We start from the raw sequence: 62,931 nt of genomic DNA on the forward strand, positions 1-62,931 counted from the left end.
ACACTAGTACATTCTGATCTAGCAGTTCATAATTTACTTTTTAAGAAATGAGATTAATAACTGGAGAATAAATTAAATTGAAAGCATTTCCACAGGGAAATAAAGGCAACATTCAGAGTAAAAATATATAAAATCTCTGCATATATATATATATAAAAATTATATATAGATTAAAAATTGCATATACATGCTTGTAGTTTAAATTATTTGCACACTAAATGATAAAAAAAGTAAACTTTCCCCCCCTCAAAGTGTTTTCTTTAAGCTATAGCAATTAGTTACAGTAATACACATTATGACCAGATATCAACACATTTTAAAGACAGCATTCTTAAGAGTGCCAAATAATTGGTCATCATTTTTTTAAAAGGGGTTGGTTGTAGATCTTTTAGAATCATACAATTATAGGCAGAATTACAATTCCACACAGTATTTCCAATTACTCTATTAAAAGGCTTATAAACATCCATTGTGGGCTACACATAGAAAATCCTGACTGTCAAATCTAAAAGGGACAATATTCATCCAAAATCTATGTGTGTGGGGCAGGCAAAGATGAGTTCTACTTACTTTGAACTGTCCCTCGCAGGCGCCACCATTCTTTTCAGTCAGGACCTCTTCTGCAACTGGCACATCAGATACCAAGAGTTGACGTCACTTTTGAGCATGCCGTGAGTACAGCACAGAGTTCTATGGAGCATGTCCTAACACCCTCCATAGTAGAGCCAATTTAACCCTGGAATGTAAAACACTGCCATTTTTAAGAAACATTACAGGGTTAAATCTATCTATTGTGCCTGTCTTCCTAATCGCCACTTGAGGCGCATCCACTGCACTGAGCTAGTAAAACTGCAAGAAGTTCCAATTGGGAAGTGTGGGTGTGTACACTGCACTCGCTGCATATGCCTACAAGGAGCACTGGGATAGAACCATCGCAGAGGACGCCATCTTTTCGTAGATGTTACTGGAGAGCTAGGCAGCACAGAGGGAGCATCTGAGTTGGAAAATTATTATTGCTCACGGGGAATAGACAGTCTTTTGGAAGAACTACTTTCAGATCTCCTAAACCCAAATAAAAAATTATGACGAAATGCTATTTTGGTCATAGCAGCTGGATACTACATACACTACACAAGGTGCAAAATTAGAAATGCAATAATCCCACTAAACCCAAAAGTCGAAAATAGCAATAGATTAGCCAACAGTACATGTGTGAGTCTGTTTTAAAATCTGTATCAAAGTTTGCACCAATGTTGCATACAGGAATAGGAAAAATTATAACCATTTAAAACTGCAGCTACACTTGTGATATATGGCTTGTATTGGAAGAAATTAATAAATGTTGGATCACAATGTGTGTGTGAAACACTGCTTAATTAAACTAAGTTTGTACTGTGAAGTTTCCAGTCCAGTGAGTAAACTTTGTGACAGATGAAAATACAAAACTGGTATTTAGAATGAATTTGTGTGGGCAGCTTTGTGTGTCAACAACACCAAAAGATTAAATGTTAAAATGTCTAATGTATAAAAAGGGTCAGAACTAAGAACGTTTCCCTCAGAACATATTCGATTAACACTGAAAACCATGGACAAGGACCAAAATTGCATTTTAAACCATGTATCCAAAATGAACAACAAACCTGCTTTTTGAGGGAAATTTACTAAATCCAATGCGGTTAGAAACCATCAAACATGAGACATTTGTCAGACAAGCAACTACATAGTAGCAGCCATCATTAATTCTACATGTATACTGTTGCCACTCAAACATCATACTGTCCACAAAGGATGGGGAAGAAGTTAACTTCAGGTTTCGAGCCACAATTTAGGACTCTACACCTTGGAATCAATAATAGGAATAGTATAAGAAACCCCAAAACACATTAAATGACATTCAAAACTGATAATTGCACTTCCAACACAGAGTTAGGTTTTATTACCCTATTGAAATAGTATGTTATACCTTCCTACCATGCTCTTCACGAGCATGTCCTTTTTTCTGACATTAGGAAAATGCCTAACTAGAGAACTCAGTTTTCAATAAATCTCTGAGGTAGTTGTATCACAAATGGTCTAATCACAAACAAAATTTGTTTGTGAGAACACTGTTTACACCAAGGGATCTACATTGTATTTACCATTTTCCCACCTAAATACAGACCTGAAAATTGCGTTTGCTGGGCACTCAAAGTAGTAAAGATGGTGAAATGACAGTCAAAATTGGCATTTATGAACCAAATAATCACATGAAAAATCCCCAAACAAAACAAGTGTTAGCTGTGTATATGATTATTATAGCGTAACAAAGCCAAATTATTTTGACTATTTTGCTATTCACTTGATTTAGCAATTAAAATATATATTATGTAAAGTACTGGATTAGCTATTACAAGGCACATATTTTTAAACCTATTACAGCCAGTATATGTGTTCAGTAGAAATAAAAAAGTCGAGAGAATTAACAAAATGAATTATTTGTAACCAGTTATATTACCCAGCAGCACTCATAAGAGTGCAATGGAATAGGTGGTGACATTTAGTGTGCAACCTAATCAAAAACAGAATAAATGGTATAACAAGCTGTAAATATAAGTTACATATTGTGTGACATTCCACACAAAACCAGCTTGCATAATGTTGCTATAGATAAAAGTTTACTTAAAAGATGCCCATTTCATCAGCAAGCAATGCTTTCAACAAAATTATATAAAGTACAACATAGGAACTGGAAAGCACAACCAAAAGGTGCTTTAACAGCCTGGAACAAAGTTGTTTTCGTCTGGATTTATATGATATGAAATACCTAAAACAAATGCCACTACTTTATTTAATGGCCCTTCTAAGCTTTCATTTCATTGCCTAATCACTACAGTGTTTTTTTTATTTTTTATTTCTGTGAAATCAAGAATGTTTGATCAAACTCTACTATATGAAAACTGTATCCATTCAACCTGTGGCCAATAATCACCTCATTCTCTAAGCAGATAAACAATTTTCCCCACATATTTTCTTTATACATATACCAAGTCCCGATTTGGGGGTTTCTTCCCAGCTTGTGCACTTTCCTCTACATCAGACTGCTGCTGTCCAACATCCAGGGTATCATCATAGTCATATTCAATTGGCTTAGGATAATTGTATGGATGCCCATTGTCATCAAAGAATCTCCTGAAAGTAAATTCATAGAAGGCATGGTCGGGGTGCTTGCCATTTTTGTACCACCCATTCAAGGTGTCATTCTTATTACCATCCTTATCCTCGTCATTCCACAGTTTATCTGGATCCACAGGATCAAAGTTAGAAGTGTCTGTAGGGTGAGTGATTTTGGGTATGTACAAGGCTGTCTGTTGACGTAAGTCACTAGAAAAATCAATGTTTTTAAAGAAAGGGTGGGCTTTTATGTCATCAACTCCATTTTTGCCTAAGCGATCTTCAGGACCACGGCACAGCTTGACAATTAAATCAGAAGCTTCTGGTGAAAGCTTAGCCTGAGGAGGAATGTGAAGTGTTGTTTGCCACTTGATCACCTGTAGAAACAAATATAAATGAAAAGAAAATAACTCCCTTATAAATGGATACCCCTTAAATAGTAGCATTGATTATGTCCCCCACCCCCCTTCCCATTTTCACTATTATTGAAAATGGAAAAATACTGCACAATAGATAGTGGAAGAGTAACATATTCAGTTTATCTAAAGCAGTGTTTTACAGGCAGGGATTACTTGTAATGTTGAGCCCAGGACACAGCTTAGGAGAGGAATAAGATGCACTGTAAAAAGTAGTGTGAATGTCAGTGGCTTCACAGTTAGAAAAACTTAAAGGACCACTATAGTGCCAGGAAGACAAATTTGTTTTCCTGGCACTATAGGGTCTTACAGTGCTATGTTTACAGCTGCAGGGTTAACCCTAGATGGACCTGGCACCCAGACCACTTCATTGAGTTGAAGTGGTCTGGGTGCCTATAGTGGTACTTTAAAGTGAACCTGTCATGACAGATATAGGTTTGCAGTTTTCTAGCTATTTGGCTTATAGTTATTAAAAGCTCACATTTTAATTTATTTCCATTACCCATGTCAACTGTTGAGAGCATTAATTAGGTTTTCAGTGAGTGTTACACTTGCTGTAGGGCACGTCTCTTCTGCATACCCCTGTTGCAAAGACTAGTTTCAAAAAGCAGATTAAAAGATTCGCAGCCTGCCTGTCCAATACTTCTGCAAAAATATAATTCTGGTCATTTCTCTAGTCTCTCCATGTTGCTCTCACACGGAACCTGCCCGTCCTTCCTACTTCACTTGTATGGTTTTCCTTTAAGATGAACTCAGGCAGGTGAGATGCTAGGAGAACTCAAAGAACTCCAAACCAATAAAATCGACACTACTGTGCAGCACATCAATATCTCACAAAGCCTCAAAATTATATGGAGAGCGTATCTCTACAAAATCAGGCAGTGTCCCTTCTGAGTTTGGCCTCCACATCCATGAGGGGAAGGAGCAGAGGAAAGGGGATGATAAGGGACTTTAAAAAAAATACATACAATAGTGGAGCGGACGGTAACTGTGAGGGATAAAGAAAAAAAGAGAAGGGGGAAATAAGACAATGCAAATGCATTAAGAGGTAAAGCAAAAAGCTCTGAGTGGAGGGGGCTAAAAGATACATATATGCAGTGACAAAAAGCAACAGGAGAGGGAAATAATGTGATGGGGTGACAAAAACAAAAGAGCATTATAAAATAGAAGGAGAATGCAGGGATGCAATGCGTAAAGAACAAAGAAAATAGGGTGAAATCAGTGTCATGAAGCAGAAGGTAGGGGACTGGGTAGAAAAGGTAATTAAGATAAAAGTATTTGGATGTCTTCCAAATTTTTCTGAGGTTCACGAGGATGACTTCTCTTAAAAAAGGTTGAGAACCAGCGATAGAACATATTTAAATTATTGTTTTTAAGTAACATTTTGGATTGAGTAAAGATAGATACATTGGTATTGAGGTACACAGGATGAAATGGTTTTCCAGCCTTACTTTCATTTGGGTTTCCAAAGGAGACTGTGCCAAAAAAGGAGGCTGACCAACAAGCATTTCATAGAGGATAACTCCCACACTCCACCAATCACAGAGCTGTGTATAACCTAAGATACAAATTGAACATGGTTAGGCTGATAAAAATAAATAAATAAATAAAAAAAAACAATACTATGAGGAGGTATAACCACAATGCTTAATTAAATCAGTTACTGAAGTATTTTAGTTTTACTTTTTAGATTTTGTTTTGCTCCACGAGCTCATCAATTCTGTTATTCTGTCCCTCTCTTACAATAAGCTTGATTGATACAAATCTATGTGATGCACTAGCATAGTGTTGTATTAAGAGGAGCTATTCAGCAGAGGCATACATACACAAACAAAAAACAAACAAAATTATAAACGCAACACTTTTGGTTTTGCCCCCATTTTTCATGAGCTGAACTGAAAGATTTAAGACTTTTTGTATGTTCACAAAAGGCCTATTTTTCTCTCAAATATTGTTCACTCTAAATCTGTGTTAGTGAGCACTTCTCCTTTGCCGAGATAATCCATCCACCTCACAGGTGTGGCATATCAAGATGCTGATTAGACAGCATGATTACTGCAAAGGTGTGCCTTAGGCTAGCCACAATAAAAGGCAACTCTAAAATGTGCAGTTTTACTGTACTGGTGTCCACGGGTGGAGTCGGAAAACCAGTGAGTATCTGGTGTGACCACCGTTCGCCTCAAGCAGTGCAACACATCTCCTTTGCATAGAGTTGATCAGGTTGTTGATTGTGGCCTGTGGAATGTTGGTACACTCCTCTTTAACGGCTGTGCGAAGTTGCTGGATATTGGCAGGACCTGGAACACGCTGTTGTATACGTCGATCCAGAGCATCCCAAACATGCCCAATGGGTGACATGTCCGGTGAGTATGCTGGCCATGCAAGAACTGGGATGTTTTCAGCTTCCAGATATTGTGTACAGATCCTTGCAACATGGGGCCGTGCATTATAATGCTGCAACATGAGGTGATGGTCGTGGATGAATGGCACAACAATGGGCTTCAGCATCTCGTCACGGTATCCCTGTGCATTCAAAATGCCATCAATAAAATACACCTGTGTTCGTTGTCCATAACAAACGCCTGCCCATACCATAACCCTAGGGCCACCATGGTGACCCCGATGAGCATGAGGATGAGCTTCCCTGAGACAGTTTCTGACAGTTTGTGCAGAAATTATTTGGTTATGCAAACAGATTGTTGCAGCAGCTGTCTGGGTGCCTGGTCTCAAACGATCTTGGAGGTGAAGTTGCTGGATGTGGAGGTCCTGGGCTGGAGTTGTTACACGTGGTCTGCGGTTGGGAGGCCGGTTGGATGTACTGCCAAATTCTCTGAAACGCCTTTGGAGACGGCTTATGGTAGAGAAATGAACATTCAATTCATGGACAACAGCTCTGGTGGACATTCCTGCAGTCAGAATTCCAATTGCACGCTCGCTCAAAACTTGCGACATGCGTGGCATTGTGCTGTGTGATAAAACTGCACATTTTAGAGTGGCCTTTTATTGTGGCCAGCCTAAGGCACACCTGTGCAATAATCATGCTGTCTAATCAGTATTTTAATATGCCACACCTGTGAGGTTGAGGGATTATCTCGGGAAAGAAGAAGTGCTCACTAACACAGATTTAGACAGATTTGTGAACAATATTTGAGAGAAATAGGCCATTTGTGTACATAGAAAAAGTCTTAGATCTTTGAGTTCAGCTCATGAAAAATGGGGGCAAAAACAAAAGTGTTGCGTTTATAATTTTGTTCAGTGTATAAGGGAGCATCAAGATTCAATCACCTCATTGCTTGGTTGGGTAAGAGCTCACTGGATAAGTTGTGAGCGGAAGGAACCTGAAGCAAATGTAGGACTTCAAAAATATTTTTAATGGATTATTTGGACACTCTCCAAAGTTTGAGGATGCTTATCTGAACAGCAGGCAAGAGGCAAGACTTTGGGTGCGGAGAGTAATGTTTTCAGTCACACTAAATGTTTTTTGTCACTCTGTCATACTTAATTTCACAATAAAAACAAGGATATAGACTTTAACCCCTTCAGGACGAGTCAATAGTACACGTTCTGATCAAAACAAAATGTAAACAAAAACTGGAATTTGCGCTATATGTCTGTTCACCCGTAGTTCACCTTTTTAATATTATATGCACCCACACTTATTATATATAATTTTGTTCAGGAGAAACAGGGCTTTCATTTCATATCAAATATTTATATATGAAACATAATTTATTATGAATAAAATAAAAAATAAAAAAAACTGAGATAGTTTACATTTTTTACAAAATTTGTAGTTCCGCCTCACATTTTAGCTGTAAATGTCATAATACTGTTAGCTTTTACTGCAAAAAAAAAGGACATATTTCGATTCAGCAAAGTTTCACGAGTACAACAGTACCCCCCATTAACGGTTTGTACAGTGTTTTGGACAGTTAAAGGGTCAAATATAGCACATTCCATTTTTCAGTTTTTTCACATTGAAATTTGCCAGATTTGTAATGTAACCTTTGAGACCGTGTGGTAGCCCAGGAATGAGATTTACCCTTATGATGACATACCATTTGCAAAAGTAGTCAACCCAAGGTATTGCAAGTGGGGTATTGCCAGTCTTTTGTAGTAGCCACTTAGTCACAAACACTGGCCAAAGTTAGCGTTCATATTTGTTTTTGTGTGAAAAAAGCAAAAAAACAGATATTTGGCCAGTGTTTATAACTAAGTGGCTACTAAAAATGACTGGACATACCCCGTTTGCAATACCTTGGGTTGTTTACTTTTGCAAATGGTATGCCATCATGGGAGTAATTCTTATTCCTGGGCTACCATACGGTCTCAAAAGGCAAAATAACCAATCCGGCAAATTTTAATGTGAAAAAAATGAAATGCAAGCCTTATATTTGACTCTCTAACTTTCCAAAACACCATAAAACCTGTACATGGGGGGTACTGTTTTACTCAGGAGACTTTGCTGAACACAAATATTAGTGTTTCAAAATGGTAATTTGTATTACAACAATATCGTCAGTAAAAGTGTCGTTTATGTGTGAAAAATGCAAAAAACTTCACTTTTACTAAAAATATCATTGTTGTAATACAAGTTACCATTTTGAAACACTAATATTTGTGTTCAGCTAAGTCTCCCGAGTAAAACAGTAACCCCCATGTGCAGGTTTTATGTGGTCTTGGAAAGGGTTAAATATAGTGCTTGCAATTCAAATTCTCTGCACTTTTTGCCTGGGTTGTCAGGCATGTCAATCAAATTTTAACTAATTAAAATCACATACCGTATTTTTCGCTCCATAAGACGCACCTCACCATAAGACGCACCTAGTTTTTAGAGGAAGAAACCCAGAAAAAAAATATTCTGAACAAACTGTGCCATAGTGTTTCTTACTATGGGACAGTTTGTACAGAATATTTTTTTTTCTCCCCTGTCCCATAGTGTCTCCCCCTCCCATAGTCTTCATCCCCCCCCCCTCCCCATAGACTTCATCCCCCCCCTCCCCATAGACTTCATCCCCCCCCTCCCCATAGACTTCATCCCCCCCCTCCCCATAGACTTCATCCCCCCCCTCCCCATAGACTTCATCCCCCCCCCCTCCCCATAGACTTCATCCCCCCCCCCTCCCCATAGACTTCATCCCCCCCCCCTCCCCATAGACTTCATCCCCCCCCTCCCCATAGACTTCATCCCCCCCCTCCCCATAGACTTCATCCCCCTCCCCATATTCTTCTCTCCCATACTGTCCCCCTCCCCTTGTCCCATAATTACTTACCTGTCTTGTAGCGTTGGCCGGCAGCACAGGGCGCACCGCGGTAGTGGAACTTGAATTTCATGTTCCGGTTTCCGGCGGGACTGAAAGGAAGTGCGCACTCAGCTTGTGCACACTTCCTTTCAGTCCCGCCGGAAACCGGAACATGAAATTCAAGTTCCACTACCGCGGTGCGCCCTGTGCTGCCGGCCAACGCTGCAAGACAGGTAAGTAAAACTTCATATTCGCTCCATAAGACGCACAGACATTTCCCCTCACTTTTGAGGGGAAAAAAAGTGCGTCTTATGGAGCGAAAAATACGGTAATTATGTTAAAATATTACTTAAATATACACATAGAATTTTAATGTATATATACATATATAAATATTTAAAGACTACGCGTACACTTATGTAGTTATTTATGTAATTATATATATATTTATTTATATTTTGTATATTTGTATATTTGTATTTTTTATATATTATTTGTATTTTATATATTTCGTTAGCAATATATAATAACAAAATACAGTTAGAATGAAATTACATATGTATATAGAATTTATTTAACGGTTTGTAAAAATATTTTATTTAATTATTTTATTTATTATTGTAATTATACGTGTATAAATATAAAATATATATATATATCATATATATATGTAACGTCATTCTGAGTGTATTTTAATACTAATATATGTACTTATATTAATATTAAAATACATTACGTATGACGTTACATATATAAGATGTATATATATTATACATATAATATATATATATATATATATTTTATATTTATATAAATATGCATTTATTTTATTTTAACAGGTTTATTTTTTTATTTTTAATACTGCCCACCAGCAGGGGGACTGTCTGACATTTCAGACAGTCCCCCTGCTGGCAGATCCACAGCCAGCCATAGGGGGCCATGTGATCGCTCTTTGAGAGCGATCACATGGCCCCCGGGGGCCTCATTTGCTGGTGGAGGGCTGCAGCCCTCCAGAAGAGGATTGCGGTGGAGGTAAGTAGATGGTGGCTCCTGGGGCTGCAAGCCGTTACGGCGTTCTATGCCGCCGCAACGGCTTTAAAGCCCATTTAATGCGGGATGGCATAGAACGCCGTAACGGCGTTAAGGGGTTAAATATATATTAAAAAAGAAAAAGGGAAATAAAATAAATAAAAGAGCATGATTTTTTACAGCAGTAGTGCTGCAGTAAAGGCCAAATTCCATACAAAATACAGATTAAAGAACAATAACTTTTTTTAAAAGTTTTAAATTTTACAAAGCTACTTAAAATCTATCTTAGAAAAAAAAAAAAAAATCTTCAAAAACCAACAAGACAGCACCCAAAGACTCTGTGTAGATGTGCTTAGAGTGCCCTTTATTTTTATTTTATTTTTAAAGTAAATGTAGGAGAATCATGAAAAACTGCAGACGGATGAAAGGTGAACACTAAGCAGGCTAGCCCAGGGCTTGACAAATTTGCTGGGCATCTAGGAGCCAGTTAGAAAATTTAGGAACCAGAGAAATCAACACCAAAATTACTATTCTTAAAGGGACACTATAGTCACCAGAACCACTACAGCTTAATGTATTTGTTCTGAAGTCAATATCCTGTCACTGAACGCCTTTAAATGTAAACACTGACTTTTCATACAAAAAGCGGAGTTTACATTGCTGCCTGGTTACACCTCTAGCGACAATCAAACAGACTTCCTCTAGAGGTGCTTCCTGGGTCAGTGCTTCACACTGTGCAGTATGTATGCTTATGCTCCCTATACGGATACAGTGGCATTTTGCCAGGCATGCGTAATAGTCTACCAATGCTTTCCTATGGGGAAGCATTGGATTAGCTGATATTGTCAAGATTGATGACCTCTACCATGGAGGCGGGGCTATCGCGTGCTTGCCTTTCTCCCTTTTCAATGAGCTGTTCTCCAATGCTTGAGAAGTATTTAAAAGCCGCTATTGTGTGCACACATTTGCAGCTCTAGCACATAGAATTCTCAACAGGAAGTCTCTGATTTCAGTACTCTTCAGCACAAACTGAAAGTCTGTATCAGTGGAAGTTAGGACAGCTCACAAGTAATTATTTTCATAAACCCCAAAGAAAACATATAGAACAAAAAAAAAATTACACACTCGCTTTCTTTGAGAGTATGTTAAGGTACTCGCTAAATAAACAAGGAAACACATTTCAGTATAAAAAGAACTCTACCTGTACGTAAGAGCACCTCTGGTGCTATGTAGTTAGGAGTTCCAACCAAAGAATGAGCCAGGCAACGCTGGTGCTGTCGGGCTGCTCGCCACTCAAGAGGCTTAAGTCTATCCCCACATCTGCAGTTTTCCGGATCTCCCCATTCATTGCTAAAATCCATGCTATCCTGTCTTAAATGGTCACCTAAGAGAAAAATAAGATAAAATGTATAATGAATCATAATTCAGTACAATGTATATACCTTTTTTTTCTTTTACCATATAGTACAGCTACTATTCTAGCTAAAGATAAACAAAAAAAATTGGAAGACCACTTTATAATCCAAAAGCACTAAAATAAAATCAAATTAACAATCTTGCGTGCTGATTGGATTGATAATTGATAAGCATTATCTAAACAGAATTAAGCTCAATGTGCTTAGTAAATTAAAGGATAGATTTAAACAATCTCACAAGTCCTACATCCACTTTACATTTTCTGGCTTGCATATATTTGAAAAGTAAACCTTAATATAATGCTTAGTAAAAACAAAATTTCACTCCTGAACATTTGTTAAAGAGTTTTCAGTGATTTTTTTGTGGGGCCCTTTAATCAGCATAATCACTACTTTTCAGTGTAGTGTATTAAAATTCAAAGATCCAATGGGTCCTTTAACATTGATTTGAGAGGAAAAAAAAAAAAAAGATGGAAGGTTTCCTCTGCACCCATAGGCATTTCCTTTTCTAGTCGTACTGATAACACAGACATGATAGTGATAATTATTTAAAAGTGCAGCAGATGTGTTAGCCATTACAAAACACACTGTTTTTGCCATACAAAGTAATGGAGCCAGGACACAGGCACTATGGCAAGTTCAGAGCCTGATCTTCATCCTGCTATAATGCAGACAATTTCAATCTACAAATGCAATGTGGCATGGAATAGGAGTCTGTTTCTCTATAAAGAAAGTCAGTGCTGGAGGAAGGTTTGACAAATCTCAGGTGCCATGTTGCCATGGCACCTAAGAATTTTGTCCTGGCGCTGGGGTATTTATCAGCCTGTTCGGCAGACGCAGCCCAGCAAGGATGAATTTAGGCGGCGAGGGAGCAGTTATCTTCTTCATTCTATGCTTCCTCATGTGCCCTGCAGTGATGCCGGGATAGGGAGCAGAGCAAGGAGAGCTTGAAGATGATAGCAGCCCCACTGAACCCCCCAGGAAAGGATCCACTACAGCTTACCCAAAGGTAGAAAGGTTGTTTGGACATAAATTGGAAAATAAAAGTGTGTGTGTATGTATCTCTCTCAGCAAGTGTGTATCAGGCTCCCTGCAGAGCCGTCGGGGCTCCACCATCCACCCATTGCATGTCTGCAGATTTTTCCCTGACAGCTTGATGTGACAGGCGTGCAAGCAGCACATGTATCTCAGTAGACTTCCTTTAACTACATTCTTCAGCTGTGGTCTGACTCGGGTGATTTGATCTTGCTAAGCGCTCTGCTTTACATAGATAGCTAGACTTACCTTTTTACCTACACAGGTGCCCTTGAAGGCACAGATTAGGAAATCATTCTAGCAGAATTACCTTCCCGCCTTTTTTTACTTTAGTATGGTGATTTTGATTGGCATTGCGCACAAGTGACAGACTTGCATAGGTGCCCTTGAAGGCACAGATTAGTATTGTGACAAGCAGCACACCGATATTATCACCAATACCATAACTACTATTTGCTTACTCTTTACCAACAGTCCTCTTTAGGACTTCACTCCTCACAACCTTTAGTAGCTGCTGTTCTGTTACTGTATCTCTACTTGCCGAGGTTTCCCCCGGCATAGTATAGCTACCATTACGTTATAATACTATTTTGCATTCTGGTGATGTTTGCTATATATTGTTGTGATTCTCCACCAGATTACTATCTTCTATTATTGGTGTCACACAGTTCAGCTTTCTATTATTCCCCTCAACAAATCCCAGAGAATATATATATATATATATTCATATTCTCTTTATTATTCACTACATTAAAAGTTACGGTTTAAATATCTTACCATGCATACCCTAGGGTTAAGAGCTTGTCATCTTCTTCTCAATAATTTTAAGTACTATTTGTGACAGATGGGGTCATATCTAATAAACCTTTTAGTGACTGGGCAGCCATTGTCGTATAAAGTCCCTGTAGCGGAACGGATGCTGTAGCTACACATTTATTCCCTTTTTGTTCAGCTGTCCGTACACCCACACGTTCATTTAACAAACCAACTATGTGTGGGTCCTGAGATTCCTTTTGTATATTGGTCACCCTGTGCCCATTATCACTGCAGGGTATGTTGCATGTATTGCTTGTCTGGGCCTCTCCCCCTTTTTCCTGTCCTATTGTTTCCCTAGCAGGGCGGTGTCCCAGAGACAGTTTAAACTAGCTGCTTTGTCCCTCATCAATCTCCCATCAGCCCATGCTATTGTCTAACCCCACCCTTCCTTTTACTATAGTGCTCTATGCACCATTGTATGTAAATGAGGCTGTTGGGGGCTTAAAATATGTGTGCCAAGTTTAGTAAAGTCAGTTGCTGTTTTAACTTCCACTATGTGTCATCTGGTGTTTGAGGAAAGGGCTATAATCTGCTGATTAAAACGGGTGTCCAGGGCTGTAAGCACACTAGCCTCGTCCAGGGTGGAAAAGGCACTCAGTGATCCCAGACAAGCCTCGGTGACTGGATATGGAGTGCTCCAGGGTCCCGGATAACCAAAAGGTAGCAGATTTGGCTGAGCTCTTACACAGTTCCCAACCCGTGTAACTCCGCAAAACTTTATAATTTTACCTATATAATGGGTTAGCCATATTGCTTGCATATATAGAGCTAAAAAGTTATTTCCTAGTTCCCACATTTTAGGAATGGTTAGTAACTACAGAAGTCTCATGAAGACAGCCCAGCATATTGCAAGATGTCTCAGAGATAGAGTTAGGGGTTTAAAGAGAAACATAAAGGGACATTTTAAACATCTAGAGCAGTGGTTCACAACCTTTTATCACGTGTGTACCCCTTTACAGCCCATTTTCATAGATTGCACCCCTCATATTAGCGAAATGTTTAAATTAATATAGTTGCTGTTATTTCAATTTTATATGCTTTTCTCTGCCCCAGGCGCGCGTGCTCACTGGTGTGTGTGTGTATATATATATAGATATAGATGTTTGATTTGTGATTTATCTATTAATACACATTTGCTAAATCCAAGCGAGTGCTCCTGTTTCTTACCTTTATATTTACTGGCCTGGAGGCACCCTGGTAATATATATTTTTTATCATGTACTTTTTTTGGGTTGAGTGCCAGAGTCTGATCTGTTATATACACATACATACATACATACATACATTCACAAACCACAAACCCAGCACTCAAGTCCCTGTTCTTTAAAATTTTCCCAGTTGCTAACTCCAGCCATAATACAGGAATGATATTGTTGATATATATGAATTATACATCGATGTTTCAGTCCAACCGGACTTTTCTCAAGACCAAGGTCTTGAGAAAAATCCGGTTAGACTGGAACATCGATGTGTGATTTGTGCTGATAAAAGCATCTACACTTTATACAGACCCCAGAGTGCACTCGTATATATATATATATATATATATATATATATATATATACACACACACACACATATACATACATACATACATACAACACATACACCCCAAAACATTTACAGATGCACAGACACATTGATCCACATGCAGATACACACACTGACACATATGCAGATGAACAGACACAAACGCTGACACACAGTTGCACACACTGACATGTAGAAACAGATACAGACACACAAAAACACACATACAGGTCACAATATTTTAGCCACCATCCAGTTTCCTACCTTCTGGGTGCAGGACGGTGGATTACTTTGGCTGTGGATGTTTGGTGTTAAGAGCTTGCTCCCCACCCCTGTGACTGGGTCTGTGTCAACAAGGAGGAAGTGACCGGCTCTCACTTCCTTCATGCAGATAAGGAGGCCTGCTCGCGCAGTTGTAGCGCCACAATGCACGACCTGGCCCCTGATGGGACATGTCCACTGAGTGGCCCTAAGTGCACGGGCCACCCTGTAGCAGCACACTACTTCAGCAGTAGAACCACCATTACCAAAAAATGTTCCCGCATACCCATGGAGGTATATGTGCCACAGGTTGGGAACTGCTGATCTAGGGCATTTTAGTTTGATGAAGTGCTTTATATTTGAAGAGTGGTTCCTCTAAAACACTGGTCACTTGCAATGTAAACAACATGAGCAAAGCAACACAAAAGAACGATTGGTATCTGTCTATTGCTTAGTTATCCTTACCACTTTGGTAATACTTTGAATCATGTGTCCATCGAAAACCAGTACAGAGTCCAAAATCGGTCAGCTTGATGTGGCCATCACGGTCAATAAGGATGTTGTCTGGTTTAATGTCACGATGGATAAAGTCCATCTTGTGGACACTTTCAACAGCACATGTCAGTTCAGCAATGTAAAACCGGGCCAGATCCTCTGGAAACACTCCCATGCGAATAAGTAGACTCATCATGTCTCCACCAGGAATATAATCCATAACAAAATAAAGATTGTCCTTGTCTTGGAAAGAATAGTAGAGTCTTACAACCCATTCATTGTCTGCCTCTGCCAAGATATCACGCTCAGCTTTGACATGTGCCACTTGGTTGCGCAATAGAACATCTTTCTTCCTCAACGTTTTCATGGCATAAAGAGCATTGGTGTCTGTCTTCCTTGCCAGACATACCTCCCCAAATGCTCCAATGCCAAGTGTCTTGATCTTAACAAACATTGATTTGTCCATCTTAGCTCTTTTAAGACGTATGTAATTTGACTCCTTCTGACTCAGCATTTTTCTCATTTGGTCCTGGGCATCAGGTGATAAGCCCACCTAACGAAAACAAGTATTAAATTAGACTGCAAATACTTCAAAAGAACTTCAAACAGGTAAAATAAGTATTTTTCTTCATCTTAATGGGATGAAAAATCAAGCAAAGATCAGTATTATTTATTTAGTATATCAACAACAGCCGCCTACAGAGTGCAGATCATTTCCTTTCCAATTAACATATGAATGGTAGAAGTTTACAAAAAACACTTTATTCAGAAACTATTTAGATTTCTATAGGATACATTATTGTGCAACAGAGCTGCACTGTATTTATATAAAAAATACAACTATCAATGAACTTTTAATTAACTTCTTGTATAGTAAAAAAAAATATTATATAGTTTTAAGAAATGTCTGGCTGCAGCAGCGGTACCTTGGCCCTCCAACATATAAGCAGAATTAATAGACAACTCAAATGTGAAGTATAAAAATGAATGATGTACTTGTAAAACGTGTAAATTAAAAAAAAAAAAAAAATGCTCCACAACCATTTCAGAGGGACATATTGATTTTGGCACTTACAGTACCCCTTACGTTGCTATCAAGTAAGTGTTCTCCCTATCACATAAGCATTGCCTGCTGATTACACCACTGAAACAGCTACCCCTTAAGGTTGATAGTGCTGTAGACTATGTTATAAGAAATTAATATCTGCATTTCAAATCTAGTCGTTAAGTTAGTTGGGAGTGGAAATGATCGTTAAATATAAAAGGAGGCCATGTTAAATCAAAACATACAGAGTTTTTGGTTTGTTGGCAAAATGCATTAAACGTAAAAAAATAAAATAAAAAGTATTGTAAAATTGGTCAGTAAACAAATTTATAATACAGGGAGGTAAATAGCAAGCAACATTATAAGTTGGTTAAATGAATGTGAAAAACAAATGTGAACTTTGCAAGCTCAAATAGCAGAGTATTAGGTATCAGAAGTAAATGTACATGAATGTGTTGACTGTTAAAGTGGCTCTGTCACCCCAAACTTACCTTGCTCCAATTGTTTCCTCTTCTTGTCCTCTTTCAGAATATGTTCTTTTTCCCCCCTTTCTGATCTATTCCTCCTTAAAAACATAAGACAAAATAGGGACTGCTTTGTCTTATTTTTCCTATGCTTGACAATCTTTAGAAAGGCTGGAACCTGAGGAAGCTCCAGTTAATTTGTCAAGTCCTTCCTCCACAACCTTGTGAGATCATTTTGGATTGTTTTCAAGGGTAACCCTTGCCCGGTACCATTTTCATTACCCATGGCTTACTGGGTATGCGTGTCTGCACTTCTTTATATAGAAACCAAAAACTAGCTAAAATAAAATAATTGCGTCCATAAAACATGCTCAAGACTTAAGACTCGTACTCAGTGCAGAAGAAGCCAGTAACGTTATATAACTGCCAGTAATTAGAAGATGGCGTGTATTCATTTAGAATATACAGGGTTTCGGAGATGGGGGGGAATTTAGGTAAACGATTGAGGGGACCAAAACAAAAACAAAAAACCTATATGGCTGTTACAGAGCCACTTTAACTCCATGCTTACATTATCACAGTAAAGACATGCAGAGGCTTAAGAATGTCATGCTATTCTTATTTCACCAGAATGCCAATAATTATTTGCCTACCCAGTAATGGAGGCTTGAACAGGTCAGCCAAGCTCCAATCTTAACACTTTTAAACCATCTGTTAGTGAGTGGGAAGGGGGGAAAGGAAGAAAGGAAAAGAGGCTAAGAGACACGTATCTGACAGATTGAGAAAAAGCCTCAATAAGCAAACATAAAAACGAACGCATCATGTATTAAAGGAGAACATGTTTTTGTGTAAACAGTTATTCATATAAAAAGAAAAAAAATCTTTACAATATAGGTGCAATAATAATGATTGATTAGTGGTGCCAGTGTAAACACATGAGTTATCATTTATACTTATAATTATATAACCAACAAACATTGCAGAAAATAGAATTTCTTAAAGTGCACAATTGGAGGTGTTGAGCTTTTTGCAAAGAACATTCTGCATAAGACACCTACAGATAGTAACTACCGTATATACTCGAGTATAAGCCGACCCGAATATAAGCCGAGGCCCCTAATTTTACCCCAAAAAACTGGGAAAACTTACTGACTCGAGTATAAGACTAGGGTGGGAAATGCAGCAGCTACTGGTAAATTTCTAAATACAATTAGATCCTAAAAAAAATATATCAATTGAATATTTATTTGCAGCGTGTGTGTATGAGTGCAGCGTGTGTGTATGAGTGCAGCGTGTGTGTATGAGTGCAGCGTGTGTGTATGAGTGCAGCGTGTGTGTATGAGTGCAGCGTGTGTGTATGAGTGCAGCGTGTGTGTGTGTGTGTGTGTGTGTGTTGCAGAGCCTTGGTGGGGGGCGGGCAATTTTATTTATTTTTGTAATTATTTACATTTTTTTTATATTATTATTTCTAATTTTTTTTTTTTATTTAACTTAATTATTTTTGATGTTGTTGTTATTATTATTATAGGTTTTTTTTCGTCCCCCCTCCCTGCTTGATATATAAGGGAGGGGGGCTCTCCTTCCCTGGTGGTCCAGCATTGGCAGTTCAGTGGGGGCTGTGGGGGCTGGCAGAGAGCTGTAACTTACCTCTCCTGCAGGTCCTGTCAGCTCCCTCCTCCTCCGCGCCGTCCGGTCAGCTCTTCTGTCAGCTCCCACTGTAAGTCTCGCGAGAGACTTACAGTGGGAGCTGACAGAAGAGCTGACCGGCTCTCGCGAGATTTACAGTGGGAGCTGACCGAGGTGCTGAACGGACGGCGCGGAGGAAGAGGGAGCTGACAGGAGAGGTAAGTTACAGCTCTCTGCAGCCCCCACAGCCCCTGTCTGTATTATGGCAATGTAAATTGCCATAATACAGACTATTGACTCGAGTATAAGCCGAGTTGGGGTTTTTCAGCACAAAAAATGTGCTGAAAAACTCGGCTTATACTAGAGTATATACGGTACTTTAATTTTGAATCCCAAACAGAAACATATAGTGGAAGGCCTTTTTAAATGAGTTCTTCAAAATATTAAAATATCAGAATATACATCATTAAAAAAATTAATTTAAATTTCAAGAAAGGTTATTCAAAAACATAACATTGTGGCCTATACTGGTTAAGAGGAAAAGAGTCTTTCAGTGCCAGTAGACTCAAGAGGTGAGCAACATCAGGAAAATAAATTCTACAAACAAGGATTAAATTGTTCTGTTTTTTGACCCTCTGCATATTTCTATTCATAGTGCATTCAAAATGTAGGGGTGGGTCCAGACCCTAATCTCGGGAGAGGCACTGGTGGAGGCACTGGAGAGGCAAGGACCTCGCGATCACATAGCCCAGGACGGCCGGATCGGCATCAGGGGGACTCCCAGGGATGCCAGGTGTGTCCCCCCACCCCTAATCGCCGGCGACCGGGTAAGTAAATGGGACGGCAGGGGCGTGCAAAGTCTAGGTTCCGTTTCAGTTGCCAATTAAATTGATCCATAGTACATTAGTCAAATCAATCGCACAGAAGGGAAACTGCAGACTTTATGGAAAGAGGTGAACAGAATGGCTGTTCCTAGATATTGAGATCCAACACAAGGAAGAAAAGATAAATAGAAACAAAGAGAAGTGGCAAGGAAGTGTAATCAATAACATACAGGGGGCATAAGGAAGGGATAACCAAACGTAATAAAACAAACATCTTGACATGTCCACTATAAGTAGGAGCTTAATTTAGCAATGTAATTAATAGTGAATGCACTTGGAGACAAATCTATCAACTCCACTGATATGAGTGACTGTTACACACTGTTCAAACCCCACACCCAAACACATAAATGCCCCAAAACACCACTGGCTAATTAACCTGCATCTATTCACATGCCATCTCTTATTTGCTCATATTTACTTTTATAACTTACTTTATATTGTAATTATAGCACATAAAGATTATAAACTTGTTTGAGCAGGATCCTCATCAACCTATTGTCCCTGTAACATTTTTTAATTGTCTCATTTACTGTTAAATATCATTCTTTACAGTTTTGTGAATCGTTGTGGAATAAGTTGGTGCTATATAATTTCCAATAACAACAACAATGATAAAGGAAAGATGTGGAACAGGAGATAAGAAAATACAGTAAACACAACTGGGGAATAATGCAAAATATAGAAACACACGCTACAAATTGTAATTAACTAGCCAGGTCTGAATAACTTGCCCCCATGTGTCAATCATTTTGATGCAGATTAATCCCCAAGAATGTAGTGTCGATGTGGGTATAATGCAGGAGTGTAAAGTGTGGTATAACATTTGGATGAAGTGTCATTTACAATTCACTGCCCTTCTTATCAAAATGACATTCCTCATGGTCACGTTTCCCTTTATTTTAACACTCTCCCACGGTCTTATTTTTTAGGCCCCATCCCATATCGCGTGCGTGTGCGCAAGGTTGTATTCAGGTGGCATGTCAATATGTTGATGTGGAGAATTGCAAGAATACTTGGGTGTGTATGTGAAGAGTAACTGTGTGGTATATTTTCCCTGCTCCTTCCCATCTCACATCTGGGGAAACTGAATTGGTGTCAATCACTGCATATTTAGTCTAGCAGAGTTACTCACTAAAGTAAGAAATTCAATTCTAAGGTCAAAATACCCAAACTGGAAAAACATCTCTAAGCCAGTTATGCATTCAGTTTGGCTACTCTAGCCTAAAATTTGAATACACATTTAATTTTCACTGTACTGAATAACCCTGCAAGTGTCATTCCACTAAATTAATTTAAATGTTTCTCTTACTTTCAGTCACTACCCCCATTGCAACAGGGAAAGAGGCACAGTGTGGTAGGTGGATGCTTGATGGCAGCTTAAGCCCTGGCTTTCTTGCCAGGCCACTTCCTCCTCAAGGCTATGGTCTTGTGTCTCATCTGTTATTTATTAAGCTGCAGGTAAACCTTGTTATAATTTGCTCACAGCAGATAGTTCAGTACAATTGTATTAGATGTTTGCAATCCTGGTGTTAATATTCAGTGCATCTCACCAAGCCATCCAATGAGGTGTAACAACAAATTGAGTAAACAAAGGACAGGGATTTAAAGGGACATGTGTATGAAGGGAAATGTATGTGAAAGTGTGAATGACACGTGGAAATAAGTTCTCTTGCCAAGAGCCCCTGTTTGTTTTGGGAACAAAATTGTATTTTTCACAGTGTTACTAACTGCATGTGCATCACTGCTTTTTTGCCTTAAAATGTAAGCTTTTTTTTTTTAAATCTAAATTAATTCTACAAACTTTAACTTTTCTATTTGGAACACAAATTGCAAATGTAGTACTTATACCCGCATCATCTCGTTCTCCAGCTGTTTCTTTCTGTGCAGCCGCTGATGGTGGGATTTTAAGATATTTTCTACATGTTGCTCCATGAAGAATTTAAATGCCTGGGGTGAGTAACTCTGAATTTGAGATTCCCTTCTCTCTTCATCACGTTTGCTCCTTCTGACTGGTACAGGTGAAGTGGTTATCTGCTTCTTTTCCTTCTCTACCGTATCCACAGCAGCTTCTGCACCCCTCTCCACTTCTTCTTGTATATTTGGGGATGCAGTCTGTGGTTCTTCTTTATTTGGTTTAAGTCCTGTATCATAAAAAGTAGTGTTTGGCTGTATTAAGTGCTTTGGATATGGAGGTGGTGGCCCCTGATAATTTGGTACCTCAGCCTGTGGTGACTGGAATGCGTTGCCATGTGATACTACTTCTGGAATATGTCCTGGTTGTACATTTTGTGCCATCCAAGATGGATGGGCTGGTGCCAATGCTGTCTGAAGTTCTGGTTTCAACACCCTAATGCTTTTTACGGGTTGCTGAATAGGGGCTGGAGTGATTGCAGTCACAGTAGTGGCAGATGACTGACTATTAGCAGGATGTACCTGTCGACTTGCTAAAGGATTATTGAAAGAATTGGATCGAACAGGGATATTTGGTTGCCAAGATGCAATTTCATGCCCACTTCCAGGTGGTGAATGGGTAGAGGAGGACTGGGGCCAAGAAGTGGGATGACTTGGAATGCCTAAGTTATATAGTTCCATGTTGTGGCTATTTCGATTTGGAACCAACATGGATGGGGGCAGGTTACCATTGTTATAAACAGAAGGTGAGGGAGCAGTGCTTGGACCATTTGACATAGGATAAGGTGGTGGTTGACGGCCTCCTACATTGCCACCTCCTTGTTGACTTATAAACTCAGCCTGTCCGTTGCCATTGTGCATTCCAGACCTTACAGAGTAGCCAAATTTACTGTTACTGGATGACTGCATAATTATGGGCTGCCTTCCAACAGGCACAGGGTTCATAGCCCTCTGACCTGGAGACGGTGTGTGCATCATTTGTGTGGAGTTCATGGAAGCAGACTGATATGTTTCCTGCCAACCTGCTGGTGGAACAGGGGAAATGCGAGAAATTATAAAATCCATGTTACCAGAAAATCGTTTATTTTGAGAATTGGGATCCCATGAAGGAGGCGGTGGAGTTGTGCCCCTTGGGGGCGGTGTCTGTCCCCTGGGTGGAGGGGGTGGTGGTGGAGTAACACTTCTCACTTGTGGTGGTGGTGGTGGATTCACCCTCTGGCCATTTACAGAAAGTGATTGAGTAAAACCAGATCCTGACAAGGGTCTACCCATCTCAGCTTGTGTGGGTGGATTTTCAGATCCATAAACAACACTGTCAGATAAGGGAGAGATGTGCCTCTGTGGGACTAGCGACTCTTTTGAACCCTTCCAACTTTGCCTACGATTCACTGAATGTTGAACACCACCTGTGTAAATGAAATTTAAAGAGAAATATATATATCAATGAGTAATTTCTCCCAGAAAATATAAATACACAAATTTAGAAGACTCTCTCAAAAGGGAAAAGAATCCTTGAGTAAATAGAACAAAAAAAATGGCAATTAAATTTGTCCTTGTATTAAAGGACCACTCTAGGCACCCAGACCACTTCAGCTTAATGAAGTGGTCTGGGTGCCAGGTCCAGCTAGGGTTAACTAATTTTTTTATAAACATAGCAGTTTCAGAGAAACTGCTATGTTTATCAATTAGTTAAGCCTTCCCCTATTTCCTCTAGTGGCTGTCTCATTGACAGCCGCTAGAGGCGCTTGCGTGATTCTCACTGTGAAAATCACAGTGAGAGCACGCAAGCGTCCATAGGAAAGCATTATGAATGCTTTCCTATGTGACCGGCTGAATGCGCGCGCAGCTCTTGCCGCGCGTGCGCATTCAGCCGTCGGGGAGGAACGGAGGCGGAGAGGAGGAGGAGAGCTCCCCGCCCAGCGCTGGAAAAAGGTAAGTTTTAACCCTTTTCCCCTTTCCAGAGCCGGGCGGGAGGGGGTCCCTGAGGGTGGGGGCACCCTCAGGGCACTCTAGTGCCAGGAAAACGAGAATGCTTTCCTGGCACTAGAGTGGTCCTTTAATACATTTAAGAATATCTTTGTTAACTATAACCTTTTTTTCTGATACTAAAAACAAATAAATAAAACATCAACTTAGGCCTTCTTTAACCCCTTAAGGACGCATGACATGTGTGACATGTCATGATTCCCTTTTATTCCAGAAGTTTGGTCCTTAAGGGGTTAAAGCAGATCTGTCCTTTTCAGGGGACTATGCACATTTTGCACAGAACCCAGAGACTAACAGATTCAAAGTAAATCCAGTAGCAATGGGGTGCTGGTAAGGTAAGTTTTACATACTTCGGGCTGAGGTATGTCATCTTTGTCCTGCTCTCCGTACTTTACCATGTAGCTAACAGAAAGCTTTTGTATAGTAATTACACAGCATACATTTCCCACTGAATTTACAGGGTTAAGAAGACTTCACATACACCATTATACAGTGTTTATACAATATGAACTTTAATCGCACAGTACACTCACAATTTACTTTCTTTACAATTAATTTCAATGGAAGCCAACTACTGCTGTAGTTGGGCATGTAAACAGATTGAAAGCATTTTTGAGTATTGATTAGACAAAGTTCAGATAAAAATGATAGATGTTAAAAAAAAATTCATTTGCTAATGGCTGCTATAAAATAGAAGTCAGTCCTGGTGACATGAACTGAAAACTGAATTGGATTAAAAAAAAAAAAGGGGGGGGCTAGGAGAAGGTTTGGACACCATGCAGAGTGGAAGCAACATCAGAATACTCACAATTTTCTGAGCCCATTAACCCCTTAAGGACACATGACATGTGTGACATGTCATGATTCCCCTTTATTCCAGAAGTTTGGTCCTTAAGGGGTTAAAGTTTGCTCTGGACTTATAGAGCATGTATGTCTCCTTATGGACACAAGGTAGTTTCCTCCAATGGTTAGGTCCCACAAAGTGTAAGATTGATTAAATCAGGAACTCCAAGAAGAGGTGAGTAGATGCACTCTCTTCTGAATACACCAGTTCAGTGCCGCGGGTCAATCAACCATGCATGTTCCACGTGCCGTGCGACGTCATAACGCGCCTGTTCGTCAGACGTCATGACGTGTTTCTGAGTTCCTGATTTCAACAATTTTACACTTTGTGGGACCCAACCATTGGAGGAAACTACCTTGTGTCCATAAGGAGTCACACATGGCTCTATAATTCCAGAGCCAACTTTAATGGGCTCAGAAAATTGTGAGTGTTCTGAATTCTGACACCTACTCACAGAATATATATATATACAGATTACACTATGTTGTGCTTTATTTTTATCTCTGTATAGGAAATATTTACGTTATTCAAAAGCAAGAGGAATGTATATATTATGTATGTATGTATGTATGAAGTTACACAATATTATTCTGTTGCTCTTTCCTCCTACTCGAGTGATTTTAGTGTTTATTTATTCCGATGCATTCTATAAGTATAAAACAGTGCAAAAAATATGCAACACAAAAAACAAACAAACCAAAAAAAACACACCAAATTTTTGAATTTGCAGCTGCCTCCAGGGGGACTGCCCTAGGCTGTCAGGCAGTTCCCCTACTGTGGTAAAAATGTTTAGTAATGGCACAAATAAAGAAATTCTATATACATGGTTTGCCGTGATGGGGGTAATTTTCATTCCTGGGCTGCTATTTGGTCTCAAAGGAAACATAACCAATCTGGCAAATTTCAAAGTGCAAAAACAGAAATGGGCAAGTCTTATAAAGGACCCTGTAACGTTCCAAAACCTCCTAAAACCTGCACATGGTGAGTACTGATGCACTCGTGAGACATCGCTGAACAGAAATGTGCAGTAAAGCCTAACAGTATTATGACATTCACAGTTAAACTTTAAAAATAAAAATCTTAATTTTTCTAAAATTGTATTCACATTAAATTATGTTTCATGTATAAATATTTGAAATGAAATTGAAAGCCGTTTCTCCCGAATAAAATAATATATAAGAAGTGTGGGTGGGGGGCGGGGCCTGACCGTGGAGCCGAGAGGACGTTAGCCTCAACAGCTCCGGCCAGGAACAACAGAAAAACCGACAATACGCGACAGAAACGGCAACAAAGTGGCGGATAAGGGCTACCAGGCGAAGGAGGACACCGGGACTATTTCAACGATACCCTCCAAGCAACTATCGCTCCGGTGTACGTCCGACACCCTGGCGAGGCCTCACAGCATTGCGGGCGCGGGAGACAGACGCTCTCCTGCCGCCGGAAACGGCTGGAAATCTGCCACGGAACCCGGTTATCCCGGTCCCCTCCTGCTCTCGGCCCCCAGTCGGCCTGGGGCGAGGAGATAAGAGGCACCGAGCGCCTAACACTTCACACGGCAAAGATGGCGGCCCTGAGGACACACGGGGTTGTGGTCCCCCACGAGGATCCAATCGCACGAGCCTTTGAGCGCTTCTGGGCACGGTTCTGGGCCAAGCTGGCAGCACGGACGCAGAAACATATGGGGATAGAAGCCTCCCGACAGTCCACCGCAACACCTGCACAGAGTCACAGGCCTGCTCTAAAACGCACACAGAGGTCTGCACCAAAGCCTGCACAATTCTCCACACAGCGGCCTGCACCCACGCCCGCACAGCGGCCTGCACCCACGCCCGCACAGCGGCCTGCACCCACGCCCGCACAGCGGCCTGCACCCACGCCCGCACAGCGGCCTGCACCCACGCCCGCACAGCGGCCTGCACCCACGCCCGCACAGCGGCCTGCACCCACGCCCGCACAGCGGCCTGCACCCACGCCCGCACAGCGGCCTGCACCCACGCCCGCACAGCGGCCTGCACCCACGCCCGCACAGCGGCCTGCACCCAAGCCCGCACAGCGGCCTGCACCCAAGCCCGCACAGCGGCCTGCACCCAAGCCCGCACAGCGGCCTGCACATAAACCCGCACAGCGGCCTGCACCCAAGCCCGCACAGGGGCCTGCACCCAAGCCCGCACAGCGGCCTGCACCCAAGCCCGCACAGCGGCCTGCACCCAAGCCTGCACAGCAGCCTACACAGCGGCCTGCACTCAAGCCAGCACAGCGACCTGCACTCAAGCCGGCACCTGAGACTGCACAGAGGACTGTACTCAAGTCTGCTCATTTTACTCACCCTAGTCCACACGAATTGAAGGACGCCCTAATTCACCCTGGAGCGGCGGCTGCTCCCCACGACCAGCCAGAGGGACACAGCCACTTTCCAACAGCGGGAATAGGCTGAAGAGGTGACTCAACATGATCTCTCCTATGGGTCCTTACACAAAGGTCGCAGCAGTGAGACCTCACATGTACTATGGTTTGCCTTGTGTATGCCATTTGATCACTTTCATCTGCCTTGTGCCTAATATAATATATTATGATATGTTTAGTCAGTCAACTGTTATGACTCTCAATTGACTAATGAGTCACATGTGTAAAGCACTAGTTTATTCTTATACTTCTCACTCACATAGTCAGTCAGTACCACCTATATTTTACTAACTGCAGTGCTACCGTTATCACTGACTATTACCTTGTTCGAGCCTGAGGTCTCTACTACAAACAAGGTGCTTGTCGTTTATTTTTATTTTTTTTCCTTGTTTTACATGCGCATACATTTACACAAATAGCCTGCTCTACACCCTAGGCGCAATTTGCAATTCTCTATGTATGTCTAGCTTAATATAAACGCTGTTTAGTAGCCTAAGAGTTTCATATAATATACAGCGATGACACTCACTATAATCACTAATCCTAAGTTACCATTACCAAACAATCAATCAAGTAACCCACTACGTCTAACCAGCATGTGCCTAGCCTGTCTTGTTAGCCAAAAGTTGTGTGCTTTAGGACAAGACAAGCGAATTGTACATTACTGTTTTCTCATAAACATACAAGCCTGTTGATCTCACCACGAGGCCTCAAGCTAGTCGCACTAAGTTTACGCCATATTGTTAATAGCTTATTTGCTGTATTGTTACCTTTTTCACTTAAAAAAAAAAATGTTATGCATTTCCAACTTGCCACAATACTGCTATCATATGTCTATGAAAATTGAGCCTGTCAATGCTGTTGTGGTGACACAGGCACTGTTGTAACTACCTGCATACCAAAAATAAAGAATTAAAAAAAAAAAAAAAAAAAAAAAAAAGAAGTGTGGGTGCACTTAATATGAAAGACATAAATTATGGTTAAACAGACATATAGTGCAAATTCCACGTTTTGTTTAAGGTTTTTGATCAGAATGTGTACAATTTCCTCCGTCCTTAAGGGGTTAAAAGTACATTCACGAGCGCCTTCCATTTCGGCCAGAAATACTACTTAATTTTCAAGCGGATCAAAAAAAAAAAAGCTAACTTATTTTACAAAATCTCCACTTACATGTAAAATATCCCGAGGCAAATGCACAAAAAAAATGTAAATTAATAAATCACAAAATTATCATTATGAAATTGTAACAAAACTCCAGCAGCTTACCTGTGGGCTTCATTACAAGATTGTGTGTTCTAGCAGCTGCAGCAATGAGTGGCTCTCGGTATGGCTCCTGATAGTTCATCCTGCTGATGTACTCAATTGCAGCTTCTATGCTGCGGCTATTTGTTTGTTGAAGGGCTTTAACAACCATGTCCTATTTTAGGAAAATGTAATTTGTTAACACTATCCATAATAGATTATGAAGAAATGTGTGCGCTTACAAATCTTATATATTCCAAAATGTTTTCTGCTACTAGGCAACTGAATATTCTCCCTTTGCTGTCTTTAAGAATGGCACAGAAACTCCAGATTAATGTAAATACAACTTGATATCCATTAAATAAGAAGATAATACAGTGGTGCTAAATATACTTAACACAATTTTTCTAAAAAGTTTAAAGGGACACTGTAGGCACCCAGACCACTTCAGCTAATTGAAGTAGTCTGGGTGCTTTGACCCTTTTGCACTTAGTGCTGCAATGTAAAACATTGCAGTTCCAGAGAACTGCAATGTTTACATTGCAGCTCTAAGTTTGCCCCAGTGGCTGTCTACCAGACAGCCACTGGGGGCGCTTCCGGAATCGTAATTGACTTTTTGTCCATTATCTGACGCTGGAGGTCCTCATGTACCTCCAGCGTCAGATTTTCCCCATAGAAAAGCATTGAATAATGCTTTAATATAGGGAGGTCTAATGCGTCTGACGTCGGCAGGGGAGGAGCGTAGGCGAAACCTGACCCAGCGCAGAGGGACATCGGCGCTGGATTCAGGTAAGTGGCTGAAGGGGTTTTAGCAATTCAGCAACTCGGGAGGGGTGGCGTGAGAGAGGGGGGAACCTATTAACCCTATAGTGCCAGGAAATGGGCTTTCCTTTTAAATCTGCAAATAATCATACTAATAGCATAATACTGCAGATGATCTGATGAGAAAAAAAAAAACACTTTTGTGTATACACAAGTGTATGCCTGGGTGTCAATGGCTCTACTTATCAGTCAGACGAAGCCCATAAGGCTAGCAAACCGCATCACTACACATCAGTGGGAAGCGGAGCTGATCAGAACGCGAAAGCGTTGAGTAAGCTGCTTTTATTTTGTGTATCAGAAATAAATATATTTAATACTGCACCATGTTAAAGATTAAAACTAAAGAGAGTGTAGGGCAGTTAATCCTTGATAATGTGGGACATATCCCTCTCAAATGGAGCCATGGTTGACAGGGCTCTGGTAAATGTGAGTTGGACCCCGAGATACACATTTTAATTTTTTTTAGATAAGATGGTCAGCACATGTTGTTTGTATGACTTTTTGCAGATTTAAACTTTGGAGAAAAATTGTGTTAAGCACTTTTTACTTTTGTTATTTATTGGATTGTGTGTGTCACTTTTGTCTGAGGGCTGCTGGAACAGTACACATTTATTAGGTTCGGAGTTTATATTGTTTTGGGCATATGTAAATATTACAAGTTTTTAGAATGGAAAGTTGTATTTCTCTTTAAGAGATTTTGAAAACTGACAATTTGCTAGAAATGGAACATATTGATTCTCATACAATGTTTCTTTGATAAACCTTTTACCCATGGTCAGTGAATATGGGGTTTAGACTTTAAGATGCCATCTTGTCCTAGGTTAGTGTGACACCAAGTCAGGGAATTTTCCATGTCACGCCCAACCTTAAGTTTTAGTCTAAGCATAGATAAGATGTCTAGGTCATGACACTAGACTGATAAAAGTCGTGGCCTCATATCTTAGTTAAGGAAGGTCCTAACATGACCTAATTAAAAATCTAATGCATACATGTGTCTACTTATCAATATAAGAAAGACAGAGGAGAGAATTTTGGATGCTAAAAGCTGCTCCATTTTATCATGACTGAGAGGTTGACTTGATGAAGAGGATATGTAATTCTATTTTATGGATATTGCAAACACATACTTTAATTTTATAAACTCTGCTATAAATTATTCTAATGGATTATTAAGTTTTTATATGTCTGTTTAATAAAATATTTTAAAAGACAAAACGTTATTGCTTCAAAGACAATCCCTATGTTAATTGTATTCTCAATTATTTATATATTTTAAAAATCGACAAACTCTTATTACCTATATAATTTTATAGCTATGATATCTGTACGGTTAGCCCTGCTAAATTCTATGCTTTAAGATGTTATAGTGGTAAAGAGGGGAACCAGATGCGGTTACAATATCAACATTTGCACATATAAATGTCTTAGGTTTTTGTCTTAAGTGGCACAGGGCAAATTTATTTATATTTTGAGAGCTTATGAACACATGCACATTTTTTGGCGTTGATCTAAGCACTTGTTCCACTTTTTGATTTATATTTCACATAACATAATAAACATAGTTTGTGTGGTTGTGAGCAAATCTTTAAAGAGACATTATAGTTGCCAAAACAACTAGCAGTTTGGATGTAGAGACCATGTACCTGAAGTCTTTCTGTTGAATTCTCTGCCATTTAAGAGTTACATAACTTTTGTTTCTGTAGCCCTAACTTAACCTACCCAGGCTGTGACTGACAACATGCATGAAGAAACAAAAAAAAATGTTTTCATTTTCAATCAGACACTAACTTTCTTCAGTAGTTTTTACCTCCTGCTCTGTAAATTGAACTTTAAGTCACACACGGGGGGCTCCTGCAGGGTTTACAAAACTATTAACAGAGGAGGAAATAAATTCTAGATTAAACAGACTGTGCAATAAAGGACGTTTAAACATATGATGTCTCTTTACAGGAAATGTTCCAAAAGGCTGTTCAAGCCACATGCAGGGAGGTATGACTAAGGCTGTATAAACAAAGTGATTTAACTGCTAAATGGCAGAAAATTGAGCAGTGAGACACCAAAACTGCTTCATAAAGTTAAAGTTGTTGTGGTGCCTATAGTGTCCCTTTAACTTGCTATGCAGAGCGTTTAGGCACCTCTCTAGTGATCTTCTGAGTGATCAGACACTAGAGGTGTTCTTAGGCAGCAATGCAAACACTGCTGTTTACATTAAAAAGCCTGGAGGGACCATAGTAGAGACACTAGAACCACCACATTAAGCTGTAGTGGTTCAGGTTACTAGTGTCCCTTTAACCCCTTAAGGACACATGACATGTGTGACATGTCATGATTCCATTTTATTCCAGAAGTTTGGTCCTTAAGGGGTTAAAGGAACACTCCAGGTACCAAAAGCAACTTCATCTAAACAAAGTTGTTATGATGCCAGGAGGCCCCTGGAGGAACTCTTACGTCAAGGGGTTAAATTATTCTCAAACAGTTTAACCCCAAAGTTGCCTCCAGCGGCGATGTCCACTCTCCTAAGGTGGCATGCAACTTCTGAACTTTCAGATTCAGGAAGCGCAGGGTGAAGCTGGGCAAGGGCACGACTGATTAGCTGTGAGCGGTCAGCTGACGCTTTCAGCCAATCAGTGACTCCCCATGCACAAAACTGGCTTAGAAAAAGGTACATTTCTTTCCAAGCCAGTTTAGTGAACGACAACAGTTTAACCCCATGAGGCAAGTGTGCCTCCAGGCACCATAACAACTTAATTTAGATTAAGTTGTTTTGGTGTCTGGAGTATTCCATTAATTAAAAAGTTTTAGTGAACTAGTGGAAATATGGTAAATTCAAAAAGCTTTTGGCATAGGACTAGCTTTCATATGCATGTATATTACCTCATTAAATCCAGCAGCTTGCAAGTCATAAAGCATTTGTCTGTTGACTTCTGTACCACTTCTGGTAGAAGACCCAGTTGCATTTGCAAATGGTTGCAGTGAGTTGCGGATCTCAGCCAGAGCTTTATGGTAGGTGCCAAACTTGGGAGGATTGCGACCCTGCCTGGGATCCTCCATTTTGGAAACATCAGATGGTTTTGGCAAGTGACGGAGGCTTTCCCGTATTTCTAGCAACATTTGCCTGCTGTTGCCTGGGTAGTTGCTGGCCGGGAAGGTTTTGGGCCTCATTTGCCTGTGTCCTTCTGGCTTGTCCCCTCTCTTCATGAAAACACATGTATCTGTATTACCTCTCCCAGAAATTGTGTCAAAATGGCAATAGGACTTTGTAGTGTAGCTTTAAGGTGCTTGAAAGAAGATTAGTATTGCTCCCAGATTTGTGGTGGCTTTCAAAAAACTTAGGGATAAAGTAATCTGCAAATTGGGAAAAATAAATCAATCAATATTCATATGCAGTATGTTATCAGCAGTAGATAAATGGAGACTACAAGCAGAAGGAAACATGCTAAGTTTTAAACTGTTCATGATATTTGAAAGGGGTTGAAATGAAGCAAGGATAAGGATCTTTTGAGAATAAGGGATGAATTATTGCTATAATAGCAAGGTTAACAAGACTGGAAATCCTGTATATCAGTTAGCACAAAACTGTGAATTCATAACATAGCAAGGTGTCAAATACTTACCTTGGTCGTGGCAAACCGCTGCCCGACTCCTTCTATCCTGGTCCCCAGCGAGTACGGCGTTCCTAGAGACGCCGGCCGCTGTGGTTCCGGTTTTAATAGGAGACTTACACCCGCCCACCAAGACGACACATGTTTTGGGGTCAGAGGTCAGAAACAGCCAATTACAGCCTAAGGAGGGTAATTTAAACACAAATTACCTTTTAGTCAGTGCCCTGTCGTGGTTTCCACTAGCTGGTTATCTGAGAGTATGTTCCTGATTGCGTTTTTCTGGTATTTGACTTTGGCTTAGTTTTGACTTCCCTGATTTCTGGTATCCTTGACTTCTGGCTTTCCTCATCGTTGTGTCTCTTTCTGTTTCCCTGACCTCGGCAAGTATTTTGACTATTCTCAGGTACGTTAAATCTGGCCATTCTAAGTTCCAGTTAGACGTCATGCTTAGATACTATTCTGTGTTCTGGATCAACTATAATCCTGACACAAGGACCCTAAAGAAGCTACACTCTGCCTGTCTTATGACAAGAAAAATGCAATAAGGACGTTTTGATTTTGTAAATTAGGCATGAGCGGACACACAGATATATATACTCCTCACACTCACTGCATGAGTCACAGTGTAACTGCTGGTATTCTTGGTCTGCACTCAATAAGAATTCTGACAGCGAGGAAGTGGTGACTTAGGTCTGCACCCTCTGCCACTGAATCACCAGGGATCCAAAATACACATACAGAAAAATGTCCCTTAACCCCTTATGGTTAAAGGCTATATTGAGATGCGACGAAGAACTTTTGGAACGTTTGCTAGATTAATTCTAGATTTTCCTAACACCCAGGTGTCCCTTAGGCCCCTCCCCTCCTATCCCCTAAAAAAAACAATATTAAAAAATTAGAAGGCTTGGAAGTACAGTTTCAAGACACACCTCCATGTCCTCTGTGTATGAGTCGGCAGGCTCCATCCGATTCCCCTCACTGGAAGTGACGAGGGTAAGGGATTTTCACGGGTAGGGAAATTTGATAGAACACCGGGAATCTTACTTCTCAGTTCTCATATCGTAACATACCATGACGTTGCATGCCCAGGCGCAGTGCTGTCACGGTCAGTGAGTGGGAAGATGAAGTGCTAAACACCTAAATCTGCAATATACATATAGACCTAATTAGTGCTGACCTTTTAATGCATAGGCTGTTAGTAGATCTCCCCTTAATTCCTGAGCAGCGGTAAACATGCTAAAGGGAGAAAGGTTACTGTCTAGATGATCAGCAGCGCTAATAATCACAGGTAGGACAGATAAAGTACGCTCTATGGAGGAGTGCAGGGAGATGACGGAAGCCCCGCTAGACCACAGGGAAAGCTGAACCAAGGTAGGGAGGCTGGGTGGTCACATAAATGTGTGATTATTGCAGTGACAGTGAATGTGTGTATGTCAGTGAGTGAGTGTGTGTGTCAGGAAGTGTGTGCGTGTGTGCAGGTCAGTGAATGTGCGTGTCTGAGTGAGTGTGTGCGTCAGTGAGTCTGTGTGTTTAAATGACTGGTCCCCCTCCAATCACACGGGAAAGGGGTTTTTACTTACCTTTTTCTCCCACGCTGTACTGATCTCGCCGCAGCTGGCCCTGCCTCCATGACTGCTATCATCAATCTTGATGTTCTCAGCCAATCCAATGCTTTCCCATAGGAAATCATTGGTAGGCTATTGCGCATGTGTAGCAAAGCACCATGCTGCGTGAATAAGCATCTCCTCATAGAGATGCATTTATGCAGGGCGTGGAGACGCTATACGCAAGTACTGTGCAGCACTGACCCAGGATGCACTCTAGAGGCCGTCTGTGTGACTGTCACTAGAAGTGTTGCAAGGCAGCAATGTAAATACTGCCTTTTCTCTGAAAAGGCAGGGTTTTCATTGAAAAGTGTGCAGGGACAGATTATAGACACGAGAACAACTACATTAACCCCTTAAGGACATATGACATGTCTGACACGTCATGATTCCCTTTTATTCCAGAAGTTTGGTCCTTAAGGGGTTAAGCTGTAGTGGTTATGGTGACTATAGTGTCCCTTTAAGAATTGTATTTTTGACATTGAAAAACCTGGCTCCTAACCTTTTTTTGCTGGCTCCTAGATTCCAAGCAAATTTGTCAAACATACTCTAAGATATTTGGTACACTTGTTTCAGCTAAAACACCAGTGAGACCTGTAAATGTATACACATTCTGGGTGTATGTGAAATTTTCAATCAGGGATAAATCTCTCAAAGATGCAATTACAATTATTTATATAGGGCCAACATATTCTACGACGCTGTACAATAAATATCAACACAAACAATCCTAACAAAACATGTTTTGACATACAGGAACGATAGGTGCAAAAAGACCTACCCAAATACAATTATCTAAAAGCTTGGGTTTTTCCTTGGACAAAGTGAATTCCTTGACAGTTTAGGTGGCTTGCCCCCCCTTAAGAATGGGTTAAAACTCTGCACAGGTCTGCCCGTGCGGCCCAGCCGCAGTAATTCACCTCTTTCATATTAAATGCACCCACCCTTATTATATATCATTTTATTCAGGGGAAACAGGGCTTTCATGTAATACCAAATATTTAGCTATGAAACATAATTTAATATGAACAAAAATTGGAGAAAATAAGAAATGTTATTTTTTTTAGTTCTACATGACATTTTAACTGTCAATGTCATAATACTGTTTCCTTTTACTGCAATAAAATACACATTTGTATTCAGCAAAGTCTCACGTGTAAAACAGTACCCCCTATGTACAGGTTTTATGGTGTTTTCGGAAGTTACAGGGTCAAATATAGCACGTTACATTTGAAATTGAAACTCGCCAGATTGGTTGCGTTGCCTTTGGGACTGTATAGTAGCCCAGGAATTAAATTTACACCCATAATGGCATACCATTTGCAATAGTAGACAACCCAAGGTATTGCAAATGGGGTATGTCCAGTCTTTTTTAGTAGCCATTTGGTCACAAACACTGGCCAAAGTTAGCGTTAGTATTTGTTTGTGTGTGAAAAATGCAAAAAAACGCCAATTTTGGACAGTGTTTGTGAGCCACTTAGAATAGGGCGTAATAGTATGCCCTCCGGTTTTAAGGGGTTAAATGGCCACCATATATGTGGACAGTTCTTTTTATGATTTCTTTGTTTCCATTCTGAAATGAGCTGCATCCACTAGTGTGCTAATTCAGCTTTTCTTAATAGGCTCTTGGCTTACGCAGCCCAAAATACCACACCATAGTCCAACATATTTCATGTCCAGAGGCAGAGGCGGCTCTCTAATTAGGCGGCCGCCTAAGGACTCGCACTCGCCTAAACCGCCTGAGGGCACACTGACCGAGGACCTGACACCAGGAGGGGGCCCGGCGGCTTGCCCGGTATGCCGCCGGGTGCGAGGCCCCTCCTGGCTGCCCGGCCAGCCACCGCAGACACAGGTCTGCAGCTCCGCAGTGAGCAGAACTGCAGACCATGTGTCTCACGAAAACAGGCCAATCAGAGCATTGCCGCGGGTTACCACGGCAACGCTCTGATGGTCTCGCAAGATTACATGGTCTGCGGAGCTGCAGACCAGAAGCAATGGCCGCCGGACCACCAGGGAGCCCACAGGACCACCAGGGAGTAAAGGTAGGCTTTCTCTCACCCCCTCAGCCTCACTACCCCCCACACCACCCGCAATCAGCCTCAGCTTAACCCCCCCACCACCCTCAGCCTCACTACCCCCCAACCACCCTCAGCCTCACTACCCCCCAACCACCCTCAGCCTCACTACCCCCCAACCACCCTCAGCTTCACCACCCCACCACCCTAAGGCCCTACTACCCCCCACACTACAATCAGCATCACCACCCCCACTACCATCACACCACCCTCAGCCTCACCACCCCCCCACCACCCTCAGCCTCACCACCCCCACCACCCCCCACACCACCCTCAGCCTCACCACCCCCCACACCACCCTCAGCCTCACCACCCCCCACAGCCTCACCACCACCCACACCACCCTCAGCCTCACCACCCCCCACCACCCTCAGCCTCACCACCCCCCACACCACCCTCAGCCTCACCACCCCCCTCAGTCTCACCACCCCCACACAACCCTCAGCCTCACCACCCTCAGCCTCACTACCCCACCACCACCCTCACTACCCCCCACCACACCACCCTCAGCCTCACTACCCCCACCACACCACCCTCACGCCCCACCACACCACCCTCAGCCTCACGCCCCACCACACCACCCTCAGCCACACCACACCCCACCACCCTCAGCCTCACCCCCCCCACACCACCCTCAGCCTCACCCCCCCACACCACCCTCAGCCTCACCCCCCCCCCACACCACCCTCAGCCTCACCCCCCCACACCACCCTCAGCCTCACCCCCCCCCCACACCACCCTCAGCCTCACCCCCCCCACACCACCCTCAGCCTCACCCCCCCCCACACCACCCTCAGCCTCACCCCCCCCACACCACCCTCAGCCTCACCCCCCCCCACACCACCCTCAGCCTCACCCCCCACACACCACCCTCAGCCTCACCCCCCCCACACCACCCTCAGCCTCACCCCCCCCCACACCACCCTCAGCCTCACCCCCCCCACACCACCCTCAGCCTCACCCCCCCCCACACCACCCTCAGCCTCACCCCCCCACACCACCCTCAGCCTCACCCCCCCACACCACCCTCAGCCTCACCACCCCCCTCAGTCTCACCACCCCCACACAACCCTCAGCCTCACCACCCTCAGCCTCACTACCCCACCACCACCCTCACTACCCCCCACCACACCACCCTCAGCCTCACTACCCCCACCACACCACCCTCACGCCCCACCACACCACCCTCAGCCTCACGCCCCACCACACCACCCTCAGCCTCACCACCCCCCACACCACACCCCACCAGCCTCAGCCACACCACACCCCACCACCCTCAGCCTCACCCCCCCCACACCACCCTCAGCCTCACCCCCCCACACCACCCTCAGCCTCACCCCCCCCACACCACCCTCAGCCTCACCCCCCCCACACCACCCTCAGCCTCACCCCCCCCACACCACCCTCAGCCTCACCCCCCCCCCACACCACCCTCAGCCTCACCCCCCCACACACCACCCTCAGCCTCACCCCCCCCACACCACCCTCAGCCTCACCCCCCCCCACACCACCCTCAGCCTCACCCCCCCACACCACCCTCAGCCTCACCCCCCCCCACACCACCCTCAGCCTCACCCCCCCCCACACCACCCTCAGCCTCACCCCCCCCCCCACACCACCCTCAGCCTCACCCCCCCACACCACCCTCAGCCTCACCCCCCCACACCACCCTCAGCCTCACCACCCCCACTACCCTCAGCCTCACTACCCCCACACCACCCTCAGCCTCACCACCCCCACACCACCCTCAGCCTCACCACCCCGCACCACCCTCAGCCTCACCACCCCCAGCCTCACCCCCCCCACCCCCAGCCTCACCACCCCCCTACCACCCTCAGCCTCACTACCCCCACACCACCCTCAGCCTCACTACCCCCACACCACCCTCAGCCTCACCACCCCCCACGCCACCCTCAGCCTCACCACCCCCCACGCCACCCTCAGCCTCACCACCCCCACACCACCCTCAGCCTCACCACCCCCCACCACCCTCAGCCTCACCACCCCCCAGCCACCCCCGCACCACCCTCAGCCTCACCACCCCCGCACCACCCTCAGCCTCACCACCCCCTACCACCCTCAGCCTCACCACCCCCCTACCACCCTCATCTTCACCACCCACCTACCACCCTCAGCCTCACCACCCCCCTACCACCCTCAGCCTCACCACCCCCCTACCACCCTCAGCCTCACCCCCCTCAGCCTCACCATACCCCCACCATCCCCCCCACCACCCTCAGCCTCACCATCCCCCCCACCACCCTCAGCCTCACCATCCCCCCCACCACCCTCAGCCTCACCATCCCCCCCACCATCCCCCCCACCACCCTCAGCCTCACCATCCCCCCACCACCCTCAGCCTCACCATCCCCCCCACCACCCTCAGCCTCACCATCCCCCCCACCACCCTCAGCCTCACCATCCCCCCCACCACCCTCAGCCTCACCATCCCCCCCACCACCCTCAGCCTCACCATCCCCCCCACCACCCTCAGCCTCACCATCCCCCCCACCACCCTCAGCCTCACCATCCCCCCCACCACCCTCAGCCTCACCATCCCCCCCACCACCCTCAGCCTCACCATCCCCCCCACCACCCTCAGCCTCACCATCCCCCCCACCACCCTCAGCCTCACCATCCCCCCCACCACCCTCAGCCTCACCATCCCCCCCACCACCCTCAGCCTCACCATCAACCCCCCCTCACCATCACCCGCCTCTCCTTCTCACCATATCACACCCCCCCCCCCCACCCCCTACACACAACACACTTCAAGCAGCTATGGCATACACATAGGGTCTCATACAAAAACGCAAACATGCTCACAGAGACATACATTCACACACAAGGATACTCTGTCAGACACACTCTCAGGCACATACACAGGTAAACTATGCATCAATGTGTATATGTGACACTTTTTTGTTAGTGGGGCCTCATGTTTGAGTTTCGCCTAAGGCCTCAAAGTCTAGAGCCGCCTCTGTCCAGAGGTGTAGAATTTGGGATATATGCATGTTTTCTTAACTTCTGAAATGTATGTGCGTATCAATAAAACTGTTAATAGCTCCCAACTGATTCCTCTTCTGCAACTGTCACTAGTCTAATACTATCCTTACCTTTTTGTGTCATTTTACCCCACTCCCTCTAGCATGTAAGCTCATTGAGCAGGGTCCTCAACCCCTCTGTTCCTGTGTGTCCGACTTGTCTGGTTACAACTACATGTCTGTTCGTCCACCCACTCTAAAGCGCTGCAGAATTTGACGGCGCTCTATAAATATAATAATAATAATAATGTGCCATCTATGCATGTGTATGTATAATTTTGTTTTTGGTGAATCCTCTATTTTGTTTAAGTTATATCACATTACTATGTGCAGATAGATCTTGTAACTTTCCTTCCATCTCTTTTACAAGCAATATTCAGAGAGCAAGCCATGGTGCACTGGTGTATGGTATTCAGTGTACTGCAAACACTCTGAGATCAGGACTGTAATAAGCTTGCTACAGCAATTAAGTTATAACACTTAACTCTAAAATTGGGATTCGCACAATTCTACCAGACTTTAACACCTGTAAATGTGTTTATTCTCCCTCAACGTATTTTTTTAATCACAAATTTACAATCCATTTCTGGGTGTATTCTACTTTCCCTATATTGGTCTTCTTACCTTTGACATTAGGGGCCTCTTTGTGGGTTTAAATTTTATTTGCCTACATTTATTAACGGGGTTTTCAACATATGTTGAAAGTATTTCTACAATGGCTAGTTGTGAGGCTGTTTAATTAGTGGTTAATTATTCTTATCAGCCTGCATGTTACTCATGGATAGGGATTTATATCTGTTTTTTTCCTCCTATTTTCTGTTTGGTTTTGGTATGTATTGGGCTATATTAATCACTATAATGATGGCAAATATATATTTTATATATAAAAAGATATATATATATATATATATATATATATATATATATATTATATATATATATATATAAAAAAGTTCAGACTCTGGCACTCAACCCCCAAAAATATAAATTAAACAATATTACCCGGGTGCTTTCAAGCAGATCATACAAACAAAGTCAAACAGGAGCACTATTTTGGTTTTTCCAAAGTGTATTTCAAAAAGTGTTCACCACCTTTACATCAACGTTTCAACCCTTCAGGGTCTTTATCACTTGAAATGAATTGCAAAACTCAGGCTAAAATAATTCAGCTATAATTCTCTAATGTTGCCACCTTATTACCTTTTACTACATGGTTGGGTTTATGAAAATAAAAACCTCGGGGCTGTTTAAAGGACCACTATAGTGTCAGGAAAACAAACTCGTTTTCCTAATACTTTATAATCCTTAGGGCCCCCCCACGGCCGCCCTCCCTTGGGGCTGAAGGGATTAAAACCCCATCAGCCACTTACCTTCATCTAGCGCCATGCTCCCTCGGCGCTGGTGACCTCTCCTCCCCATCCGACGTCAGCTCCCGAGTGGAGCCGAATGCACATGCGCGGCCAGAGCTGCGCGCGCAACAAAAACGCCCATAGGAAAGAATTTCTCAATGCGATTTTCGCATTGAGCGTCACAGAAGCGCCTCGAGTGGCTATCAGGAAGACAACCACTAGAGTCTGGATTAACCCTGCAATGTAAACATAGCAGTTTCTCTATGTTTACAGCTGCAGGGTTAAAACCTGGAGGATCTGGCACCCAAACCACTTCATTGAGCTGAAGTGGTCTGTCTCACCATAGTGTCAAAGGTAGTGAATTCAAATGTTTGCACAAAAACATCCAGACTAAAAACTGAAATTTTCAAAATTCAGTTACTTTGGCCTATAACCCACCAGATTACTACACACCGCAGGACTCATCATAATAGGGTGACCAAAACGAATCCAAATGAAAATCTCTCAGTTTAACAACGTTAACCTCCCAACTCAAGCTCCACCTATATTTGAACAACTCGTTTATTAAAATACCGCCGGGAGCAGCAATAACTGGGTAGCAGCTTTATGTCTCTCTTGATTAGAGCTCTGTGCCTTAGCAAGTAACCACTAGCACAGCGGCTCCGTTAAGTTTTTTTTATATATATATATATTTGTCCTTTCTGGTGATTTGTTTTACAAAACTTTACACGTTCAGAAATATTTAATAGCAAAAATAATAACGATTCAAAAATGTCCGTCTCAATTCCGGCCGATAAAAATGGGGGTGTCATGAAAGGGTCAGGTACATGAGCTTATATAACCGCCCGCCTATTCCAAATGACCAGAACCCGGGGGAAGAATACTAAGAAGAGGCTTACTAAACCATTTTTCTACGTGGCGATCCAGCTCCTTGCTAACTCTAACAGTACAGGCAGGAGTCCCATAAACGATAAGAACAACCCCCTCAGCACAGCTCTCCAATAAGAGCTCCTGGTCTAGTCACACCACCCTTTATTTCCTTCAGTGGACTAGGCCAACCGCCGTTTTCGGGGACGGTCTCACGCGCCACGCAAGCGCTGACAATCGGCACGCGCCTGCCTCACGTTAACCGTTAAATTCCTCTACTACTAACGGTCACTCACCACCAGGATCAGCAGATTCGGCTCAGTTCCGGGCAGCCATTTTGCGCCTCGATTCTGTGTCTGCTAGATCCCCGGATGTTGATTTTTTTTTTTTTTTTTTTTTTTCTTCGCGCAAGTTCCTCCCACTGTCATTTGCCGGTGTCTCAGAGCCCTGTCTGTGCGTTGGCAGCGACGTCATGACGTAGACTTTTTTTTTCTTTATTGCTTGTGGGTACTATGGTAGTGCAGAAAGATTAGCGGCAGCTAAATCTAATGTTGAATATTAAAACCATGATAAGTGTGAACACTAACAAGTTATGAATGGTGATTTCTCGGGCCATGTAGGAATGTTTCTTTTATGAGCCCAGTTTTGGGTATTTACAGTCCAAATTTTTATTGAAGTGATGGTATAGGACGATTCCAGGGACACCAAGCATCAGAAGCACTGACACACACTTTAGCTTACAAACTCGTTTGGGCAGGGCTATCTTTACCTACTGTTTCCGTGTGCCATACATGGTTGGTTAGGACTGAATGTTTGTATTGTTTACTATTGTATGTTGCTGCAGAATATAGCAATATATAAAAAAAATTCCAATTATTTGGGCTTTTTTTTTTTTTTCTTTTTTTTTTTTAAATTCTTTATTTTTGTTGTGCACGGAATAACAAAAAATGCTTGCAATGCCACGATAGCAGTTACAGGCGATTTTAAAAACAGGTATATGTTAACCGTTGCATGGCATTTGGAAAAAGGCACAATTTTTATGATGTGAAAACAAGCTTAATACACGCTAACTTTGTATGTCTGTTGTAGCGGTTCACGTTATGATCATCAGGCTTAAGACTTCAAACATACAGAGAGTATATACTAAGAATTAATAAATTGTTAAACATTGCTCAGCTAGCTAGAATGCCCTGTTTTAATGGCTTAACCTAAGTTTAATCAAGAGTGTCATACAGGGTTACAGGGGGATAGTTAAAGGCTCATCAAGCTTAAATAACTTTTGCTGCCTTAGGTCAGGGAGGTCTGCAGTGCTAAAAATCAAAAGTTTTAAAACACTTATATGTAAATCATTGCTAAGAAAATCATGTCGCTCAATGCTGGAGTGCTTAACATCTAAAAGGTGGGCCTGCACAGTACGTAAGCAAAAAGCAAGAGGTACGTAACCAAAAGGCATTGTGTAGGTAAAACACTAACGGCAGGCTATGTACTATGCATGTACGTGCGCTGTGTACTACCACTACATCGCGCTTAATAAAGTGATTAGTCTCAGGATTAGCAAAGGGCATTGCATTAGTTATAGTGCCACATCAACAGCTACCAGTTATAGGAGCTACATCTACAGAAAACAATATCTCAATTTTGGCATTATTATGCACGGTTGATCTAATATCTTCAAGGCTGGTTGCAAACATGACTTAGATATTTCTATTTAGGCTCAGACCATTTAGTAGTTTAGGCACTGTATCTGATAGCCATTCCATGAGGGAGGCTCCCAGCTGGCAGTTAAACATTAAAAGGATGCATACAGGATACACATAAACATTAAAGAAATATAAACGAAATAGAATGCATGCATACATTAATAAGGCCTGTGGTAGGTGAGTTGCTTAGCCTTGTGGAGGTGGTAACTGAGTCCCGTGTTGGGTGCGATTCACAGTTCGTGGGTCATCCTACAGGTTACTGAGCCGCAGCACTTCCCTGCCAGTCTATGGGACAGTTTGTTCAGCCTATGCCCACGGCTGGGAGGCCTGCCGCTTCCGGGTGCCGGAGGTGCCATGTTTTGGCAGGTGGGTCCGAGGCGTTGGTAGAGTGGGTGGCCATCTCCTGGGGTGGCTCTCTGTCCATGTCGGTCCCTTGTAGAGGACTTGGTAGGTCGCTTTTGTGTTCCCCACACCCTTCTGCATACCGGGTCTGAGTGGGTCTTGTGCTGTCTCCTGTCGACTGGCTATCGGTGCGTGGGGTCTCCACCTCCCATGTCCTCGGCCCAAGACCTTTTTGGGGGCCCGTGCCTGGTGTCCATTGATCCTTTCCACGGGATCGTGGGCCCATGGGTTCTCCCTGGGTGTCGGATGGCCCTCTGGGTATATGGACGGCAGTGAGGGGTTACCTCCGTTTGAGCCCTCGGCTCGGAAGAAGAGCAGGTGTGGTAGGCCCCGGCATCCTCCATCCGCACCGCAGGAGGTGTATGTACATGTGTGCCGTTTCTCTCTACAGTCTCCTGCCTGGGTGAGGGGTATGTTTCAAGGATTTTGTTGTGGGGCCGTTGTTTTGAGCGGGAGGGTTGTCTCTGAGCTCTGTCTTGGATCCGACACCAGAATTTGTGACAGATGTCGTCAAATCTCCGATTGAATGCGGTGAGCCAGTCTTGTGTTGTCAGGCCTGACAATGATTGCTGAGTCGCTGAGGCGGCGGCCATGTTGCGTGCGCCGTGTGGGTCTCTAATGGGCCCCTTGCTTGTTGCTGGAGAGCGAGAGTTCTTCAACAGGGACCGGGATATCCCCCCCGGTCCAGAGGGGGGGGTAACGGGGTGAGCGACAGAGTGGTAGATGTGTTGCAGCTGCTTGTGGGTCGGGTGATCGGCCGTTTCACTCGCCCGGCAGCTGTGGTAGGCCTCAGTGTGGTCTCTGTAGGAGAGTCGAGTAGGTAAGTCCACCAGGTTGCAGGAACTTCTCCCGGGATCGTACTTAGATGTGTGCAGCTTTGTAGGGTGTCGGCGGCTGGCTGGGTGCCCGATATCAGGCAGATTGTGAGATCTAAGTATGGAGCTCCAATTATTTGGGCTTTTAAGGACACATGACATGTGTGACATGTCATGATTCCCTTTTATCCCAGAAGTTTGGTCCTTAAGGGGTTAAAAAAAGGTATACTGTAGTCACTATAACTAGTTTATCTCATTGAATTTGTTATGGGCCTTGAGTCCACTGGCTTAACCCCTTAAGGACCGGACTGTTTTTGCGATGTTGTACATTTGCGACCAGGCATCTTTTTACACTTTTGTGGTGTTTGTGTTTAGCTGTAATTTTCCACTCTCTCATTTACTGTTCCCATACAAATTATATATTGTTTTTTTCAGGACAAAAGGGGCTTTCTTTACATACCATTATTTATATAATATCATGTAATTTAATTTTTAAAAAATATGATGAAAAATTGAAAAAAAATACATGTTTTTGAAAAAAACTGCTAAATAGATTCAAAATTTTGTCCTGAGTTTAAAAATACCCAGTGTTTACATGCTTTTTTTTGCATGTAATAGGGCTATAAGTACAAGTAGGATATTGCGGTTTCAAAACATACATTTTTAAAATGTATCAATAGTGACATTGTAACACTATTATCTGTCATAAATCGCTGAATAACACCCCACATGTACATATTTTTTTTAAAGTAGACAACCCAGGGTATTCAATATGGGGTATGTCCAGACTTTTTTAGTAGCCACTTAGTCGCAAACACTGGCCAAAGTTAGCGTTCATATTTGTTTGTGTGTGAAAAAAGTAAAAAAACAAAATTGAACGCTAATTTTGGCCAGTGTCTGTGACTAAGTGGTTACTAAAAAAAGACTGGACATACCCCATTTGCAATACATTGGGTTGTCTTCTTTTGCAAATGGTATGCCATCATGGGGGTAATTCTCATTCCTGGGCTACCATACGCTCTCAAAGGCAACGTAACCAACCTGGCCATTTTCAATGTAAAAATATTTGACCCATATATTTGACCCTGTAACTTTCAAAAACGCTATAAAACCTGTACATGGGGGGTACTGTTATACTCAGGAGACTTTGCTGAACACAAATATTAGTGTTTCAAAACTGGAAAACTGGAAAATGTATCACAACAATTATATCATCAGTAAAAGTGCTGTTTGTGTGTGAAAAATGCAAAAAAAGTCACTTTCACTGACAATATCATCGCTGTGATATGTTTTACTGTTTTGAATCACTAACAGTACCCCCCATGTACAGGTTTTAGGTTGTCGTAGAACGTTACAGGGTAAAATACAGTGATAGCAAATTCAATTCTCTGGACTTTCGGCCTGGGTTGGCAGGCAGGTCCCTTAAATTGCAATCAATAAAATAACTTAATTATGTAAAAAATATTACATAAATATGCACGTAGAATTTAAATATATATGCATATTTATATATTTGAAGTCTACGTGTATATTTATATAATTATTCATGTAATTTTGTATATGGACATATGAATAGTTCGTATTCTTTTTACTTATTTATATATACATAGATATATATACAATTTCATTCTAAGTGTATTTTGATATAAATATGTATATATTAATATCAAAATACAGTTAGAATAAAATTTCGTATAGATATATAATTTTTTTTTACATTTTTATTATTATTTTTACATGTTTAATTTAATTTAAATTACTTATTATTTGTATTTTATAATAATATATATATACAATATATATAGTTATTATATATATTATATATATACGTGTGTAATGTACATATTAATATAAAAATACACTTAGCATGACATTATATATATATGATATATAGACATATATTATATAGGTATAATATATGTCTATATATCATATATATATATACACATATATAATCATAAGTTTTTTTAATTCACTTTAACTTAATTTTTTTAATGATTTTACAGCAGCAGGGAGACTGCCTGTCAGCACAGACAGTCCCCCTGCAGGCAGACACATGGACACCTATTGTGACCATGTGGTCGCCCTGTTGGGCGATCACATGGCCACAGGGGTCCTAATCCGCCATGGGGAGACTGTCTGGGCTGCAGGCAGTCTCCCCACAACGGGAGCACCGCCGATCGCCGCCGGGGGAACGACGGCGATCGGGTAAGTACATCTTAAATTTAGGACGGTTCAGGACCGTCGTCGGTCGGCAATGGAAAAATGCAGATGACGGTCCTGAACCGTCCTGCGTCCTTAAGGGGTTAAGGACTGAGCAAAATGCATACGTTGTGAACAAAACAAAACGTAAACAAAACCTGGCATTTGCGCTATATGTCTGTCCAACCGTAATTCACCTCTTTCATATTAAATGCACATATCATTTTATTCAGGGGAAACAAGGCTTTCATTTAATATCAAATATTTAGCCATGAAACATAATTTAATATGAAAAAAATGTGAGAAAATAAGAATTTTTAATATTTTTAGTTCTACGTGACATTTTAACTGTCAATGTCATAATACTGTTTGCTTTTACTGCAATTAAATACACATATTTGTATTCAGCAAAGTCTCACGTGTAAAACAGTACCCCCTATGTACACGTTTTATGGTGTTTTCGGAAGTTACAGGGTCAAATATAGCACGTTACATTTGAAATTGAAACTCGCCAGATTGGTTACGTTGCCTTTGAGACTGTATAGTAGCCCAGGAATTAAATTTACACCCATAATGGCATACCATTTGCAATAGTAGACAAACCAAGGTATTGCAAATGGGGTATGTCCAGTCTTTTTTAGTAGCCATTTGGTCACAAACACTGGCCAAAGTTAGGGTTAGTATTTGTTTGTGTGTGAAAAATGCAAAAAACGCTAATTTTGGCCAGTGTTTGTGAATAAGTGACTACTAAAAAAGACTGGACATACCCTGTTTGCAATACCTTGGGTTGTCTACTATTGCAAATGGTATGCCATCATATGGGTAATTTTCATTCTTGGGCTACCATAGGGTCTCACGGCAACGTAACCAATCTGGCGAATTTTAATGTGAAAAAAATGAAACACAAGCCTTATATTTGAAGCTGTAACTTTTGAAAACACCATAAAACCTGTACATGAAGGGTACTGTTGTACTCGGGAGACTTCGCTCAACACAAATATTTGTATTTCAAAACAGTAAAAAGTATCGCAGCAATAATATCGTCCGTGTAAGTGCTGTTTGTGCGTGAAAAATATTATATTCATATGCGTGAAAGATATTATCGTTGTAATACATTTTACTGTTTTGAAACACTAATATTTGTGCTTAGCGAAGTCTCCTGAGTAGAACAGTAGGTTTTATGGTGTCTTGGAAAGTTATAGGGTTAAATATAGTGCTAGCAAATTAAATTCCCTTTACTTTCGGCATGGGTTGTCAGGCAGGTCCCGCTAATTGTAATTAATTAAGATACCTAATTATGTAAAAATATTACATAAATATATGTGTAGAATTAATATATGTGTGTATATATATATATATATATATATATACACGTATGTGTATGTATATATATATAGAATTTTTTAAAAATATTTTTATTTATATATAGGTATATATATAGTGATATATACGTATATATTTATGTATATAGATATATATATTATTTCGTTCTACGTGTATTTTTTTTTTTTTTTTTAATTCTTTATTTATTATAAGGTTACAATATCACATGTGTCAGCAACATTTTCCGACATAAACCCATAGGAGCACATCCAGGCAGGCATAAGAACATATAGGTTGCATATAAGTACAATAGCAATAAAACACAACCTGTTACGCTAGATATGATAAATTACACTACCGCCCTGACGTACCACACAGGTTCAGGGTGCTCCACCTTAAATTTTTAATAAATGTAAAATAAGAGAAAAGAGAAAGAAAGAGACATGAATGGTCCCATCGCATGATTCATGCTGGCCAGGATAACATGGTGACGGCATCTGTTGGGCCTTGTTGTACTCAAGTATACTTCCCCGCTCCGACCTTAAGTAGAAGGCAGCCTCAATGGGAGTGTGGTCTAACCATATTAATCCCCGGCAGTAGTAGCTCTCTGGAGGCAGGGTGAAGAATGTGCCGTCAGATAGTAGGGGGTAGAGGAACCATGCAGAGTCAATAGAGGAAAAATAGTGATAGAAAGTAGAAAAGAGAGAGATTGAGATGGGGAGAGGGATTGAGAATGGGTCTAAGGGAGGGGGGGGGAGGGGGGAGGGGACGCCGGGACCCGTTCGCTCATTTAAACATCAATACACGTGGTCAGTGGGTGTACCATATTTTGACGATAATAAGGTGTGTGACATCGATGGGGTCTCGTGTAGCTTGCTGATCTCCCGGCGGGAACCTGAAAGTCCCGTTACAGGAGAAAAACACGGAGTGTATTAACAGGTGCAGACATGCTGAGAAAGGTGGGGGAATGAGCCCTCCCCCCTCCTCCCTTAATCGCCCACTCCGCTATCTATCCATGGAGCCCAAACTTTTTCAAACTTCGTAAGCGTGCCTCTGACCTTAGCCGTCAGTTTGTCCATTAGAAATGTATCTTTAATCTTGTGTAGGACAACATTTAGTGGGGGAGTAACACTTTGTAGCCACATTTGTGCTAGGGCTCGTCTAGCGGCCAAATTTACTTTATGAATTAATGAAAGTTCCGTTCTGGACCAGCCTTCCAGAGGCCTGGCCAGAAGGAAAACCCAAGGGTCTAGATTGATCTCTCTGTCAAAGATATTTTTCAGTAACCCTGCTATCTGTTTCCAGAATTGCTGAACCGTCGGGCATTCCCACCACATATGCATATAGGTTCCCTTATTGCCGCAACCTTTCCAGCATAAGTCCGTGGACGTTTTATGCATCCTATGGAGTTTAACCGGAGTGGTTTACCACCTGAACATGGTCTTGTAAGCTTGTTCCTGCATGGAGACACATACCGACGAAGTCGCAGCGGCCTCCCAGATATCCTGCCATTCCACTCCCTCAAGCTCCTCGCCAAGATCGGCCTCCCACTGGGCTGTGTAGGTGAGTGCCCCCCACTCCGAAGTGGAGGTACTTAAGTGCGCGTGTATGGTAGTGATAAGGCCTTTCGGGAATTGCTCTTTAAGGCACATGTTCTCGAAGAACGTAGGCGGTGTTAACGCTATAGCCCGAACCGCCGGTGTTTGAGCAAAGTCCCTGAGTTGTAGATACCGGAAGAAATCAGAGGGGCGCAAAGATGCCCTAGTCTTCAGTTCCTCAAACTGTAGTATCGAGCCGCCTTCGTACAGTTGACATAGACGTTGGATACCCGTGCTCTCTATGCCCCTGAAATCTCTAGCTGCCAGTCCCGGGCTGAAGGCTGTATTCCTTAGGTAAGGAGCCAACGGAGAGGACTGCGTGGATAACCCGTATTTAAGCGACGTAGCATCCCAGAGTTTCATAGAGTTCGCTATGGCCGGGCATTTGATGTGTGAGAGTGGCCTGTTGGCCTTGGGAACCCACATAAAGAACTGGGGGATGTCGTTCTACGTGTATTTTGATATAAATATATATATATATTAATATCACAATACAGTTAGAATGAAATAACACACATCTATATATTTATTAATTATTTTTTCATTTTATTTTTTAACGTATTTACATTTTTTATATTATATATAAATATATATATATATTTAATCAGTATCAGTCTACATGTAATTTAATATTAATATATATATATATAATTATATATATATTAATAGTAAAATACACCTAGACAGTGTATGTGTGTGTATGTTATTTTTAAGTATATTATATATTTTTTTTTTTACACTTATTTTAATTAATTTTATTTTATTTCCAGCCAGCAGGGGGACTAACTGTCATTACAGTTAGTCCCCCTGCTGGCAATGCCTGAGCCAGCTAACCCGGCCATGTGATTGAGAGGTCCTCGCAAGGACTTCACTCTCACATGGCCGGGGGGACCCAGGAGGACGGACGTGCCGCGGGGAGCTCCCTGGGAGTCCCCCAAACCGCGATCGCCGGCGTGGGATCGCCCCCGAGACCGGGTAAGTTTAAAAAAAACAGAGGGCGTACTAGAGCCGCTTAAAATTGGGCATAATAGTACGCCCTCCGGTCTTAAAGGGTTAAAAGAAGAAAATCTACCAAAACAAGAGGATTAGAGTATTACTTTTCTGAGAGGGTAGTGGATGCATGGAATAGCCTTCCAGCTGAAGTGGTAGAGGGTAACACAGTAAAGGAGTTTAAGCATGCGTGGGATAGGCATAAGGCTATCCTCACTATAAGATAAGGCCAGGGACTAATAAAAGTATTTAGAAAATTGGGCAGACTAGATGGGCCGAATGGTTCGTCGTATCTGCCGTCACATTCTATGTTTCTATGTTGCTAATGATGCCACAGTACCCCAATTTTGGTGTGTCCACTCATTTTAACATGGGAGACAAATTAAATAGTGCTAAATAAGCTAAGGTGTATTTAACCCCTTAAGGACCGCAGACGTACCAGGTATGTCCGACAAAAAAACGGCCCTTAATGTTCTCGGACGTACCCGGTATGTCCGCGGCTATTTTGAGCGCTGGAAGCAATCGTGATCGCTTACAGACGCTTTTAATGGTATTACCCCTGCTGGTGGAAAAGGTAAAATTAAAATATAGTTAATTTAAAAAAAATTATATATATGTATAAATGAAATAGATATATATATATATATATATATATATATATATATATATATATATAATATCTATATATAACGTTATATTAATGTAAAATTACACACGTGTGTGTATATATACAGTTGCAAGAAGAAGTATGTGAACACTTTGGAATGATATGGATTTCTGCACAAATTGGTCATAAAATGCGATCTGATCATCATCTAAGTCACAACAATAGACAATCACAGTCTGCTTAAACTAATAACACACAAAAAATTAAATGTTGCCATGTTTTTATTGAACACACCATGTAAACATTCACAGTGCAGGTGGAAAAAGTATGTGAACCCTTGGATTTAATAACTGGTTGAACCTCCTTTGGCAGCAATAACCTCAACCAAACATTTCCTGTAGTTGCAGATCAGACGTGCACAACGGTCAGGAGTAATTCTTGACCATTCCTCTTTACAGAACTGTTTCAGTTCAGCAATATTCTTGGGATGTCTGGTGTGAATCGCTTTCTTGAGGTCATGCCACAGCATCTCAATCGGGTTGAGGTCAGGACTCTGACTGGGCCACTTCAGAAGGCGTATTTTCTTCTGTTTAAGCCATTCTGTTGTTGATTTACTTCTATGCTTTGGGTCATTGTCCTGTTGCAACACCCATCTTCTGTTGAGCTTCAGCTGGTAGACAGATGGCCTTAAGTTCTCCTGCAAAATGTCTTGATAAACTTGGGAATTCATTTTTCCTTTGATGATAGCAATCCGTCCAGGCCCTATCGCAGCAAAGCAGCCCCAAACCATGATGCCCCCACCACCATACTTCACAGTTGGGATGAGGTTTTGATGTTGGTGTGCTGTGCCTCTTTTTCGCCACACATAGTGTTGTGTGTTTCTTCCAAACAACTCAACTTTGGTTTCATCTGTCCACAGAATATTTTGCCAGTACTGATGTGGAACAGCCAGGTGCTCTTGTGCAAACTGTAAACGTGCAGCAATGTTTTGTTTGGACAGCAGTGGCTTCCTCTGTGGTATCCTCCCATGAAATCCATTCTTGTTTAGTGTTTTACATATTGTAGATTTGCTAACAGGGATGTTAGCATTTGCCATTGACTTTTGTAAGTCTTTAGCTGACACTCTAGGATTCTTCTTCACCTCATTGAGCAGTCTGCGCTGTGCTCTTGCAGTCATCTTTACAGGACGGCCACTCCTAGGGAGAGTAGTAGCAGTGCTGAACTTTCTCCATTTATAGACAATTTGTCTTACCGTGGACTGATGAACAGCAAGGCTTTTGGAGATACTTTTATAACCCTTTCCAGCTTTATGCAAGTCAACAATTCTTAATCATTGGTCTTCCCAGAGCTCTTTTGTGCGAGGCATCATTCACATCAGGCAATGCTTCTTGTGAAAAGCAAACCCAGAACTGGTGTGTGTTTTTTATAGGGCAGGGCAGCTGTAACCAACACCTCCAATCTCATCTCATTGATTGGACTCCAGTTGGCTGACATCTCACTCCAATTAGCTCTTGGAGATGTCATTAGTCTAGGGGTTCACATACTTTTTGCACCTGCACTGTGAATGTTTACATGGTGTGTTCAATAAAAACATGGCAACATTTCATTCTTTGTGTGTTATTAGTTTAAGCAGACTGTGATTGTCTATTGTTGTGACTTAGATGATGATCAGATCACATTTTATGACCAATTTGTGCAGAAATCCATATCATTCCAAAGGGTTCACATACTTTTTCTTGCAACTGTGTATATTATTATTATTATTATAGCCAAATTTACCACCCTAACTCCTCCCACAGTTTTTACACTACATAGACAGTAATATACTGAAACGTGCAGATTGTTCCCGATTGGTGTTCTATTACTTTGTGGAACGTTTCACGGAATGGTTCATGGAATATCGTCGTTTTTGTGGCGAAATTGGTCCCATAGGAATGAATGGCGAAATTTTCAAAACTAGGGTGGGAGCTGACAAAAGCTGAAAAATCAGGACATGATTTCTAAACTGCCACCACTCCCTCATTTTCAAGCCCACCTACACAAATCTTATATCAAAACGTTCAGCTATCCCTGCTGCCACTAAAAATGTCCACGGCTAAGCCATAGTCCTGATAGTTTTCACAATATGACCATTTGTTTGCAATTCACGCCATCCATTGACATTCATTGAAACTCCACTCTAGCCAGCTCAAATTTGAAGGGCAATTTCTAAACTGCGACTGTGCCTTCATTGTTAATATTTCAGAGACATACTATGCATCAAAATGTAGGTCTAGGTCTTGTGATTCTCACAATAAAAAGCTCTTCGCTGTAGGATTTATAGTTTTTATGGGTAGCCTGCGGGTCGGGTATGTGCTGTAGGGTCTCTGGATAGGAATTCCAGTGTGCCTACGCTGTGTGGGTGTCTGTGGTGGAAGCTGTGTCCTATCACGGTGTGGTGGGCCTGGTTGGGTTCTTTGTTGGTAGATTATAGGTAGGTCCGCCACATAGTGGCAATGGTGGGGCTTAATTGCCCTATTTTCGTTTGGTTCCACATAATAAGTTCATATTCTACTGTCGGGGACATTAGGGTTGCAATTTCGTGTGGGGATGGTAAGTTGGGGGTCTTCCCGTTTCTGGCTATTAGCGTGGACACTGAGCTCAGTAGGAGGAATATAATTTTCCTTGTTGGCTTGGGAATGTTTTCTGGCAGTACTCTGAGAAGGATTGTCTTTGGTTTGTGTGCCAGCTCGTAGTTAGTGACTTCGTGGATCAGTTGTATGGTTTCTGTGACGAGACCAATCTCGCCACATTGTATTGGAGGAGCCTGGTTGCCCGCCTGCTGCCTTTGGATTATGGACCGGCAGCTAAAGGGTTAATTTTACTGTGCAGAAGGATTTATTTCTCCCTTTCTGCACAGCAGTTCGGTAGATTTCATATACCGAACAAACAGCCGTTCACCAACCTCCCCAGAGCCGTGGGAAGCCGGCCGGCGTTGTTAATTGGCCACCCAGAAGCTGGAGTGTGCCTCCTATTTACCTCCCTGAAGCTGCGGTTAACCGCAGCTTAATTGCTTGTTAACTGGGTGGCCGCTGTTACACTTAGCGGCCGCTAGGTGGTGGTGTTCTGGAGCTCCCCGGGCAGCCAGCGCTTTTCTGCCCGGCTTTCATGCACCAAAATCGGACACTTTTACGTGCAGGCACCGCTGAACCTCCAGCCCCTGGTTCTCATTCGTATGGATTTGGTGAATGCAGGGAAATTCTGTATTTTATGTTTTATGTGAATCCTTTAACCCAGATAGCAATGCCATGGAGCCTGTTCGTATAATTAAAGACTTTAGCTCCATGGCACTTAAACTGTATTCGGGTGGTCTGGGTGCCATTCACCTAATAATGTGCACCCAGACCTGAGCTATCTGGGGATATGTTACATGTCTGTGTTTTATGTATAAAATGTGTATTTATGTATTTTAAAGTGATAGTCTGTTTCTGTGTCACCACGTGCATAATGGAGTCTGGCCTTTGTCCTGGGAGATAATTGAATTACTTCATTAATTATCTCCAGGACAGAGAGGAGGAAACCAGGATGCATTGTGGGAAAGTATTGTGGCTGTGTGTATGAAAATGATACATGTCTGTCTGCTGTTTCAGTCTTCCATTTGGTCCCCTAAGGGAGTGTCCACCAGGTGGGAGACCTGCATAAATACAGGGGCAGGTAGCCCTCAATAAACAGACCACTGCTTGACCCTCAACATGGAGCCTTGTCTCGTTCTTGGGGGGATTCACTGTATGCTGTTGGAGATTGACTGCTAGGAGTGTAAGCTGATGTATGCTTTTCCTGTTCGTCTGCTAGCAGCTATTTGTGAGGTTCCAGCTTGGAGTGCTATCTTATTCCCTGGTATACAGTTCGGGAGTTTGATGCATTCGCCTATATCCAATTTGTGAGTTTTGATGTTCTGCAGTAGCTGTGCCTTTCTGTAAAAAGGGGATTATCGCCTAAACTGGGTTTTATCCTCTTGTAAGTGAAACGGTCCGTTACAATTGGTGGCAAGCGGCGGGATCGTTCCTACAGCCAGAAGTACAGCTACAGAACACCATTGCTTTGGATTTTTACAATTTGAGGGCAACGCATGTCTGAGTACAGCGACCCTGACAGCACCAGGATGGAACCAGCAGTGGAGTATGATGAGGGTGACATGGATGACCGGGATGCATTAAGGAAAGGCATCTGGTACCAGGCCCTGGATAACGTACAGTACCAGCGGGGCAAGAGTCTCCCCAGTGAAGAGCAGCGATGGCAGACACGACTGGCACTGCGGATACCCTTCCTGGGAGAGCAGCCCCTGAAGGGATGGGTGAAGAAACTAAAGCACCTGGTATGGCAGGAGCTATGGCTGGAGGATGCCTACCAGGCGCTCTGGTGGTATATGGCACAGTATATACCCTGGACAGCCGAACATGACAAGCCAGAGGGAGAGGAGTTTGATGGTCCTGGCTTGTTATGGGAGTCCTTTGCAGAGCCTGGCTTCGGGAGCCCTGCGCAAACCAGACTTCAGAACATTTTCTATGAGAGGGAGGCTAGGCATGAGTGGGATGACCCCCATGAGGTAGAGCAAGACCTGGCTCACCTAGCAACCCTGGAGTGGGAACTGGAGAAAAACTACCGAGATCTCTTCCACTTCATTGGGAAGGCTCAGCAGGACAGTAAGGTGACAGACCCAGATCCGCTGGGAAGATATTGTAGAGACTTACTGGGAAGAACCCCAGGTGGCCGGTAGAGATGGGACCGAGGTCTCTCCACCGGTCCTGCAGGGAATTGGGAGCCCAGTCTCCATTCCCCAGCGGCAGTGTGAATTGCAGGGAATTGGGAGCACAGTCTCCATTCCCCAGCGGCAGGCTGAGTTTTCAGGGGGCAGAGGTAGTTGGTCCTACCCCCCAGCAGCAGAGTGATATGCCGGGAAGGCAGTGCGAAGTGCAGGGAGAGGAGAGCAGCGTCCTCCCTCCCCAGCAGCAGGCTGAGTTACAGGGGGCAGAGGTAGTTGGTCCTACCCCCCAGCAGCAGAGTGATATGCCGGGAAGGCAGTGTGAAGTGCAGGGAGAGGAGAGATCATTGATGTGCAGGGAATAGAGAGCCCAGTCTCCTTTCCCCAGCGGCAGAGTGTCCAGCAGGGAATAGAGAGCCCAGTCTCCTTTCCCCAGCAGCAGGACACTGCATTGGGAGTCGGTCTCCCTCCACAAAGACTGAAAGTATGCATGGGAGAGGAGCTTATTACCACCTCTCCCCAGTCGCGGATCATTAATGGGCAGGGAATAGAGAGCCTCGTCTCCTTTCCCCAGCGGCAGAGTGGTCTATTGGGAGAGGAGCTTGTTACCACCTCTCCCCAGCGGCGGATCATTAATGGGCAGGGAATAGAGAGCTCAGTCTCCTTTCCCCAGCGGCAGAGTGTTCTATTGGGAGAGGAGCTTGTTACCACCTCTCCCCAGCGGCAGCTCAATGTACCAGGGGGAGACTGTAAGCCCCACAGCGGTGCAGATGGGACCGTGGTCTCTGTACTTACCACACAGGGGGTAGGGATGGTTGGTCCTACCTCCCCACGACAGAGCTGTGTATCCAAGGGGGAGACAGCCGGTCTCCCCATTCCGCAGCAGAGCTATGCACCTAAGGGGGAGACAGTCCGTCTCCAGCAACCAGACTACTCCGGTGGTAGTGCTGGCACCAGGACAGTGGAGTACCGCTGGTCTCTGCCCACTCAGCAACCCACCAAGGCAGCCTACCAGTCCCCTACACAGCCGTGGTGAGGCACCTGTACATGGACAAGATTCTCCTCTACCCAGGTGTAGTAACCATTTATTGTGGGTGGGCTGTACTGATTTTTCTGCTTTGTGGGTGGGCTGCTGGACTAACAAGGGCACTGACCGGCAGGAGGTCAGGTACCCTGTTAGTCTTTTTGGAAAGGGGGAGAGATGTGACGAGACCAATCTCGCCACATTGTATTGGAGGAGCCTGGTTGCCCGCCTGCTGCCTTTGGATTATGGACCGGCAGCTAAAGGGTTAATTTTACTGTGTAGAAGGATTTATTTCTCCCTTTCTGCACAGCAGTTCGGTAGATTTCATATACCGAACAAACAGCCGTTCACCAACCTCCCCAGAGCCGTGGGAAGCCGGCCGGCGTTGTTAATTGGCCACCCAGAAGCTGGAGTGTGCCTCCTATTTACCTCCCTGAAGCTGCGGTTAACCGCAGCTTAATTGCTTGTTAACTGGGTGGCCGCTGTTACACTTAGCGGCCGCTAGGTGGCGGTGTTCTGGAGCTCCCCGGGCAGCCAGCGCTTTTCTGCCCGGCTTTCATGCACCAAAATCGGACACTTTTACGTGCAGGCACCGCTGAACCTCCAGCCCCTGGTTCTCATTCGCATGGATTTGGTGAATGCAGGGAAATTCGGTATTTTATGTTTTATGTGAATCCTTTAACCCAGATAGTAATGCCATGGAGCCTGTTCGTATAATTAAAGACTTTAGCTCCATGGCACTTAAACTGTATTCGGGTGGTCTGGGTGCCATTCACCTAATAATGTGCACCCAGACCTGAGCTATCTGGGGATATGTTACATGTCTGTGTTTTATGTATAAAATGTGTATTTATGTATTTTAAAGTGATAGTCTGTTTCTGTGTCACCACGTGCATAATGGAGTCTGGCCTTTGTCCTGGGAGATAATTGAATTACTTCATTAATTATCTCCAGGACAGAGAGGAGGAAACCAGGATGCATTGTGGGAAAGTATTGTGGCTGTGTGTACGAAAATGATACATGTCTGTCTGCTGTTTCAGTCTTCCATTTGGTCCCCTAAGGGAGTGTCCACCAGGTGGGAGACCTGCATAAATACAGGGGCAGGTAGCCCTCAATAAACAGACCACTGCTTGACCCTCAACATGGAGCCTTGTCTCGTTCTTGGGGGGATTCACTGTATGCTGTTGGAGATTGACTGCTAGGAGTGTAAGCTGATGTATGCTTTTCCTGTTCGTCTGCTAGCAGCTATTCGTGAGGTTCCAGCTTGGAGTGCTAACTTATTCCCTGGTATACAGTTCGGGAGTTTGATGCATTCGCCTATATCCAATTCGTGAGTTTTGATGTTCTTCAGTAGCTGATTATCGCCTAAACGGATTTTATTCCCTTTTTCTGCTGAAACGGTCCGTTACAGTTTCCTTCCAGAGGGTGTTCACTCTGTCGCATGACCACCAGATATGTAACATGGTGCACTTGTGTGAGTCACATCGCCAACACATGTCTGTCGTTGTGGGGTGCATGGAGTGTAAGCGAGAGGGCACCATGTACCACCTATAGAGTATCTTTCGCAATGTTTCAAAGTGTGCGGCACAGGTTGTTAATCCTTCGTGTGCTGTAAAGATCCTCTCCCATTCTTTTGGGGGGATAGTTTCTTGGAGGTCGTCTTGCCAGTCTAACATGAATTTCCAAACAGTTTCTTCACCGGGGTTGGCGAGGTTATAGTAACAAATGGACAGTGTTTTCTTTTGGGGAAGGGTCAATATGCACTATAGTTCAAACTTCGTGAGGGAGGCTCGTAGTATCTGTTTCCTTGTTTGTATTGTATTGTTGGTCACAATCGCCTTGATTTGGAGGTAAGCGAATGTAAAGTTTGAGGGGAGTGTAAATTTCGTTTGGAGGTCTGGGAAGGGTTTTAGTCCCTCAATGTGCAAAGGTGGTACAAATGTGTAATTCCCACTCTTTTCCATTTCTGGTATGGAAATGTACCATTACAGTGGTATAAGGTTTTAATAGGGGCAGCCAAGGGCCCATGGATGTGCCGAGCATAGCTTGTCTCTGCAGTTGTCCCATATTTTGAGGTGTCTGGTGGTTGGTAACGTATTTTGGGGCATTGGTCTTTAATACTGGGGTGTCCAAAGCATGGAAGACAGGTTCTGGGTTCCACAGCAGTGACTTTCTATTGCTACCCATTGAGGGGTGTACCTGTTTGAGTAGGCGCTGATGACATTTGTGAGGAGGGCTGATTGGTAGTACGCCTTCAGGTTTGGGAATCCCATGCCCCCACACTTCACATGCCTCAAGAGTAGTGCTTTAGGAACTCGTGTAGGGTGGGGAGTGTCTACCTCCCCAACTGAAGCATAGGAGGGTCGCTTGTAAGCTCGTTATGTAACTTTGTGGTATTTTAATTTGCAGGAATCTGAAGAGGTAGAGAATCTTGGGCAGTATTGTCATCTTGATCGCCGCTATTTTCCCTACCATGGACTGGAATATGTTCTTCCAATTTGGTAGTTGCCTTTCAATCTCTTTCATTAGTTTCTTATAATTTGCGGAGAATAGTTTGTTGCCCTTTTGAGTTTTTCTGATGCCTAAGTATACAAGGTGGTCTTCTCTCAAGTCGAAGCAATGGGCAGTCTTTAGTCTCTCTTCCATAGGTTTGGGGATGTTGAGGCACATCGCTTGTGTTTTAGTATTGTTGAATTTGTAATATGACTGTTGGCTGTATGCATGGAGTTTTTTGTGTAGGGTGGGGAGTGAGATGAGTGGTTGTGTAAGTGTGAAGAGGATGTCATCGGCAAAGAGACTGAGTTTATACTCTGTATGACCCACTGACACACCGTGGATGTTGCTGTTACTATGTATGGCTATGGCCAGGGGTTCCAGGGCCAAAACGTAGAGGAGGGGGGATAGGTGGCATCCCTGTCAGGTTCCATTAGAGATCGGGAAGGGCTGTGTGCAGAATTCCAAGCTCATCATCGTTGCTGTGGGGTTGCTGTATAAGGCTTTGATGACTGATAGGAAGGGGGGTGGGAAGCCATAGGTTGTCAGGGTCTTGTGGAGGAAGTGCCAGTTCAGGCGATCAAACGTCTTTTCGGCATCGAGAGAGAGCATGATGCTCTCTTGTTTGGTGCTTTTATTTGTCTGGGCCTTGTCTGCCTGTCACAAATCCCACTTGGTCAGTGTGTATTAGGGTCGGTAGTATGGTTTTGAGCCGTTCTGGATATAGTTTAGCGTAGAGTTTGGCACCTGCGCTAAGCAGGGAAATTGGTCTGAAGTTTTGGCATGCGGGTGGGGGTTTCCCAGGTTTAGGGATGGTGATGACATAATCTGATAGGAACTCAGTAGGGAAGGTTCCCTGCCGGGTTGCCTCATTGAAGAATTGGGTGAGAGATGTGGTCAACTCGTGTTTGAATGTGGCTTAGTACATATTGGTATAACCGTCAGGGCCCGGTGCTTTCCCTTTGGGCATCTTATCTATGTGGTGTAGCACCTCGTCTGTGGTGATGGGTGCGGTAAGCTGCACTGATTGGTGTTCTTGGATCGTGGGAAGGGCAAGTTTGTTCAGGTACGAGTGTATGGAGGAGGGGGTGGGTTGGGGTGTATTGTGGTGGTCCTTCAGATTATATAGGGTGCCATAGTAATGTGCGAATTCATTGCATATTTGTGTGGGTTATATTACTTTTTGTCCGTAATGTGTGTGTACAAATGGTATTCTCGTCTGTGCTTGTTTGTCTCGCAGTCTCTAGACCAACACTTTCGTGGCTTTGTTCCCCATTGAATAGGAGGTTGCTTTGAATTTCATCAGTTGCCTCTCGTAGCTAAATTTTGTTGATTTCACTCTGTGCGGATTGTATCTGGCGTTGGAGAGTCTGTGAGGGGTTCGCTTGGTTTAGCCTGTGGAGGTCTTGGACTTGTTTGAGGAGGTTGATCAGGGAGGTGTGGTTGATCATTTTTAGATTTGACGCCCTGGTTATCAGAATCCCTTGGATAACCGGCTTGTGCGCTAGCCATAGTGTGGCAGGTTTAATGCCTCTGGTATCATTGGTTGTGAAGTATTGGTTCATTTCTTGGCAGATGGTGTTCGCGAAGGTGGGGTCATTGAGCAGCTGTTCGTTCAGCCTCCATGCACTCCAGTTTCTGTAGTGGTATTGATCTGTGAGAGTTAGTAACACTGGGTTGTGATCTGATTCCATAGAGGCGCCGATTTCACAGGTACAGATTTGGTGTATGTTTGTGCTGTGAATGAGGAACCCGTCTATGCGGAAGTACGTATTGAGAACCTGGGAGTAATGGGTATATTCCCTAGCGTTGGGATGTATAGTTCTCCATATGATGTAGAGGCCATGCGATGCCAACATTTTGTTTAGGGAGTTGCACTGTTTGTGCAGGGACTTTTTCCTTTTAGATGAGTGTCGAGCCGTTGAGTCCGCATTGGGGTCTAATATATGGTTGAATTCCCTGCAAATAATCGTAATGCCTGTCTGAAGTTTCTCTACTTTGTCTAGAAGGGTGGTCATGTAGCTTTTCTGGTTCTCGTTCGGGAAACAGGAGTTCACTATCGTAGAAGTGGTGTTGTTCAATGAACATGTCAAGATAATCAATCTACCCTGTTGAACTGCTATTTTTTTTTTTTTTTTATAATTCTTTATTTTTGTGTGCATATGATTAACAGACAGTTGTACAATGCCCTAGCAGTGTTTGCAAGGCAGTTTACGACAACGCATAATAGTTACAGGGCATTTGGATATACTGCACAATTTTTTTAAGTGTAATGTAAAGTACAGGCTACACATAACATGTCTAGATTAACTATTAAGAAAGATACTAAGCTATGCAAAGTAATAGACACGGTAATAAAAGTATTAAGGTAGGTTGTGAAACATGCTTATGTTACTGAGATATTGTATTCAAGAACTAATTTATATGATGAGCTAGCTCTGTGTTAAGCTACACTAAGCCGCTGTAAACTTGGCACTCAGGAAAAACTTGCACTTTTTATAATATGAACAACAGGAAAAAACATAGTTGTTCAACATTGAGCAGGGATTGTTTAGCTAGTCAAGGCTGTAAGCCCAACTTATACGCTAGATCATTATATTTGCGTGGCAGGTGTCACCATTTGGCATGGGCTAGTGATGGCAGATCAGGTGACAATTCTGAGCTACTTCCCATCTGATGATTAAACATTGGTATTTAGGCTTGGTAGATAGTAGACATATTGTTTGTTAAGACAGAGTAGATCATGGTGGTACCAAGGCATATGTCACGTTAAAAGAGGCATCGTAGAGGTACGATAGGGGACACATTAGGCAGAACCAAAAATTATACGTAAAATCAACTGTGCTAGGCTGTCTAGCAGTGAGTATATTGGCATAAATAGGACAGTTAACTTAAAAAAATCTCAGGAGTCACTTCCCCCACGCCAGCTGCTGGTATGTTGTTGTCCCCCCAGGTGATGTTGTATGTAAGTACATTTAAGTAAAGGCAGATAGCTAGTAGTCATCAAAACATGAATAAAAAACAAACGAATAAAATCAATATCTGTGACATCTTTTAACAACATTGTGTGTCTTGGTACCAGTAGGCTGGGTTATGACTGCAAGTCCTTGCTCGAGGGTATTTGGCACTGTCAGCCAATATCTCGGCTTGGTAAGTCCCTTTCGTCCCCAGGAGCTCTCGTGGTCACTCAAGAGATTAATCAGGCGTATCTTTATCCGAATCCTCTGAGGATAAGAAAGGTGAGTCTCTTCGCTGGAGATGGCGCTTTAGCGCCCAGTGTGAGGAGACTGTCCGGTTTGGCTTTGTCGTTTTCCTGGGTGGAATAGGCATAACTGCTTTATATGTTTAGGGTATAGATGATGGGCAGGTAGTCCACAGCCGAGTCCTCCCGGCGCCCCCATCGTGGCAAACCTTCCTCTGTTCCCCCCCAAGGCATGCTCCTGTCTGTCTGCGAGAGGCTCCACTGCACTGTGGGTACTCAGGGACAGTGGCAGTCCAGCGGTCTCCCCCCCTGAAAGTCCGCGGGTCACCCGTCCCCTGCACCTCCCCAGCTCCTGCGGAACCTCATTGGAGCTCCAGCCTTGCTGCGCCTCGCCCTGCTCCGGTCTCATACATGGCGCCGGTACGCGCCCCCCCTCCCGGCCACCGGTCCGCCGGGGGGGCCGCACGCCCCGGCACCACAGGGCTCACAGAGCTGGGGGCTATTTCCCTGGATCCACCACCAAATCCAAGGGTTAGGGCCGGCTCCTCGCCTACCAGTTTGCCGCCCAGCGGGGTCCATCCGCGGGATCCTTCAACCCGGGGGGGGCCGAGGTGTCTCAGCGCGGTCCCCTGCAGCATGTGCGTCAGCCATCTTGTCTCTGTGCGGGAAGGGG

At 43.0% G+C, this 62,931-nt stretch overlaps 1 protein-coding gene across 1 annotated transcript; it reads right to left on the reverse strand.

Moving 5' to 3' along the window:
• Positions 1-2,458: 2,458 nt before the first annotated feature.
• Positions 2,459-41,524, reverse strand: LATS1 (large tumor suppressor kinase 1). The gene is made up of 8 exons (XM_063443333.1): positions 41,458-41,524; positions 31,495-31,965; positions 27,823-27,973; positions 21,261-22,729; positions 15,361-15,943; positions 11,040-11,222; positions 5,018-5,124; positions 2,459-3,527 (listed from the first exon to the last, which is right to left on the reverse strand). The coding sequence occupies exons 2-8, from the start codon at positions 31,816-31,818 to the stop codon at positions 3,012-3,014; spliced, it is 3,333 nt and encodes a 1,110-aa protein (XP_063299403.1). The 5' UTR covers positions 31,819-31,965; positions 41,458-41,524; the 3' UTR covers positions 2,459-3,011.
• Positions 41,525-62,931: the final 21,407 nt, after the last annotated feature.

Source organism: Pelobates fuscus, chromosome 2 (genome assembly GCF_036172605.1).
Source record: "Pelobates fuscus isolate aPelFus1 chromosome 2, aPelFus1.pri, whole genome shotgun sequence".
NCBI classification, from domain to species: Eukaryota; Metazoa; Chordata; class Amphibia; order Anura; family Pelobatidae; genus Pelobates; species Pelobates fuscus.

What these genes read in the sequence shown, in the direction of transcription:
- LATS1 (XM_063443333.1), bottom strand. Translation starts at nt 31,818, where the DNA reads ATGAAGAGAGGGGACAAGCCAGAAGGACACAGGCAAATGAGGCCCAAA. An exon ending in TTCAAAGTATTACCAAAGTG is followed by an intron (nt 11,223 to 15,360) that starts GTAAGGATAACT and finishes TTTTTCTCTTAG; the next exon opens with GTGACCATTTAAGACAGGAT. An exon ending in AGAGGTGCTCTTACGTACAG is followed by an intron (nt 5,125 to 11,039) that starts GTAGAGTTCTTT and finishes TTTGTATCTTAG; the next exon opens with GTTATACACAGCTCTGTGAT.